The 58509-nt window shown below is 34.2% G+C and overlaps 1 protein-coding gene and 1 pseudogene across 8 annotated transcripts; one reads left to right on the forward strand and one right to left on the reverse strand.

The window, feature by feature from the left end:
* Positions 1-18874: 18874 nt before the first annotated feature.
* Positions 18875-37981, reverse strand: LOC127564500 (centrosomal protein of 290 kDa-like). Of its 8 annotated transcripts, none has more exons than XM_052001074.1 (9): positions 33612-33819; positions 33283-33329; positions 32118-32261; positions 23793-23846; positions 22936-23085; positions 22246-22416; positions 21636-21725; positions 20125-20247; positions 18875-19269 (listed from the first exon to the last, which is right to left on the reverse strand). In XM_052001074.1, the coding sequence occupies exons 1-9, from the start codon at positions 33679-33681 to the stop codon at positions 19135-19137; spliced, it is 984 nt and encodes a 327-aa protein (XP_051857034.1). In that variant the 5' UTR covers positions 33682-33819; the 3' UTR covers positions 18875-19134. The 8 variants fall into 8 exon arrangements, with proteins under 8 accessions (XP_051857034.1, XP_051857029.1, XP_051857031.1 ...); XM_052001069.1 differs by lacking the exon at positions 23793-23846 and adding an exon at positions 30694-30747 and having other exon boundaries at positions 33612-33818; XM_052001071.1 differs by lacking the exons at positions 22936-23085; positions 23793-23846 and adding exons at positions 29837-29986; positions 30694-30747 and having other exon boundaries at positions 33612-33818.
* A 1286-nt stretch (positions 37982-39267) lies between these two features.
* LOC127564502 (ubiquitin-conjugating enzyme E2 D1-like) lies at positions 39268-40468 on the forward strand (annotated as a pseudogene).
* Positions 40469-58509: the final 18041 nt, after the last annotated feature.

Below are 58509 nucleotides of genomic sequence, written 5' to 3' on the forward strand. Positions count from 1 at the left end.
AGTAAACATAATACATTATTTTATTCAAAAAATAACTCACTTTTGTTTTGGAACTTGGCTATTACTATTCTATTCCTTTTTAAATCGCTCTCCTTTTCATTTAGTTCCTTTGAAAGATACTCTTTCTATCAATGGGGAAAAATGAACAAAAATATGATTTGTATGTTTTAGACTGAAAATATTTGATATGTCATCTCATCAAGGCTCACCAAGTTAAGCGTTACTTGCCATTAATTGTGGTCCATAAACAAAGATTATTGAAAAATAAATTAATATAAAAATATTCATTTCCCTGTCCTTATCCCCTCTCCTTCTAACTTCCCTCCAAATACTCCCTCCATTCTCCAAGAAGTACAGTGGAGAATGTTTGTACATAGTAGTCCAATCAATTTCTCTTTTCAATTGTCAGATTTGAATATTACCGCCTTTTCCTGGCTGCTGTGTCTCTGAAGTCCTAATTCTACATCTTTGATTTGTGCTTCCTTAATCAACAAATCCTGGGACATAACTCATTTGATGAACAGATAAGGCACCGAGTTATACTGACTTTATGTTGCATTTCTGAAATACACATTACGAAGGAACTTGGTTAAATCTGAGGGTGAAAAAAACTAAACTATTCCTTGGAGCATTTGGTAGACGGAAACTCACCTGAGACCTAAAAAATACAAGTTCTTTCTACAACTATTCTATGAGGTTTTCAACAGGATCTAGGTAAGATAATTTTTCTGGAGCTATATATACTATGCCAAGACTCTGTAGTATGAAGACTACTTTCTTTTATTTTTGTATTAAAGCATTTTATTTACAAAACATATGCATGGGGACTTCCGGTTAAGATGGCGGAGAGGTGGCTCACAGTTGCATAAGCTCCGCGCTTTCTCTCACTATCCACTTCATTACAAGCCTCTGAATCAATGCTTGACTGAAAAAAACCCACAAAGAGTTACCAAGAGAAGCCATCCTTGAGATCCGCCAAGAAAGGTCTGTCTTTACTGGAGGGCTGGGGCGGTTTTAGATCGGGCGCAGGCTGAGGGCAGCGGCAGTGAGAGCACAGGAGCAGACTGGAGAGGGGGTGGGGAGTGATCGCAGCTGTCTCTGCGGGGAGAGCTTCGCTACAGGTTTGGAACCTGCAGCAAGTCAACAGCCCAGCAGAGAAGCTAAAAACACCGGGGCTGAAGAACACAACCGCAAACAGCTGGAGTCTCTCAGGACCTGGCCGCCCCCCCCTTCCCCCCCCTCAGTGACTCAGCACGCTTTGGGATCTCAGAGCGCAGGCGCAGCACAGTCCTGCTAGTGCCTCACTGCTGCCACCTGCAGTCTGTAGAGGAAGCTCGATAACACACCCAGCCCCCCCCCAAAGAAAGACTCCAGTTTTTTCTGTTTTTCTTTAGTAGTTTGTCTCTGATTAATAGACAGAATGAGCAAGAAGCTGAAGAGGACTTTAACCCTAGACAGCTTCTACACAGATAGAGAGCAGACTCTAAATCCTGAGGAGACTAAAAACAGGCAGTCCCCAGGTGATTCCCCAAAGGAGGAGATCGTCTGTTCCTCAGCACAGATGAACCTCATAGAAGTGATTAAAAAGGCTCTCACAAGGGAGCTAGAAGAAAAATGGGGAAAGCAGAGTGAGGCTTGGCAAAAGGAGAAGGAAGCTTGGGAAAAGGAGAGGGAGGCTTGGCAAAAGAGCCTGGAGAAGTCAGTTAAAGAGAGAGTGGATAAAGAAGTAAAATCCTTGAAAAATAGGATTAGTGAACTGGAAAACAAAATTGGCGAAATGGAAAAAAATTCCACAGAACAAAAGAACTCAATTGGACAATTAGAGAAAGATTTTAAAAAAGTGAGTGAAGAGAATACTTCACTGAAAATCAGAATTGAACAAGTGGAATTGAATGACTCGAGGAGACAAGAAGAATCAGTCAAGCAAATCCAAAAAAATCAAACAATGGAGAAAAATGTGAAATACCTTCTGGGAAAGACAACAGACCTGGAAAACAGATCCAGGAGAGACAATCTGAGAATCATTGGACTCCCAGAAAAACATGATGAAAAAAAGAGCCTGGACACTGTCTTCCAGGAAATTATCAAAGAGAACTGCCCAGAAGTCATAGGAACAGAGGAAAAAATAAACATTGAAAGGATTCATCGATCACCCACTGAAAGGGATCCTAAAATCAAAACACCAAGGAATATAGTGGCCAAATGCCAGAACCCTCAGATGAAAGAAAAAATATTGCAAGCGGCTAGAAAAACCCAATTCAAATATCAAGGAGCCACAATAAGGATCACCCAGGATCTGGCAGCATCCACATTAAAAGATCGAAGGGCCTGGAATATGATATTCCGAAAGGCTAAGGAACTTGGTATGCAACCAAAAATAACTTACCCAGCGAGAATGAGCATCTTTTTCCAGGGAAGAAGATGGACATTCAACGAAGTAAGCGAATTTCATCTATTTCTGATGAAAAAACCAGAACTTAACAAAAAGTTTGATCTACAAATATAGAACTCAAGAGAAATCTAAAAAGGTAAAGATTAATCTTGGGAACTATATTTTGACTATATAGATGCATAAAGAATACATGTATACCTTGTTCTAGAAATTGATGTGGAAAGGACATTGTACCAGAAAAAGGGTAAAGTGGGGGTAGTACATCTCATGAAGAGGCATAGGAAACCTATTATATCTGAGAGAAAGAATGGAGGGGGATGAATATAGTGGGTATCTTACTGCCTTCAGAATTGGCTTTAAGTGAAAAATCTTAAGACATATTCAATCTATGGTGAAACTTCTCCCATCTCATTGAAAAGTGAGAAGGGAAAAGTGGAAAGGGAAGGAATAAGCTAAGCGGAAGGGAATACGGGAACTGGGAGGGAAAGGGGTAAGATAGGGGGAGGAACCCTAAGGCGGGGGAGGGACACTAAAAAGGGAGGGCTGTGAGAAACAAGGGGTGCTCACAAGCTTAATACTTGGAAGGGGGGGAAAGGGGAAAGAAGGGAGGAAAGCATAAACCGGGGTTAACAAGATGGCAAGTAATACAGAATTGGTCATTCTAACCATAAATGTGAACGGGGTAAACTCCCCCATAAAGAGGAAGCGGTTAGCAGAATGGATTAAAAGCCAGAATCCTACAATATGTTGTTTACAGGAAACACACCTGAAGCGGGGAGATACATGCAGGTTAAAGGTAAAAGGTTGGAGCAAAATCTACTATGCTTCAGGTGAAGTCAAAAAAGCAGGGGTAGCCATCCTGATCCCAGATCAAGCTAAAGCAAAAATTGACCTAATTAAAAGAGATAAGGAAGGACACTATATCTTGCTAAAGGGTAGCATGGATAATGAAGCACTATCTATATTAAACATATATGCACCAAGTGGGGTAGCATCTAAATTCTTAAAAGAGAAACTAAGAGAGCTGCAAGAAGAAATAGACAGTAAAACTATAATAGTGGGAGATCTTAACCTTGCACTCTCAGAATCAGATAAATCAAACCAGAAAATAAATAAGAAAGAAGTCAAAGAGGTAAACAGAATACTAGAAAAGCTAGATATGATAGATCTCTGGAGAAAATGTAATGGAGACAGAAAGGAATACACTTTCTTTTCAGCAGTTCATGGAACCTATACAAAAATTGACCATATATTAGGACATAAAAACCTCAAACTCAAATGTAGTAAGGCAGAAATAGTAAATGCATCCTTTTCAGACCACGATGCAATGAAAATTACATTCAACAAAAAAGCAGGGGGAAGTAGACCAAAAAATAATTGGAAACTAAATAATCTCATACTAAAGAATGATTGGGTAAAACAGCAAATCATAGACATAATTAATAACTTCACCCAAGAAAACGATAATAATGAGACATCATACCAAAATGTATGGGATGCAGCCAAAGCGGTAATAAGGGGAAATTTCATATCTCTAGAGGCCTATTTGTATAAAATAGAGAAAGAGAAGGTCAATGAATTGGGTTTGCAATTAAAAATGCTAGAAAAGGAACAAATTAAAAACCCCCAGTCAAACACTAAACTTGAAATTCTAAAAGTAAAAGGTGAGATCAATAAAATTGAAAGTAAAAAAACTATTGAATTGATTAATAAAACTAAGAGTTGGTTCTATGAAAAAACCAACAAAATAGACAAACCCTTAGTAAATCTGATTAAAAAAAGGAAAGAGGAAAATCAAATTGTTAGTCTTAAAAATGAAAAGGGAGAACTCACCACTAACGAAGAGGAAATTAGAGCAATAATTAGGAGTTACTTTGCCCAACTTTATGCCAATAAATTCGACAACTTAAATGAAATAGAAAAATACCTCCAAAAATACAGCTTGCCCAAACTAACAGAGGAAGAAGTAAATATCCTAAACAGTCCCATCTCAGAAAAAGAAATAGAACAAACTATCAATCAACTCCCTAAGAAAAAATCCCCAGGACCAGATGGATTTACATGTGAATTCTACCAAACATTTAAAGAACAATTAACTCCAATGTTATATAAACTATTTGAAAAAATAGGGATTGAAGGAGTCCTACCAAACTCCTTTTATGACACAGATATGGTACTGATACCTAAACCAGGTAGGCTGAAAACAGAGAAAGAAAATTATAGACCAATCTCCCTAATGAATATTGATGCTAAAATCTTAAATAAAATATTAGCAAAAAGATTACAGAAAATTGTCACCAGGATAATACACTATGACCAAGTAGGATTTATACCAGGAATGCAGGGCTGGTTCAATATTAGGAAAACTATTAGCATAATTGACTATATCAATAACCAAACAAACAAAAACCACATGATCATCTCAATAGATGCAGAAAAAGCATTTGATAAAATCCAACATCCATTCCTAATAAAAACACTTGAGAGCATAGGAATAAATGGACTTTTCCTTAAAATAGTCAGGAGCATATATTTAAAACCATCAGTAAGCATCATATGCAATAGGGAAAAACTGGAACCTTTCCCAGTAAGATCTGGAGTGAAGCAAGGTTGCCCACTATCACCATTATTATTTAATATCGTATTAGAAACACTAGCCTCGGCAATAAGAGTCGAGAAAGATATAAAAGGAATTAGAGTAGGCAATGAGGAAACCAAACTATCACTCTTTGCAGATGATATGATGGTATACCTAGAGAACCCCAGAGATTCTACCAAAAAGCTATTGAAATAATTCATAATTTTAGCAAAGTAGCTGGCTACAAAATAAATCCCCATAAATCCTCAGCATTTTTATACATCACCAACAAAACCCAACAGCAAGAGATACAAAGAGAAATTCCATTCAGAATAACTGTTGATACCATAAAATATTTGGGAATCTATCTACCAAAGGAAAGTCAGGAATTATATGAGCAAAATTATAAAAAAGTCTCCACACAAATAAAGTCAGACTTAAATAATTGGAAAAATATTAAGTGCTCTTGGATTGGCCGAGCGAACATAATAAAGATGACAATACTCCCTAAACTAATCTATTTATTTAGTGCTATACCAATCAGACTTCCAAGAAAATATTTTATTGATCTAGAAAAAATAACAACAAAATTCATATGGAACAATAAAAAGTCGAGAATCTCAAGGGAACTAATGAAAAAAAAATCAAATGAAGGTGGCCTAGCTGTACCTGATCTAAAATTATATTATAAAGCAGCAGTCACCAAAACCATTTGGTATTGGCTAAGAAATAGATTAGTGGATCAGTGGAAAAGGCTAGGCTCACAAGACAGAATAGTCAATTATAGCAATCTAGTGTTTGACAAACCCAAAGCCCCTAACTTCTGGGAAAAGAATTCATTATTTGATAAAAACTGCTGGGATAATTGGAAATTAGTATGGCAGAAATTAGGCATGGACCCACACTTAACACCATATACCAAGATAAGATCAAAATGGGTCTATGACCTAGGCATAAAGAACGAGACTATAAATAAATTAGAGGAACATAGAATAGTTTATCTCTCAGACTTGTGGAGGAGAAAGAAATTTGTGACCAAAGATGAACTAGAGACCATTACTGATCACAGAATAGAAAATTTCGATTACATCAAATTAAAAAGCCTTTGTACAAATAAAACTAATGCAAACAAGATTAGAAGGGAAGCAACAAACTGGGAAAACATTTTCACAGTTAAAGGTTCTGATAAAGGCCTCATTTCCAAAATATATAGAGAACTGACTCAAATTTATAAGAAATCAAGCCATTCTCCAATTGATAAATGGTCAAAGGATATGAACAGACAATTTTCAGAGGATGAGATTGAAACTATTACCACTCATATGAAAGAGTGTTCCAAATCATTATTGATCAGAGAAATGCAAATTAAGACAACTCTGAGATACCACTACACACCTGTCAGATTGGCTAAGATGACAGGAAAAAATAATGATGAATGTTGGAGGGGATGCGGGAAAACTGGGACACTAATGCATTGTTGGTGGAGTTGTGAACGAATCCAACCATTCTGGAGAGCAATCTGGAATTATGCCCAAAAAATTATCAAAATGTGCATATCCTTTGATCCAGCAGTGTTTCTATTGGGCTTATATCCCAAAGAAATACTAAAGAAGGGAAAGGGACCTGTATGCGCCAAAATGTTTGTAGCAGCCCTGTTTGTAGTGGCTAGAAACTGGAAAATGAATGGATGCCCATCAATTGGAGAATGGCTGGGTAAATTGTGGTATATGAATGTTATGGAATATTATTGTTCTGTAAGAAATGACCAGCAGGATGAATACAGAGAGGCTTGGAGAGACCTTCATGAACTGATGCTAAGTGAAAGGAGCAGAACCAGGAGATCATTATACACTTCGACAACGATATTGTATGAGGACATATTTTGATGGAAGTGGATTTCTTTGACAAAGAGACCTGAGTTTCAATTGATAAATGACGGACAAAAGCAGCTACACCCAAAGAAAGAACACTGGGAAACGAATGTGAACTATCTGCATTTTTGTTTTTCTTCCCGGATTATTTATACCTTCTGAATCCAATTCTCCCTACGCAACAAGAGAACTGTTCGGTTCTGCAAACATATATTGTATCTAGGATATACTGCAACATATCCAACATATAAAGGACTGCTTGCCATCTAGGGGAGGGGGTGGAGGGAGGGAGGGGAAAAAAATCGGAACAGAAATGAGTGTCAATATAATGTAATTATTAAATAAAAAATTAAAAAAAAAAAAAACATATGCATGGATATTTTTCAACATTAACCCTTGCATAACCTTTTGTTCTAAGTTTTCCCCTCCTTCTTCCACCCCCTTCCTAGTGGGCAGATAGTCCAATACATGTTAAATATGTTAAAATATATGTTAAATCCAATATACACATATTTATACAGTTATCTTGTTGTACAAGAAAAATCAGATTAAGAAGGAAGAAAAAAAACTGAGAAAGAAAACAAAATGCAAACAAACAACAGAGACAGTGCGAATGCTATGTTGTAGTCCATACTCAGTTCCCATGGTCTTTTTTCTGGGTGTAGATGGTTCTCTTCATCACTGAACAAGTGGCACTGGTTTGAATCATTTCATTATTAAAGAGAGCCATTTCCATCAGAATTGATCATTGTATAGTCTTCTTGTTACCGTGTATAATTCTGCTTATTTCACCTAGCATCAGTTCATGTAAGTCTCTCCAGGCCTCTCTGAAATCATTCCTCTGGTCATTCCTTACAGAACAATAATATTCTATAACATTCATATACCATAATTTATTCAGCCATTGTCCAATTAATGGTCATCCACTCAGCTTCCAGTTTCTTGCCACTACAAAAAGAGCTGCTACAAACATTTTTACATCTCCTTCAAGATGTCTTTGGGATATATGCCCAGTAGAAACACTGCTGGATCAAAGGATATGCACAGTTTAATAACTTTTTGAACATAATTCCAAATTGCTCTCCAGAATGGTTAGATCCATTCACAATTCCACCAACAATGTATCAGTGTCCCAGTTTTCCCGCATCCCCTCCAACATTCATCATTATCTTTCCTGTATTCTTAGCTAATCTGACAGTTGTGTAGTGGTATCTCAGAATTGTCTTAATTTGCGTTTCTCTGATCAATAGTGATTTGGAGCACTTTTTCATATGACTAGAAATAGTTTCAATTTCTTCAACTGAAAATTGTCTATTTGTTTCCTTTGACCATTTATCAATTGGAGAATGGCTTGAACTATTATAAATTTGAGTTAATTCTCTATTTTAGAAATGAGTCCTTTATCAGAACCTTTGAATGTAAAAATGTTTTCCCAATTTATTGCTTCCCTTCTAATCTTCTCTGCATTAGTTTTGTTTGTACAAAAACTCTTTAACTTAATATAATCAAAACTATCTATTTTGTGATAAATAATGATCTCTAGTTCTTCTTGGGTCACAAATTCCTTTCTCCTCCACAGATCTGAGAGGTAAACTATCCTATGTTCTTCTAATTTGTTTATAATATCATTCTTTATGTCTAGATAATGAATCTATTTCGACCTTATCTTTATATATAGTGTTAGGTGTGGGTCAATGCCTAGTTTCTGCCATACTAGTTTCCAATTTTCCCAGCAGTTTTTGTGAAATAGTGAATTTTTATCCCAAAAGCTGGGGTCTTTGGGTTTGTCAAATACTAGATTGCTATAGTCATTGACTTTTTTGTTCTGTGAACCTAATTTATTCCACTGATCAACTGCACTATTTCTTAGCCAGTACCAAATGGTTTTGATGACTGCTGTTTTATAATATAGTTTTAGATCTGGTACAGTTAGGCCACCTTCTTACTTTTTCTTTTCACTAATTCTCTTGAAATTCTTGACCTTTTGTTCTTCCAGATGAATTTTGTTATTTTTTTCTAGGACAGTAAAATAGTTTCTTGGGAGTTTTATTGGTATAGCACTAAATAAATAGATTAGTTTAGGTAGTATTGTCATCTTTATTATATTTGCTTGACCTATCCAAGAGCACATGATATTTTTCCAATTGCTTAGATCTGACTTTATTTGTGTGAAAAGTGTTTTGTAGTTTTGCTCATATAGTTCTTGACCCTCCCTTGGCAGATATATTACCAAATACTTTATCCTATTGACAGTTATTTTAAATGGAATTTCTCTTTGTATCTTTTGTTGTTGGATTTTGTTAGTGATGTATACAAATGTTGATGATTTATGAGGATTTGTTTTGTATCCTGCAAACTTTGCTGAAGTTGTGAATTATTCTTATAGTTTTTTAATTGATTCTCTATGGTTCTCTAAGTATAGCATCATATTATTTGCAAAGAGTGATCATTTGGTTTCCTCATTACCTACTCTAATTCCTTTAATCTCTTTTTCTTATTGCCAAAGCTAGCATTTCTAATACAATATTCAATTGTAATGGTGAGAGTGGGCATTGGGAATGGTTTCAGTTTATCCCCATTGCACATGATGCTTGCTGATGGTTTTAAATAGATGCTACTGACTGTTTTAAGGAAAAGTCCATTTATTCCTATACTTTCTAGTTTTTTTTTTTTTAACTAGGAATGGGTGTTGGATTTTATCAAATGCTTTTTATGCATCTATTGAGATAATCATATGGTTTTTGTTAATTTAGTTACTGACATAGTAAATTATGCTAATAGTTTTCCTAATATTGAACCAGCTCTGCATTCCTGGTATAAATCTTACTTGGGCATGGTGTATTATATTGGGGATGACTTTTTTGTGATCTCTTTGCTAATATTTTATTTAAATTTTTGCATCAATATTCATTAGGGAGATTGGTCTATAATTTTCTTTCTCTGTCTTGGTCCTACCTGGTTTACATATTAGTAACATGACTGTGTTATAAAAGGAATTTGGTAGGAGTTCCTCATTCCCTATTTTTTCAAATAGTTTATATAGTATTGGAGTTAATTGTTCTTTAAATGTTTGGCAGAATTCACATGTAAATCTATCTGGTCCTGGTGATTTTTTTTTCTTAGGGAACTGATTAATAGCTTTTTCTATTTCTTTTTCTAAAATGGGATTATTTAAGTAATTTATTTGCTCTTCTGTTAATCTGGGCAATCTATATTTTTGTAGATATTCATCCATTTCACTTAACTTGTCAAATTTATTGGCATAAAGTTGGGCAAAGTAACTCCCAATTATTGCTCTAATTTCCTCTTCATTGGTGGAAAGTTCTCCCTTTTCATTTTTGAGACTAACAATTTGATTTTCCTCTTTCCTTTTTCTAATCAAATTAACAAATGGTTTATCTATTTGTTGTTTTTTTTTTTTTCATAAAACCAACTCTTAGTTTTATTTGTTAATTCAATAGTCTTTTTTAGTTTCAATTTGATCGATCTCTCTTTTTAGAATGTCAACTTTGGTATTTGATTGGGGATTTTAAATTCTTTTTCTAGCTTTTTTAGTTACAAGCCCAATTCATTAATCTTTTTTTTTTCTTTATTTTATGCAAGTAAGCAATCTAGAAAGTTTCCCCTCATTACCACTTTGGCTGCATCCCACAAATTTTGGTCTATTGTCTCATTATTGTCATTCTCTTGTATGAAACTATTGTGTGTATGATTTGCTGTTTCACCCATTCATTCTTTAGAATGAGATTATTTAGTTTCCAATGACTTTTTGGACTATTTTCCCCAGCTTTTTATTGAATTTAATTTTTTTTGTAGTGTGATCTGAAAAAAATTGCATTTACTATTTCTGCCTTTTTGCTTTTGATTTTGAGGTCTTTATGTCCTAATATTTGGTCAATTTTTGTATAGATTCCATGAACTGCCAAGAAGAAAGTGTTCTCCTTTTTGTCTCCATCCAATTTTTGCCAAAGATCTATCATACCTAAATTTTCTAGTATGCTATTTACCTATCTAACTTTTTTCTTATTTATTTTGTGGTTTGATTTATCTAGTTCTGAGAGTGCAAGATTGGGATCTCCCACTTATAGTTTTTTCTGTCTTTTTCTTCTTGCAACTCTCTTAACTTCTCCTTTAGGAATTTGGATGCGACACCACTTGGTGCATATATGTTTAGTATATTGATAGTGCTTCATTATCTATGATATCCTTTAGCAAGATATACTTTCCTTCCTTATCTCTTTTAATTAGATCTATTTTTGCTTTTTGCTTGATTTGAGATCAGAATGGCTCTCCTTGTTTTTTTTTTTTTTTTACTTCACCTGAAGCATAATAGATTCTGCTCCAGCCTTTTACCTTTATTCTGTATGTATTGCTCTTCTTTAAATGTGTTTCTTGTAAATAACATATTGTAGGATTCTGTTTGTTAATCCAGTCTGCTATCTGCTTCTGCTTTATGGGAGAGTTCACTCCATTCATATTTACTGTTTAAACTACTAATTTTATATTTCCTGCCATCTCATTATCCCTTGATTGTACTATTCTCTTTCCTTTTCCCTTTCCCTCATCTCCAATATTTAATTTATGAGCACAACTTACCTCAAGCAGCCCTCCCCTTTTAGAGTCCTTCCTCCTTTCTTATATTTTCCCCCTACTATTCCTGTTTTCCCTTCTATTTAGCCTACCTCTTCCCTTTTTACCTTTCCCCTCCCACTTTTCAATAAGATGAGAGAAGTTTCTCTATAAACCAAATATGTCTAATATTTTCTCTTTGAGCCAAATCTGATGAGAGTAAGATTCACACAATGTTCATCTGCCTCACTTGTTTCCCTCAAATATAATAGGTTTCCTTTACCTCTTCATGAAATGTAATTTCTCTCATTTTACCTCCACTTTTCCCTTTTTCTGGTACAATCCCCTTTCTACCTCTAGTTCCTTTTTTATAACAGTAAAATCAAATTATACAAGCACTCTCTATGTACACCCATAACAGAAATACAGTTCTCAAGACTTCTTTTTACCTTTTTATGCTTCTCTTGAATATTATATTTTGAGGTCAAATTTTTTGTTTAGCTCTGCTCTTTTCATCAAAAATTAATGGAATTCAACTGTTTCATTGAATGTCCATCTTCTTCCCTGGAAGAAAATGCTTAGTTTAGTGGGGTAGTTTATTCTTGGCTGCATTCTAAATTCCTCTGCCTTTCAGAATATCAGATTCCAGGCTCTTTGATCCTTTAGGGCAGAAACTGCCAGATCTTGGGTGATCCTTATCGTAGCTCCTCAGTATTTGAATTGTTTCTTTCTGGTTGCTTGTAATATTTTTTCCTTGGTGATAGTTCTGAAATTTAGCCACGATATTCCTTGATGTTTCAATTTTAGGGTCTCTTTCAAGAGTTGTCTGGTGAATCCTTTCAATGGCTATTTTATCTTCTGATTCTATGACATCAAGGCAGTTCTGTTTGATGATTTTCTGAAAAATAGTGCTTCAGGATTCACTATTTACCTTTTGTATTTGTGTGGGATGTTTTATCACTTCTCTGCTTCTCTACAATGCAATTGGAATGGTCCACAAAAGTGGAATGTGCTACAGTTGTCTCTGAGCAAAGACTGGATGGTCATTTGTCCAGGATGTATGACTAAAATTAGCATTTACAATTATCTACTGGCTTGCAACCAAGGCAGAATAACCAACACTGTGGTAGAGTCCTCCCCATAGATTCTCCACTACATGAGGTCTGCACCACCCAGTGTAGACCACGCCCCACTCCAGGTCTGCACAGCATGTACTGGTTTCCTGCACCTGGCCACCTCCCTCTGTGCCCAACCGAAACAGACCTTTTCTGGTGAGCTTCTAAATTATCTTCTGCTGCTAATTTGCTGCACTCCCAATATTCTATACATGCAGGGGTTTTTCAATTACATTAAGCAATTATGATAAAAGGAATGATATAAGAAAAAAAACACAAGAGAGATATAAAAAGCAAAAGAGAAAGAGATTTTTCTAATTATGGGACTCAAAGAAAGAGGGTACTTGAGTCAAGTCAAGACATTTATGGCATAATCAGGTAGATTCAGAGCTCTTTAAATAGGCAAACCCAAATAATATTTAGTTAGTGAACTATTGCAGGGATTTGTCTTTAGCTTGCATCTTTTCAACAACCTTATCAATGACTTGAATGAAGATTGAAATGATATACTTGTGAAATCTGCAAATTACAGAAAGCTGATAGGGACTGCTAACACAATACCAAAAGACATTTTAAAAGATGTCAACTAATTCTTAATAGATTATGTGGAATAGGACTAAATATAAAGTCTTACACTTGTATCCTGAAAATGAACTGTATAAATATGGGATGGAGAGGGGACATCGTTAGACATTCCATATTTTTAAAATAAAAGTTTTAGTACCTCAAAAACTTAACATAGATTTTAAAAGAATGTAAACTTAGGAGGTTTTAACAGAAGCAAAATATCCAGATCAAAGTTGGTGATAGTAATTCTACTGTATTCTATCCAGGCTGAACCATTTCTTGATTACTTTGTTCAGACCCAGTCACATTTAAGAAGCTGACAAAGCTGCACTGTCACTATACAGAAAGGTCACTAGAATGTCCAGGATGATCAAAACCAATCAGTTCAATAAACATTTATTAGTCACTTTTAAGGACTGATTTAAAAAGTTGAAGATGCTAGCAAGAAGAAAATAATTCAGGGATTTTAGTACATTATAACCATTTTCATGTGTTTATTTAAAGAGATATTATAAGATTAGATTGTTTTGAGGTCTTAGAAGATAGAACTAAAAATATTGGGCATAATTTGCAAAGATACAGATTTTTAGAGATAAACAATCTTAGCAATTGGAATGATTCACAAAAGTGGAATGTGCTACAGTTGTCTCTGAGCAGAGACTAGATGGTCATTTGTCCAGGATGTATGATTAAAATTAGCATTTACAATAGTGTTTTAAGGTTTACAAAGTACTTTGTTTTCACATTTTGTCCTTATAACAACTCTTAAAGAAAGGGACTATCATTATTATCCCCATTTTACAGAAGAAAAAACTCAGGCTTAAGTGACTTGTCCAGTTAGTAAGTATCTAAGGTAAGATCTGAACTAAGTTCTTCCTCACATCAAATCCAATAAACTTTGTACTGTGCCATCAAGTTGACATACATACTAGAAGTCTCCAATTCAGAGAGGGGTTATGTAAGATTAACTATTATATAAGATTATATAACATAATATATAAGATTATCTCCTAAAGAACTTTTACAATGCTGTATTTTCTTCCTAAATCACTACAAAAGTATTTAAATATAATACCTAATTCCTCTTTGATGCCAGATAAAGATGATAAAATCGTATCATTTATTTAAGACCACATAAATAAAAAATTGCATTGCTTGTAATGAAACAAATATGTAAATATAATAGTTCTTTGAAAAAGCTTTAAAGAAAATTTGCTAATGTCATAAATTTGTGTTAGTAAATAGCATTTTGCCAATCAATTTAACCATGGAGAGGTGTAAACACTGTCATCAAAGATTTAGTCTTAGTTGGAAGTATGATATTATGTTGGAAGCATGCTATATGAGTGGTATTAGTTATACTCCATCTTATGACTTCTGTGGATTTCTTATTTTATTAGAATGTAAGTTCCTTGAGGGCAGTAAATGATTTTGTCTATTTGTATCCTTAACATATGACACATTTGTTGTTGAGATGTTTCAGTTGTATCCAATTCTTTGTGACTTAATTTCACAATTTTCTTGACAAAGATACTGGAGTAGTTTGCCATTTCCTTCTCCAGCTCATTTTGCAGATGAGAAACTGAAGCAAACAAGGTTGAGTGACTTGCCCAAGGTCTCCCACCTAGTAAATCTTTGTCACCAGATTTGAACACATGAAGAGGAATTTTTGTGATTCCACCCAATTGTGCTATAAAGTGCTCCACTTCATTGCTCCTCACTGATATATGGTAAATACTTAATAATGCTTGTTGAGAGGGGATGGAGCTATGATGGTGGAGAAGACACACGCTTCATTCTGAGCTCCCTTCTATGCTCACTTACTGATGACTAAATTCAGCCTCTGAAATAGGGCTTGATTGGTAGTATACACGAATATTGGGAGTATAATAAATTACCAGCTGAAGATAATCTGGAAGATCACCAGAAAAGGTCTGTCTTGATCAGGCTGGCAAAGGCTAGTGCAGGCAGAGAGATAGACCACAGAGGCTAGCACATGCTAAGTGGACAAGGGATGGGGTACAGTCTCTGAGGGTAGAGAATTTGCAGGGAGGACTCTACCAGAGGCTGGCTGCTCTTCTTTGGTTGCAAAGCAGTAGATCAGCAGAGAAGTTATACAAATGCCAAAGGTAGAGTGTACCCCAAAACACCAGAGTTTATCAGGACATGACCACACCCACCCATCACCAGATGTGTCTCAGCATGACCATAGCATAGTTGCATAGCCACATTCCACAGAGCGGGGCTCTGCCCAGGGCAGTGACACTTGTGCTGCTCAGCCACTCTTCCCAGGGCAGCCGATAAACTGAAAGTTAAAAAAAAAAAAAAAAAAAAAACTATTGAATTAATAAACTAAGAGTTGGTTTTATAAAAAAATAAAAAACCCCAACTAAATTTGGTAAATTTGATTAGAAAAGGGAAAAAGGAAAATCAAATGGTTAGTCCTAAAAATGAAAAGGGAGAACTTTATACCAATGAAGAGGAAATTAGAGCAATAATTAGGAGTTACTTTGCCCAACTTTATGCCAATAAATTTGATAACTTAAATGAAATGGATGACTTCCTTCAAAAATATAGGCTGCCCAGATTAACAGAGGAAGAAGTAAATTGCTTAAATAGTCTCATTTTAGAAAATGAAATAAAAAAAGCTATTGATCAATTTCCTAAGAAAAAATCCCCAGGACCACATGGATTTACATGTGAATTCTACCAAACATTTAAAAAACAATTAACTCCAATGTTAACTATTTGAAAAAAATAGGGAATGAAGGACTCCTACCAAATTCCTTTTATGACAGACATGGTACTGATACCTAAAACAGGTAGGCTGAAAACAGAGAAAGAAAATTATAGACCAATCTCCCTAATGAATATTGATGCAAAAATTTAAATAGAATATTAGCAAAGAGATCACAAAAAAATCATCTCCAGGATAATACATCACGACCAAGTAGGATTTATACCAGGAACGCAGGGTTGGTTCAATATCAGGAAAACTATTAGCATAATTGACTATATCAATAACCAAATTAACAAAAACTATATGATCATATCAATAGATGTAGAAAAAGTATTTGATAAAATCCAATATTCATTCCTATTAAAAACACTTGAGAGTATAGGAATAAATGAACTTTTCCTTAAAATATTGAGTAGCATCTATTTAAAACCATCAGTAAGCATCATATGTATAAGATATGATAAGATAAGATAAGATAAGATCAGGAGTGAAACAAGGTTACCCACTCTCACCATTACTATTCAACATTGTATTAGAAATGCTAGCTTCAGCAATAAGAATTGAGAAAGAGATTAAAGGAATTACAGTAGGTAATGAGGAAACCAAATTATCACTCTTTGCAGATGATATGATGGTATACTTAGAGAACCCCAAAGATTCTACTAAAAAAGCTATTAGAAATAATCTAGAACTTTAGAAAAGTTGTTGGATACAAAATAAATGCACATAAATCATCAGAATTCTTATATATCACTAACAAAATCCAACAGTTACAGATACAAAAAGAAATTCCATTTAAAGTAACTGTTGATAGTATAAAATATTTAGGAATCTATCTGCCAAGGGAAAGTCAGGAACTATATGAACAAAACTTCAAAACACTTTCCCCACAAATAAAGTCAGATCTAACCAACTGGAAAAATATCAAGTGCTCTTGGATAGGTCAAGCGAATATAATAAAGATGACAATACTACCTAAACTAATCTGTTTATTTAGTGCTATACCAATCAGACTCCCAAAAAACTATTTATGACCTAGAAAAAATAACAACAAAATTCATCTGGAAGAACAAAAGGTCAAGAATTTCAAGAGAACTAATGGGAAAAAAAATCAAATGAAGGTGGCCTATCTCTGCCAGATCTAAAACTATATTATAAAGCAGCAGTCACCAAAATCATTTGGTATTGGCTAAGAAATAGACTAGTTGATCAATGGAATAGGTTAGGCTCATAGGACTATGAAAGTTATTACTTTAATAATCTAGTTTTTGATAAACCCAAAGACCCCAGCTTTGGGTTTAAGAATTCACTGTTTGAGAAAAACTGCTTGGAAAATTGGAAATTAGAATGGCAGAAACTAGGCATTGACCCACACTTAATACCGTACACCAAGATAAGGTCAAAATGGGTTCATGATCTAGGCATAAAGAATAAGATTATAAATAAATTAGAAGAACATAGGATAACTTACCTCTCAGATCTGTGGAGGAGGAAGGAATTTGTGACCAAAGTAGAACTAGAGATCTTTATTGATCACAAAATAGAAAATTTTGATTATATCAAATTAAAAAGCTTTTGTACAAACAAAATTAATGTAGACAAGATTAGGAGGAAAGCAATAAATTGAGAAAACATTTTTACAATCAAGGGTTCTGATAAAGACCTCATTTCCAAAATATATAGAGAACTGACCCAAATGTTTAATAGTTCAAGCCATTCTCCAATTGATAAATGGTCAAAGGATATGAACAGCCAATTTTCAGATGAAGAAATAGAAACTATTTCTAACCATATGAAAAGATGTTCGAAATCATTATTAATCAGAGAAATGCAAATTAAGACAACTCTGAGATACCACTACACACCTCTCAGATTGGCTAAAATGACAGGAAAAGGTAATGCTGAATGTTGGAGGGGGTGGGAAAACTGGGACACTGATACATTGTTGGTGGAATTATGAATGCATCCAATCATTCTGGAGAGCAATTAGGAACTATGCTCAAAAAGTTATCAAAAAGTTATCAAACTGTACATACTCTTTGATCCAACAGTATTACTGCTGGGCCTATATTTCAAAGAGATCTTAAAGAAGGGAAAGGGACCTGTATGTGCAAAAATGTTTGTGGCAGCCCTTTTTGTAGTGGCTCAAAACTTGAAATTGAATGGATTCCCATCAATTGGAGAATGGTTGAACAAGTTGTGGTATATGAATGTTATGGAATATTATTGTACTGTAAGAAATGACCAGCAAGATGATTTCAGAAAGGCCTGGAGAGACTTACATGAACTGATACTGAGTGAAATGAGCAGGACCAGGAGATCATTATATACTTCAACAACAATACTATGTAATGATCAATTCTGATGGAAGTGTCTGTCTTCAACAATGAAATGAACCAAATCAGTTCCATTTGTTCAATAATGAAGTGAACTCGCTACACCCAGCTAAAGAACTCTGGGAAATGAGTGTGAACCACAACATAGCATTTCCATTCCTTCTGTTTTTGTCTGCTTGCATTTTTGATTTTCTTCTCAGGTTATTTTTACCTTATTTCTAAGTCTGATTTTTCTTGTGCAGCAAAATAACTATATATATATATATATATATATATATACATATATATATATATATATATATATATATATACATATATATATATATATATACATATATTGTATTTAACATATACTTTAAAATATTTAACATGTCATTGGTCTACCTGCCATCTAGGGAAGGAGGTGGGGGGAAAGAGGGGAAAAGTTGGAACAGAAGGTTTTGCAAGGATCAATGCTGAAAAATTAGCCATGCATATATCTTGTAAATAAAAAGCTATAATTAAGAAAGAAAGAAAAACAAAATTAGAAAAAAAAAAACAATGCTTGTTGACTAAATGAGAAGTTCTAAGGACCTACATATGCATAGAGCAGTAAAGGCTTATTCAAAAAGACAAATCAAATTACCCTTTAAAACAAGGATGCTCTCCAAAATTAAGATTTTTTTCTATTCAACAGTAATAAAATTCTTAAAATTCAAAGAAGGGGTTATGTCAACAATTTTGTTTATTGCTGTTGATCTGGTCCAAAGGATAATAGCCAACATCCAAAAGAGAAGGTTTAGATTTGACAAAACAATATTTTAAAATTTTAATTATATATTTGTTTAACTAATGACATTTATGCAATAAGTTATTTGTGAGAAGAAGAGAGAATTCAAATGTTTTTCAAATAGAGAAGGTCCAAATCTTAAATTTGTTAAGGTTTGATATGTACTCCCACATGAATATAACACAGTCCAACAAGAATTACAGTGATGATTGACTAGTTCCTTTGTGCTTTCTCAGTTCTTCAATAATCAGTGTATTTATTTCCATTTCTTTTGTGTACTGTTCAACTTGTTCAATAAGCATCTTAATTTGACCATCTCTTTCTTGTATGCCCTGAAAGAAATATTTTAAAATCAATAATTCTGTAATATCTTTATATGGCTTTACTCTCTCGTTATTAAACATGAATAAATAAGCTCCCTGCATAAATTACAAGCTCCTTGGGAGTCAGCAATGAAGTCTTATTTTGCTTTGTATACCCAACATTGGTTGGAACAAACAATGTAAGAGATGTTAAGTTATTAATGAGCTAATTGATTGAAAATACTTTGAATATATCAACTTTTTGTGGCTTCTTTTAATTTCAACTTTTTTCCTATACTTAAAATAAAATCAAAGTTATCTCTTTCTCACTGATACTTAATTTGTTTTATGTCAATAAAAAATAAAGTTAATTTGTCACTCTGTGAGGTCTAATTTGATAATAAAATACGTCTTTAACTTTCTGTAATTCTTTGTTATGCTTTCCTGAAGAATTCATTTTTCCCTATTTTACTCCTCTTCTTAAAAGGGAGTATCTCTTTCAAGTATTTATTATCCTTTTATATCCTCACAGTCTTTTGCATTTATTTATAGAATATCTAGATGATAGAAATGATGGAAATTTAACTAACAACTAAATTCTATTTGGAAATTGTTTTTGTCAATAATTGGTTAGAGTGCAAACTGTTAATTCTCTCATGAAAAGGCATGCTCAGACACAGTTAAAATGTTAACAACATAATGCCATGGTTCACATGAGATTAAAATATCTTATAACATATAATTTGAAAGTTGGCAATTTCATTAGACTACCTATAAATATATCCTTTTATTATAGTTAAAGAAAAGCCATTAAAATAAACCAAAACATGGCAAAACCATCAAATTTCTGAAAATCTCAGAGAGAAATGGAACTTTGGAGATTACCTCTTGTAGAGTAATAACATTATTTTTGTCAGCATCAAGTTGGGCATTCCTAATTTTCTCTCTCAAATTACACAGTATTTGTTGATATTTGATTATTTCATCATCTTTAGAAGCAAAAATTCTCTGCAAAAAGAATGTAGAATTTGTTCAAGTCTGGAATAACATAACCTTGCTTATTTTATGCTCTATCATGCCACAATTTTACATCTCTAAGACAAAATTATTGCCAATCACATTTTAAAAATCTAATTTCCACTGGCTTGTAGTTCGATTAATTTGTTGTTGTTGTTCATTTATTTAAGTGGTGTCCAAATCTTCATCATCCTATTTAGAGTTTTTGGGCCAAGATACTGGAAGGGTTTGCCATTTCATTTTCCAGATCATTTTAAGGATGAGGAACCAAAGCAAATGGGGCTAAGTGACTTTTTAGATAGCTAGTAATCATCTGAAGACAGAGTTGAACTCAGGCCCAGGGCTCCATCCACTGTGCCACCTAGCTGCCCCTAAACATATTTCCATATTTGTTCTTCGGTTGTTTTTGATGTATTTGGCTCTTTGTGATTCCATCTGGAGTATTCTTGGAAAAAAATGTTTTTTTCTCATTTTACAGACAAGGAAACTGAGGTAAACAAGGTTAAGTAATTTGCCCAAAACGTCTGGGGTTAGATTTGAACTGAGGAAGATGGGACATTGTGAACCTAGGCTTAGCACTCTATTCATTGCTCTACCTACATGCCTCTCAAACCACTCATAATTACCCACAATAGCCTCTCCAATTTATTCTTTCTTATATCCTACTATTCATTTTAACTTCTGGTTTAAACAGTCAATAATAAACTGCACATGGATACCTGATTTTGAACTGACAGATATTTGTGTTCAGTTGTTTTCTATCTGTTAAGATACAGTTAATTTCAGGATTTTTGTTGCTGTTTTTGTAATGTTTAGAATCAATCATCTTCCATCTCTTCTCAAAGAAAAAATTCCTCATGAATCCTACCCATTCTAAATAGTGAAAAGAGCCCTAGCTCTGAGCTAGAAGTATTTGCTTGCATCTCAATTTTGCCACTTAACATTACTTGTATAACTTAATACTCAGTTTGTTTATCTGTAAAATGAGGGTGAGATGACCTGGGAGGTCTGCCCCAATGCTCAAATGAAGATACTACTTTCTATGATTCTTGAATCTCCAACAGAAGATAGTGTATTAAACCTGAAGGCATTCTAGGGCATCAGAACCTACCAGAAATTCACTGCAGTGGAAGTGCCAGAATCAAGATCATGCCTTTAGGAGGCATTAGCAAAGAACTTCCATGAAAAATAAAACACACACACACACATATACATACATACACACACCAGGACATACATGCACAAATATATGTAGATATACTCACTTATTTTATTCAATTAAGTAAATGGTATAAGAATTTTTATAAAAATTGGAAAATTTGAGAAACACTGCCTAAACTTAAACATAAGGAAACTGCACAACTCTTTTGAAGAATTACCTTCCATTCTTCAACCTTTGCATTAACACCAGCCATAATGGGATCGTCTTCTTCATCTTTTGCTTTTAGAAGTTCTGTAAGTTCCTGTACCTGAAAATTACCAATTTTATAAATTTTGAAATGATATTTTATTCCAAATGTACAAATAAATTAGATATAGTAGATTTAGATGTACTATTTCCTTATATTAGCACAGACCAGCTGAGTGAATCATAATGTGCCAATCTGCATTTGTGAGAGAGAATTCTTATCTGGGACTTTCCTATAGCAAAAAAATAAAAATAAAATCAAGGATATGAACCCCAGCCCTGTTCATAATACTAAAAACAACTACATATTCATAATACTCATCACTGATATATATATATATATATGTGCAATCTATTTATTTTTAAAATCAATTCAATTTACTCTAAATAGTTTGACCAAAGATTATTTTCTGATGGTGCTCTAGTGATCCATTTGTTTCTGTCCATAACTAAGGGAAATTAATAAAATTTTGGCTACATGTAACAAGCTTCAAAAATCAATTATTATTGTGTCAAAATTACACACAGTTTCCTCCATTCCATTATGTAAAAAGACAACCTCAGTTAAGCATAATTCTTACCTGAAGCCTTTCTTTTTTTAACTGATCTATTAGAACATCATTCTGTTGAACAATAATTTTCATCTTATTGTATTTATTAGTCATCTTCTCCATTTCCTGCACTGATTCTTCCAAGTTCTTTTTCATTTCTTGATTTTGAATTTCAATTTTCTCATTTGCTTCTGTTAAATTCTTTTAAAGATAAAAACCACAGAAAGAACAGAATGGATATTTGTGAACACAGTTAAGTAATTTTAAATATTATAATAAACTTTGGACCTTCTGAATAACCACTAAAGAAAAAACAATTCTATATAGGTGTATATTTAAATGCAGATGGACATTAAATGAAAGAAAAAATTTAAAATTAAGTAGGAAGGCCCTACTAAATGCTTCCCAATACAAGTATTAAAGTAAACCTAAACAAAATAGGCAAAGAGGGTAAAAGAAATACAGCATTTATGGACTGACTTATTTCCTGTTTTTAAAGTGAGCATTTAAAAAATATTAATTCATGTAGTAATGCTAATCTGACAGGTTCCTCCATACCACCATGTGTGAGAAAAAATAAATTATAAACGATTCTTACCTGAAGATCTCAAATCACTAAAAGCTCAAGAATATAAAGTCCAAATCAAATTCATTTTAAAAAAATCAGGAATATACCTTGAAATTTACTCTTAAAAAAATCCAAAGAACATTTTTTTTTACCTGAATTATATCCAGAAACTGCTCAAGTTCTGAATTTTTTTTAAACAATTGTAATTGATCATCACTATCTTCTCTTCTGGACATAAGTGTTTCCTTTTGTGAATCTATTTGTTTCTGATAGTCAATGATGTTTTGACAAAGTTGTTCATTCTGTATAAAAACCAAAGCCCCCCCCAAACACTTATTAAAATTACTTGTTATAAAAATTATTATCTAAATAATGGCCCCAATGCTTTTCTTTAAATGCTCAGATTTTCTAAATCCTTAAATCCTCATCTTTTTTTTTTTTTAGATGTTTGTTTTCCAAAGAAGGATAGCAAAACAATTAATGGAAATAAAGAGATCAATATTTAAGGAGAAAGAAAAAAAATAAAACATTAATTGTACTACTCTAGATAATCAAAGAATGCAATTTTATTATTTATTAAAGAAACCAAGTAAAAGGTGACTATCTACCTTAAAGACAGATTAAAGAAATAATAAAAATAACAATTAAAATATTTTCAAAATTTGGGAGTTTTTAAGCAATTGTAACTTTTAACTGAGTGAATAAAATGAGCTAATAACAAGTTTGGTGATATGTTTTAGCCTGTCATCATAGAAATTACCACATAATAATCAATCCATAAGCAAAACTTATCCATTTATTACTGAGAGTTAAGAATTGCTTAATGTCTCCATTTCTCATCTTATTTCTAAATCTTTGAGAAAATTTCAAATAAAAAAATATTAACTTTGAAAAGAACAGGTGCTTAGAATACATGTTTTGAAAACAATATGAATTCACTGAGGTACTACTAACTATTAGCTTTGCAGGATGACGACCTACATATATAATGATATCACATTTTACCAACCTCTCTTCTTAATTTCCTGTTTTCATTTTCTGCCTCTTCATTAAGAAGAGCCAACTGGAACGATAAAAAGAAAGGTATTTATAAAACAAACAAAATTAAAAAGCACTTTCATTATGAAAATTATAATAGCAACCTTATGAAACTGAAATAAAATCCTTTAAAAAAGTAGTTTTTACATGATGATTTCAATTTTATTTGAAATATGAATTTTAAACTGAACCTTTTGGAAACCACTTAGGAATTAGATGAAGTAAACAAACACAAGAACTACAGAGATAGGGGGAAATATATATACATACAAATATTGCTAGGGAAAAATGAATAACTGAAATGATTAGTTATTAGTTTAAGAACTACTGTTATCTGCTGAACCCCAAACACGTTTTACTCTGAACAAGTATTAACTAAGGAAATAGCATTACGTTAAAAGATTTTTTTCAGTGACATGGCTTCATTTGCAGTATTTATACCATATCAACTAAATGAGCAAATTGTTATGATTATAATAGTGAATCTTATTTTCTCGTTCACTAAAAATCTCCATTATAGGCTCTAGAGAATAGGAAAATATTCCTACTCAACAATTCTTTTTTTCCTTCTCTGACCAGAGACAAGATCCCAAGCACTCATGCCAATGTATTGCTAGCCCAACTGGAATCCATGGACTACTTATTAAAAGTGGAAACCTTTGAAAAGGATTAAAGTCATGAGTCACTCTGTTTAATGGTATATATGTCAAGGATGCTCCCTTCACATTATCACCCACTCTGTTTTCTTTAGGCAATATATCAGGGTTTATAGGAGAAGGTACATTTGTGGTGCCTACCAGACATAGTCAGAGTTTGACAATACCTAAAACAATTATAATACTATGAGTGAGCCTTTCTTCACCATAAATAATTAATTGGATCCCTAATGATAAAACTACATACTCTTTAGTTGCTTACATGTTAAGAGAAGTGCTTTACAAATATTGTCTCATTGTAAAAATCCTGGAGGATATGAAGCTCCCCATCTTACCAATGAAGTAACTGAGTCAATGAGCTAAAAGTCTTGCTTAAGAGTGTGTCTAGTAAGGGTCTGAAGCAGAATCTGAACTCATATCTTCCAACTCCAATTCCACCCACTGTCCTTCACACATTTTTATATAATTCCCAACATACTTATTTTTAAAACAATAACTTGGTACATTTATTACCTCCATTTTAACAAATAAAGAAACCAAGTTTCAGAAATATTAAGTTATAGCCAAGGGTTATAGAGATACTGCTAATGGTAGGATTCAATCTTGTGACTCCAAGATCAGTCTTTTCTGCACATGTTGCTGTTTTTCAAAGGAAATGCCATCAAAACATCCTACTTAAAGGCCAAGGAAAGACAAACTTCAGAGAAATATAAAGAGTGTGAACCACAACATAGCATTTCCATTCCTTCTGTTTTTGTCTGCTTGCATTTTTGATTTTCTTCTCAGGTTATTTTTACCTTATTTCTAAGTCTGATTTTTCTTGTGCAGCAAAATAACTATATATATATATATATATATATATATATATATATATATATATATATATATATATATATATATATATATATATATATATATACATATATTGTATTTAACATATACTTTAAAATATTTAACATGTCATTGGTCTACCTGCCATCTAGGGAAGGAGGTGGGGGGAAAGAGGGGAAAAGTTGGAACAGAAGGTTTTGCAAGGATCAATGCTGAAAAATTAGCCATGCATATATCTTGTAAATAAAAAGCTATAATTAAGAAAGAAAGAAAAACAAAATTAGAAAAAAAAAAAAACAATGCTTGTTGACTAAATGAGAAGTTCTAAGGACCTACATATGCATAGAGCAGTAAAGGCTTATTCAAAAAGACAAATCAAATTACCCTTTAAAACAAGGATGCTCTCCAAAATTAAGATTTTTTTCTATTCAACAGTAATAAAATTCTTAAAATTCAAAGAAGGGGTTATGTCAACAATTTTGTTTATTGCTGTTGATCTGGTCCAAAGGATAATAGCCAACATCCAAAAGAGAAGGTTTAGATTTGACAAAACAATATTTTAAAATTTTAATTATATATTTGTTTAACTAATGACATTTATGCAATAAGTTATTTGTGAGAAGAAGAGAGAATTCAAATGTTTTTCAAATAGAGAAGGTCCAAATCTTAAATTTGTTAAGGTTTGATATGTACTCCCACATGAATATAACACAGTCCAACAAGAATTACAGTGATGATTGACTAGTTCCTTTGTGCTTTCTCAGTTCTTCAATAATCAGTGTATTTGTTTCCATTTCTTTTGTGTACTGTTCAACTTGTTCAATAAGCATCTTAATTTGACCATCTCTTTCTTGTATGCCCTGAAAGAAATATTTTAAAATCAATAATTCTGTAATATCTTTATATGGCTTTACTCTCTCGTTATTAAACATGAATAAATAAGCTCCCTGCATAAATTACAAGCTCCTTGGGAGTCAGCAATGAAGTCTTATTTTGCTTTGTATACCCAACATTGGTTGGAACAAACAATGTAAGAGATGTTAAGTTATTAATGAGCTAATTGATTGAAAATACTTTGAATATATCAACTTTTTGTGGCTTCTTTTAATTTCAACTTTTTTCCTGTACTTAAAATAAAATCAAAGTTATCTCTTTCTCACTGATACTTAATTTGTTTTATGTCAATAAAAAATAAAGTTAATTTGTCACTCTGTGAGGTCTAATTTGATAATAAAATACGTCTTTAACTTTCTGTAATTCTTTGTTATGCTTTCCTGAAGAATTCATTTTTCCCTATTTTACTCCTCTTCTTAAAAGGGAGTATCTCTTTCAAGTATTTATTATCCTTTTATATCCTCACAGTCTTTTGCATTTATTTATAGAATATCTAGATGATAGAAATGATGGAAATTTAACTAACAACTAAATTCTATTTGGAAATTGTTTTTGTCAATAATTGGTTAGAGTGCAAACTGTTAATTCTCTCATGAAAAGGCATGCTCAGACACAGTTAAAATGTTAACAACATAATGCCATGGTTCACATGAGATTAAAATATCTTATAACATATAATTTGAAAGTTGGCAATTTCATTAGACTACCTATAAATATATCCTTTTATTATAGTTAAAGAAAAGCCATTAAAATAAACCAAAACATGGCAAAACCATCAAATTTCTGAAAATCTCAGAGAGAAATGGAACTTTGGAGATTACCTCTTGTAGAGTAATAACATTATTTTTGTCAGCATCAAGTTGGGCATTCCTAATTTTCTCTCTCAAATTACACAGTATTTGTTGATATTTGATTATTTCATCATCTTTAGAAGCAAAAATTCTCTGCAAAAAGAATGTAGAATTTGTTCAAGTCTGGAATAACATAACCTTGCTTATTTTATGCTCTATCATGCCACAATTTTACATCTCTAAGACAAAATTATTGCCAATCACATTTTAAAAATCTAATTTCCACTGGCTTGTAGTTCGATTAATTTGTTGTTGTTGTTCATTTATTTAAGTGGTGTCCAAATCTTCATCATCCTATTTAGAGTTTTTGGGCCAAGATACTGGAAGGGTTTGCCATTTCATTTTCCAGATCATTTTAAGGATGAGGAACCAAAGCAAATGGGGCTAAGTGACTTTTTAGATAGCTAGTAATCATCTGAAGACAGAGTTGAACTCAGGCCCAGGGCTCTATCCACTGTGCCACCTAGCTGCCCCTAAACATATTTCCATATTTGTTCTTCGGTTGTTTTTGATGTATTTGGCTCTTTGTGATTCCATCTGGAGTATTTGGAAAAAAATTTTTTTTTCTCATTTTACAGACAAGGAAACTGAGGTAAACAAGGTTAAGTAATTTGCCCAAAACGTCTGGGGTTAGATTTGAACTGAGGAAGATGGGACATTGTGAACCTAGGCTTAGCACTCTATTCATTGCTCTACCTACATGCCTCTCAAACCACTCATAATTACCCACAATAGCCTCTCCAATTTATTCTTTCTTATATCCTACTATTCATTTTAACTTCTGGTTTAAACAGTCAATAATAAACTGCACATGGATACCTGATTTTGAACTGACAGATATTTGTGTTCAGTTGTTTTCTATCTGTTAAGATACAGTTAATTTCAGGATTTTTGTTGCTGTTTTTGTAATGTTTAGAATCAATCATCTTCCATCTCTTCTCAAAGAAAAAATTCCTCATGAATCCTACCCATTCTAAATAGTGAAAAGAGCCCTAGCTCTGAGCTAGAAGTATTTGCTTGCATCTCAATTTTGCCACTTAACATTACTTGTATAACTTAATACTCAGTTTGTTTATCTGTAAAATGAGGGTGAGATGACCTGGGAGGTCTGCCCCAATGCTCAAATGAAGATACTACTTTCTATGATTCTTGAATCTCCAACAGAAGATAGTGTATTAAACCTGAAGGCATTCTAGGGCATCAGAACCTACCAGAAATTCACTGCAGTGGAAGTGCCAGAATCAAGATCATGCCTTTAAGAGGCATTAGCAAAGAACTTCCATGAAAAATAAAACACACACACACACATATACATACATACACACACCAGTACATACATGCACAAATATATGTAGATATACTCACTTATTTTATTCAATTAAGTAGATGGTATAAGAATTTTTATAAAAATTGGAAAATTTGAGAAACACTGCCTAAACTTAAACATAAGGAAACTGCACAACTCTTTTGAAGAATTACCTTCCATTCTTCAACCTTTGCATTAACACCAGCCATAATGGGATCGTCTTCTTCATCTTTTGCTTTTAGAAGTTCTGTAAGTTCCTGTACCTGAAAATTACCAATTTTATAAATTTTGAAATGATATTTTATTCCAAATGTACAAATAAATTAGATATAGTAGATTTAGATGTACTATTTCCTTATATTAGCACAGACCAGCTGAGTGAATCATAATGTGCCAATCTGCATTTGTGAGAGAGAATTCTTATCTGGGACTTTCCTATAGCAAAAAAATAAAAATAAAATCAAGGATATGAACCCCAGCCCTGTTCATAATACTAAAAACAACTACATATTCATAATACTCATCACTGATATATATATATATATATATATGTGCAATATATTTATTTTTAAAATCAATTCAATTTACTCTAAATAGTTTGACCAAAGATTATTTTCTGATGGTGCTCTAGTGATCCATTTGTTTCTGTCCATAACTAAGGGAAATTAATAAAATTTTGGCTACATGTAACAAGCTTCAAAAATCAATTATTATTGTGTCAAAATTACACACAGTTTCCTCCATTCCATTATGTAAAAAGACAACCTCAGTTAAGCATAATTCTTACCTGAAGCCTTTCTTTTTTTAACTGATCTATTAGAACATCATTCTGTTGAACAATAATTTTCATCTTATTGTATTTATTAGTCATCTTCTCCATTTCCTGCACTGATTCTTCCAAGTTCTTTTTCATTTCTTGATTTTGAATTTCAATTTTCTCATTTGCTTCTGTTAAATTCTTTTAAAGATAAAAACCACAGAAAGAACAGAATGGATATTTGTGAACACAGTTAAGTAATTTTAAATATTATAATAAACTTTGGACCTTCTGAATAACCACTAAAGAAAAAACAATTCTATATAGGTGTATATTTAAATGCAGATGGACATTAAATGAAAGAAAAAATTTAAAATTAAGTAGGAAGGCCCTACTAAATGCTTCCCAATACAAGTATTAAAGTAAACCTAAACAAAATAGGCAAAGAGGGTAAAAGAAATACAGCATTTATGGACTGACTTATTTCCTGTTTTTAAAGTGAGCATTTAAAAAATATTAATTCATGTAGTAATGCTAATCTGACAGGTTCCTCCATACCACCATGTGTGAGAAAAAATAAATTATAAACGATTCTTACCTGAAGGTCTCAAATCACTAAAAGCTCAAGAATATAAAGTCCAAATCAAATTCATTTTAAAAAAATCAGGAATATACCTTGAAATTTACTCTTAAAAAAATCCAAAGAACATTTTTTTTTACCTGAATTATATCCAGAAACTGCTCAAGTTCTGAATTTTTTTTAAACAATTGTAATTGATCATCACTATCTTCTCTTCTGGACATAAGTGTTTCCTTTTGTGAATCTATTTGTTTCTGATAGTCAATGATGTTTTGACAAAGTTGTTCATTCTGTATAAAAACCAAAGCCCCCCCCCAAACACTTATTAAAATTACTTGTTATAAAAATTATTATCTAAATAATGGCCCCAATGCTTTTCTTTAAATGCTCAGATTTTCTAAATCCTTAAATCCTCATCTTTTTTTTTTTTAGATGTTTGTTTTCCAAAGAAGGATAGCAAAACAATTAATGGAAATAAAGAGATCAATATTTAAGGAGAAAGAAAAAAAATAAAACATTAATTGTACTACTCTAGATAATCAAAGAATGCAATTTTATTATTTATTAAAGAAACCAAGTAAAAGGTGACTATCTACCTTAAAGACAGATTAAAGAAATAATAAAAATAACAATTAAAATATTTTCAAAATTTGGGAGTTTTTAAGCAATTGTAACTTTTAACTGAGTGAATAAAATGAGCTAATAACAAGTTTGGTGATATGTTTTAGCCTGTCATCATAGAAATTACCACATAATAATCAATCCATAAGCAAAACTTATCCATTTATTACTGAGAGTTAAGAATTGCTTAATGTCTCCATTTCTCATCTTATTTCTAAATCTTTGAGAAAATTTCAAATAAAAAAATATTAACTTTGAAAAGAACAGGTGCTTAGAATACATGTTTTGAAAACAATATGAATTCACTGAGGTACTACTAACTATTAGCTTTGCAGGATGACGACCTACATATATAATGATATCACATTTTACCAACCTCTCTTCTTAATTTCCTGTTTTCATTTTCTGCCTCTTCATTAAGAAGAGCCAACTGGAACGATAAAAAGAAAGGTATTTATAAAACAAACAAAAATTAAAAAGCACTTTCATTATGAAAATTATAATAGCAACCTTATGAAACTGAAATAAAATCCTTTAAAAAAGTAGTTTTTACATGATGATTTCAATTTTATTTGAAATATGAATTTTAAACTGAACCTTTTGGAAACCACTTAGGAATTAGATGAAGTAAACAAACACAAGAACTACAGAGATAGGGGGAAATATATATACATACAAATATTGCTAGGGAAAAATGAATAACTGAAATGATTAGTTATTAGTTTAAGAACTACTGTTATCTGCTGAACCCCAAACACGTTTTACTCTGAACAAGTATTAACTAAGGAAATAGCATTACGTTAAAAGATTTTTTTCAGTGACATGGCTTCATTTGCAGTATTTATACCATATCAACTAAATGAGCAAATTGTTATGATTATAATAGTGAATCTTATTTTCTCATTCACTAAAAATCTCCATTATAGGCTCTAGAGAATAGGAAAATATTCCTACTCAACAATTCTTTTTTTCCTTCTCTGACCAGAGACAAGATCCCAAGCACTCATGCCAATGTATTGCTAGCCCAACTGGAATCCATGGACTACTTATTAAAAGTGGAAACCTTTGAAAAGGATTAAAGTCATGAGTCACTCTGTTTAATGGTATATATGTCAAGGATGCTCCCTTCACATTATCACCCACTCTGTTTTCTTTAGGCAATATATCAGGGTTTATAGGAGAAGGTACATTTGTGGTGCCTACCAGACATAGTCAGAGTTTGACAATACCTAAAACAATTATAATACTATGAGTGAGCCTTTCTTCACCATAAATAATTAATTGGATCCCTAATGATAAAACTACATACTCTTTAGTTGCTTACATGTTAAGAGAAGTGCTTTACAAATATTGTCTCATTGTAAAAATCCTGGAGGATATGAAGCTCCCCATCTTACCAATGAAGTAACTGAGTCAATGAGCTAAAAGTCTTGCTTAAGAGTGTGTCTAGTAAGGGTCTGAAGCAGAATCTGAACTCATATCTTCCAACTCCAATTCCACCCACTGTCCTTCACACATTTTTATATAATTCCCAACATACTTATTTTTAAAACAATAACTTGGTACATTTATTACCTCCATTTTAACAAATAAAGAAACCAAGTTTCAGAAATATTAAGTTATAGCCAAGGGTTATAGAGATACTGCTAATGGTAGGATTCAATCTTGTGACTCCAAGATCAGTCTTTTCTGCACATGTTGCTGTTTTTCAAAGGAAATGCCATCAAAACATCCTACTTAAAGGCCAAGGAAAGACAAACTTCAGAGAAATATAAAGAATGTGAATGAAAGGCTCCTTACTTGTTCATTGACTTTTTTCTCTTTTTCCATCTCTTTTTCCATATCCTCTAATTCTCTGTGCTTCTGCTCCAGTTGTATTTCTAGTTGATTAATTTTATCTCTCAAAAAACATGTATCCCGATCACCTGCAAACTGCTGTGCCATCTTAAAACAAAACAAAAATGTATTTATCTGAATACAATTTCTGAGATGAATAACCAAATATAGTGACAAAACAGATTTGATTAATCAAAAGAACTTCAAAATCTGAAATGATAGCAATTAAGAAAAAAAGACTAATTTAAAATTTTAACCTATTTTAGTGATTATAGTTAAACTCATTAACTTAGCAGATTTCTTTTTATAATTTTCTTTTTTAATAGCAATTTATTTTTCCAAATACATGCAAAGATAATTTTCAACATTCACTTTTGCAAAACCTATGTTCCCAAAACTTTTCTCTCTTCTCTCTCTACCTCTTCCACAGGACAGCAAGCACTCCAATACAGATTAAAAATGTGCAATTCTTCTAAACATATTTCTGTATTTGTCATACAGACATGTATGTAGTCTAAGAAAAAATCAGACCAAAAGGGGGAAAAAATACAAGAAAGGGAAAATAAAGCAAGCAAACAAACAACAGTCACAACAACAAAAGGTGAAAAATACTATGCTTTGATTCACATTCAGTCTCCATAGTTCTTCTTATGAATGAGGATGGCATGTTCTATCACAAGACTATTGGAATTAGCAAACTTTTTTAGTGGCTCTCAATAAAATCTTTGCTTAAAAGACCCTATTTTTCAAACTGTTCCAGGAAACAATCCAAATTAGTTTCATGAAGAAAAGAAGTATTAATGGCAAATTTGTATACTTTACAATATGCATCTCTCAGTAAACACCATTGAACAGAAATGAAATATCACCAGATTGGTCAAACCCAATTACAGGATTCATGCAATGATGCTCAGTGATCTAGAATCAATCACTGTAGGTAATATATTTGTGCTCAATCTTACACATATTAGGTGCCAAAACAATTTTTATAAACAATGAAGGTTTCTCTCTCAAAAGAAACTGATTTTGCTAAATATGAACACAATGAGGTTTATGAAATTTCTCAATCAAGAATAACAGATTTCATATTAATGATAAAGATGTGACTAACATTGCATGACAGACATACCTCAAGCTCATTTTCCAGTTTCATAACTTTAGTTTTTAACTGATTTCCTGTTGAAAGAAACCAGAGCAAACATTTAACTTCACTAAATTTACTAAGAAATAAATGTCAAAATCTATTTTTTCTGTCACCAGAAAAATATGAGGTTTTTTTTTTTTTTTCAGTCAGATGAAAACTATCAGAAAAATTGCTGGTATGATAGTAGTCAATCACAATGCTCAAACTTAAATGCACATTTTCTGACCCGAATTAAGCCAATTCTTTGTGGAGTCAAGGAAATTAATTCCTCTCTAATTATTAATTTTAAACTTTTTTTTTTGCCCGGTACTCACCAAATTTGGCCTGTTCTTCTCTAGCTTTTTCTACTTTTTCTGAAGCTAATTCCATTTTGGAGGCTTTCATCTAAACATAATAAAAGGGATGCAACGCGATTTGTTATCCACTTTAGAGGGACTGGTTTGGATTCCCTTTGACATTTTACTCTACCCCCATAAATGATAAGTAACTATCAAGTTGCAGAGATAATTCTTTTATGATATTGCCACTTTTTCTTTTCAAACTGCTACATTTTCTACAACCTCAATGTTTCCAGCCAGGCCATTGCAGGAGCCTCAGCAGAAGATGATCTGTCTCCTATCAGAATCCTCTCAACCTGATCTAGATACAGATACTTGAATATGCTAATATTTCACAGCTATTTTCTGCCTTTCTGATATCTGAAGGACTTACATGACAAAAGAATATGAAGAAAAGGGAAATTTTCTAGGTAGACTGATGAACTTGAGAAGATATCTCTCTGTTCAAGGACCAAACAGGCTTTTCTTACACTTTTACCAGGGGAAAATGTAACTGATGACATTCAGGAAGCAAATTTCCCTTGAAATTTTGCATGCATTTGCCTCCAAATATTCGAGAATGCTAAGAAACAGAGAGAGAAATCCAATCTACTTCAAACCAAATACAAAAGGAGTCAAAATAAAATTAAACCCCCTTTTCCCTGGAAGTGTTCATCACACTAGTTTCTTGTTCTTGTATTACAGCCACCTTACAAATGTCAAATTAATCCTCCTACAACAGAGTTCTGAAAGACAACCTACCATAACCTATTACATGGCAACGACTTCTTTATTAAAGCCATCTTGTAAATTAAAGGAATTATGCCACAATAATAATTGGCATTCACATAACCATTAAAGTATTACAATATGTTTTACAAATATAACTTCATTTGATCCTCTCAACAACCCTGTGGGATGGGCCCTAAATATAAGCTTTGAAATGGAAATTTTCTACATATCCAGAAAACCAGGGAGAGTCAGTGGGGAACAGCACAAAGACTACCAGAGCCAGAAGACCTGGTGCTGCATCTTGGCTCTGAATGACCTTGGATGCTATGGATCTATTTCCCCAACTATAAGATTAATGAAGAGACTGGACTAAATAGTTTCAAAAGGCTAACTCTAACTCTAAATCTAATGATAATATCATTATTTTATTCTCCTATTCAAAAATCTCTACAAAATCTGTCCTACTTATGGACAGAATAATATCTAGAGATTTAAGGTCCCCCACAATCTAGTCTCATCCTATTTATTTTATACAAGTTCAACTAAGCTACATGCTGACAGCAAACACAACAGTTCTGCTTCTAGGATTTGGCACTAAGCACTCCCTCAGTACCATCTCTGTTCCTCCTTCCTTAATTCAGTCTAAACATCAGAAGAAGTAGGGATTATTTTATTTTTTATTTTTATATGCAGTATATAAAATTGCACACTGAGTACCTTGTACCACAATCCAAATCTTTTCAAGAACTCCAGACTTCAGTGACATCTCCCCTCTTGTAGCCTATTGTCAATATGGTGATTGAATTAAATTGATAATATTTGTAAAAAGTACTTAGGAGTGGCTGGAACACAGTAAGTGCTCTATAAATGCTTATTCCCTTCCTTTTTCTTCCCTCTCTTGTTATCATCTGTATAATTCTGGAGGCACTCAGGGAACCTTTAGAATTAATCCTTTTATCTCTTGTTTCTCTCCAGATGGAATATAAATCCCCTACTACCACTTTGTAATCTCAGGGTCTAGCATGGTTGGTGTCTGAAACCAAACAGTAATAAGCAGAATGTGCTTTTCACTCTACAAAGCATTTTTTATACATTATCTCTTTTTGTCTGAAAGTTCCTTCTGACTACTTTGTGGGTTTCTATCTATTCCCTCCCCCTTGAAAACGGGTGTGAATGGAACCAGATAAAGATCTCTCAAAAAGTCTATGAAATGGCTCAATTTGCAGGCTTGTCACATGATTCCCAGGAGTCTGAAAGGAAAGAAAGGTCAGACCCTAGGTCCCAGCTTCTGGAAGTGATATGAAGTGACGTGACACACAGGAAGCAGACAACATTGTTGACTATTGTTCAATAATGGTTACCTCCTTTTTAGTCAGTCCAATGAAAAGATGGGTCTTTTGCTATTTAACCAGATTTACTATTTCTGCCAGGACAGGCACATGCTGGAAAATGGGAGCTGATATTTGCCTAGGTGTGCTTGGGCCTCTACTGGCAAGGACTGAATAAATGCTTTCTCTTTATATCTGAAGATATCTCAGATTACTTAATTTGGGCAGGAGGTCTAGCACATCTCTATCCTGGCCCTGTTCTTCTTTCTCTCTCTCACTTGGAGATACCATTCAATTCTAAAGCTTCAGTGATTACTTCTACAAAGAGCACATGCACATCTTCACCTCTAATTGCAACATCTCTCCACAGCCCTAGTTCCATATTTATCTACTGACTACATTTCTAGATGTTCTAGTAGCACCCAAACTCAACTTCTCTCAAAAAATTTATGCCTATTCCCTACCCTTGTTACTTCTATGAAGAATCCCACCAGACTCCCAGGTATCAAGGCTCAATGTCAATTATCTTTTATTTTCCTTGTCCTTCACCCCCACACCCAGTCAATTGCCAAATCCTGTCAATTCAATATTCCACAATGTTCTGGGTTTCCATTCTCTTTTCCACTACTACTGTTGTTGAAAGATCCTAGTTAAGATCTTCATAATCTCTCCTGGTCCATAGTGCTAGTCTTTTATGAGTGTTATTGCCTTTATTATCTTCCCTCTTTCAGTTACTTAAGTAAGCTTCCTAATATACTTTGTCAATTCTTACTTTAAAAACTTTCAGTGGCTCCTTCTTGTCTCCCATATCAAGCATTCTTGATCCTGCTATTGACCCACCATAATCAAACTTCAACCTAATTGTATGTGTGCTTTTCTTATTTCATTTCCCTAATATTCTCTATGTTCCAGTTAAAAAAGATTATGTACTGCTGTTCCTATCTCACTTTCTCCCATCTCCTGGCCTCTATCATATTGTCCCCTGAACTAGGGGTTCTTAAGCTTTTTTCACTCACAACTCTTTGTCTGAGAAACTTTTATATGACCCAAGTATATAGGTATATAAAATAAGTATATAAAGCAAACATTTACTGATAATAAAAAATAATTTTATGACCCCCACATTCAGTTACACAATCCTATATAAGATCACAATCCATAGTTTAGGAAGCTTTGGCCTAGGCCAAAAAGTGATTCTCTCCAAATCTATTTCTTCAAAGTGAAATATCTTCTGGAAAATCAATTTTATTTTTATTTATTTATTTATTTTTGCTGAGGCAATTTGGGTTAAGTGACTTTCCCAGGGTCATACAATTAGGAAGTGTTAAGTGTCTGAGACTTGAATTTAAGTTCTCCTGAATTCACGATTAGTGCTCTATCCAGTTTCACCTAGCTGCCCCCAAAACTCATTTTTTAATCAATCAAATCGTTAAATCAATAAAAAGTAATAGTAAAAGAATCCCTACTATTCTAACAATTCAGAATATTACTCCTACACAAGGCTTTCTAGAGCCCTCCAACTGTAAGTGCATTCCTCCCACCTCAAATCTTATCACTATCAAATTTTGTTATTCCAGTAATATCTATATATGTGACAGTCCATCTCCCCCTTTTTTATTCCTATTGTCTTGTAAAAATAGAAACCTAATGAATGTTAATGGAGTTGAGTTTTATTAATGTATGTTGATGTGGATTATATGAGGTATAGTTTAAATTTCAGTAAGGATTATTCTGCTTGATACAGACCTTCATTAAAGATTGAATAATCTGGAAAAGATGGACTACATTTTCTTGATTTTCATTTTTTAGGTCTCTTACTTCAACCTATATAAACAAAGTAGCAATCATTATTCATTATTTCTTTTTTTAAAAAAAACGATAATTTTATTTTATCCTCTTCTCACTGAACCTTTTCTTGAGACAAAGAAAACGTAAATAAGCAAAAATATACAATAGAATAATGTTATTTGATTGAGTACATATAGTATTGCGGTTCTAATATTCCCTCAGTTCTTCCCTGATGAAGATATGTTTATTATCAGTTAATGAGGATTATTTTTTGTATAAAACTTAACTCAATCAAAAAATAATAGTAAAAGGATCCCTCCAATTCTAACAATTCAGAAGTCCATGACTTTGTGTATTTTACTTTAACCATGAATATTTTAATATATTTTTAAAAATACCTTAGAGAGAGAAACCAGTAAATCATCTGCTAATTCTTCTTGGAGAGGCAAGTCATCTGGGTTAACGCTCCATAATGTTTTCCAATCCAAAGACATCTTGATTTCTTTCACTGTTGTCTAGGGATCTACAACAATATGTTCATATCCACAATAAACATAACAATGGATATAAAATTTGATTTCTTAACGTTCATCCCTGAAGAGGTGAAGTTCCATGATATGCTGGGAACCTTCACACAAACACACATACACACACCCCAAAACAGCAAAGTGGGTAAAATTTATTAAAACAAAATTAAGAGCTCAGCTAGAATTAGAAGTAATTAGGTACAGTAAAGAAATGCTATATTTCAAATTATAGGACCTGGGTTAAAATCTTGATTTTACCATACATCTGTTTCATCCTGATTGTCATTTAACCTACTTGGGTCTTAATTTCTCAAATGTGAAATGAGGATGTTGTACTAAACGAGAGAGAATTTTTTTTTCTAAATCTAAATTTCTTTCTACTGTAGATCTGAAAATATCACAGTGATTTAAAAAAAGAGAGAGAGAGAGAGATCAATTGGACATTGTCCTGAACTCCAAAAGGAAAAACTATGAGCAATAGAATTGCAAAAAAGCTTAACTTGTTAAGGAAAAATTTCTTAACAATGAGAACTCTAGCAGCAACACTAATTTAGTTTCTTTTTTTTTTTTTTATTTAATGATTACTTTATATTGACAACATTATCCCTTGCACTCGTTTTTTTTCCGATTTTTTTTCCCCTCCCTCCCTCCACCCCCTCCCCTAGATGGCAAGCAGTCCTTTATATGTTGGATATGTTGCAGTATATCCTAGATACAATATATGTTTGCAGAACCGAACAGTTCTCTTGTTGCATAGGGAGAATTGGATTCAGAAGGTGTAAATAACTCAGGAAGAAAAACAAAAATACAGATAGTTCACATTCGTTTCCTAGTGTTCGTTCTTTGGGTGTAACTAATTTAGTTTCGATTTAGTGATCAAGGTAAATTTTGCAAAAAAAATGGGACAAACAGTGAAATACATTATTTGCTGTAAAAATTTAGCACCCACAGAATACCTAACAACACATGACCAGCTAGCTATAATTAGATTAGAAATCCACCATCTTTTATGGATTAACAGACAATAAATATCCATAATATATGGAACTCCAAATGTCCTAGAGAACTCCACCAATATAAACACTGGAACAGGAATCATCACAGACCAAACTTTGCCTACCATGTCCCAAATATTATTCATAAAATATGTTTTTAATAGATACCGCCACCACAAATACTCAAACTCTAAACACATAAAACAAAAAGCTTTTATAACATAGAGACCTGGTTTAATCACAATCAAGTGGAAATGGGGCTAGATATTACCATTTTCTATTGTCCTATCCTCTACTACATTTGTACAGATGAGGAGTTTAGGATGCCAACAATTCAGATGGATAGTGTGTCAAGCCTGGAGTCAGGAAGTTAAAACCTGGCCTGACACCTACTAGCTGTGTAAAGCTGAACAATTCACTTAACCCTGTTTGCCTCAGTTTCTCATCTGTAAAATAAGCTGGAAAAGAAAATGACAAACCACTCTAGTTTCAGGGCCAAGAAAACCCCAAATAAGAAAACACTCTGAATAAACAATAACCCACAAAAAATAGTAACCACAAAATATAAATTCATATGTTTACAACAGCAAGTTATTTTATTTTATTTTGTTCTTCACAATAACCCTATCAGGAACTATTAGTACACCGATTTTACTGATGGAATAACTGAAGCTCAGGGCAACAATTTACAGGATTCTTCTTAACTTCAGCACTTTTTACACTCCCACCTGTTGCCTCTCTCCAAACGTTGTCCCCAGAAGTAGTTACATTTTGAAGTAGGATGATCCCTACTAAGAAAAGACGTTAAGAAGATTCCTTATCAGGAGTCCCGGGGAAGTCCCTGTCTTTCAGGAGGAGAAGGAACCAACTGCGGTTCACCGAGTTGGGGGGAAGCGGTGTGTGCGCGCGCGCTTCTCACACACTCACGCTCGGCGCTTGCACACGGCACGCTGCCCTTGTTCCTCAGCCTGACTGCTGTCTGAGGCAGGAAGAACCGAACCCCTTCCTTCCCCGCCACTCCACCTCCTGACCCATGGCGCTGAAGCGGATCCACAAGGAATTAAGTGATCTGCATCCTGAGTCTCCTGCTCAGTGCTCCGCAGGACTTGTGGGAGATGACTGGTTCCACTGGCAAGCAACTATTATGGGACTTCCTGACAGTGCATATCCTGACAGGATACAATCTATCCTTTTAAGCCACCAAAGATTGCTTTCACAGCAAAAAAAAAAAAAAAAAAAAAAAAAAAAAAAAAAAAAAAAACTACCACCCAAACATGAATAATAATGGAAGTATGTCTTGACACCCTGAGGTCACAGTGGTCACTTGCTCTGACTATATCAAAAGTTTTGGTGTCCAAAGGTTCTCTACTTTGTGATCCAAATCGGATGACCCCTTAGTACCAGATATTGCACAAATACATAAATTACATAACGGAAAATATAACAGACATGCCAGAGAATAGACTCAGAAATATTCAATGTAAATTGAATGCTTTTTTCCCATATCCCACAGTACTGTAAATTCTAGATTTTTTCCAATATTAGAAGAACCAAAGTTCCAGTGTACCCTGAAACTCTTTGATTTTTACCCATTTGAAATGTGTTTCTGGAGCAAGACAAAACAAACTTCCAAAAATAACCTTAAGACTGTGATGAGAGTATTTGTTCTTTTGTATGCTTTGCAAAAGACATTTATTATGGTTTTTATGATACTTGGACATCTGCATCTTCAGTTTACAAAATCCACAGTGCAGATGTAAAGTAATTAAATTAATTTTTGCTGATACTAGATGTTTTTACATGAGATACTGAATGTATTTGTCTAAGATGTCAGTTTTATAAATTTGTATTCAGATTTCCTTTTTTTTTGTTAGCTCAAGATATGATTTGTATATTTTTTTAACAGTATAAACTAAATATATTTTATTTGCCATGTAGACGTTTTCTTCCTGTGCACAGTATTGACAAAGTACAACTGCTAGTAATGAAACGAATGAATACTTTGCCTCCTCTTGCTTAGGATATTCCATAGACTGATTGCAGATTTCAAAAACCTAACAGTGTTTTACACTAATTCGCAGTATGCTTATTATGGAGAAACACTTGTTCTGGTTTTGTTGCATACTGATTTTATTGCAATGTGAACTAATTGCACTGCTAAGTAGGAAGATGTGTAACTTTTATTTGTTGCTATTCACATTTTATTATTATTATTTTTTTTTCATACGTACGGCAATATAATAGTCTCACGGACCTTTTACAGATCTTACTGTAGCTTTTCCCATATAAATAAAATGCTTTTTCTACTTTAAAAAAAAAAAAAGAGAATTCCTTATCGAATCAAATCCTGAAGCATTCAGGTATCTATTACATGCCAAGGGATGGAGCTAAATCTGGTGCAAATAAAGGAAGGCAATTCAATCCACAGCCCCAAGGAGGTCCCAGTCTGAGGAGGGGGGAGGGGCATAAGCAGAAAGCAACAACGCTACACACCAGCTGCAAGACACTTTGTAACTGTTCGGGGAGCTAAGGCATCTCCCCCAAGCCCTAGGGATAAGATTCTGATGGAGACCTTGGAGGAAGCCGTAGGGCAGAGAGGAGGCAGATGAATAGTAGGGTCCTGGGGGAAGGTCAGTAAAACCTCACAGTCCGGCTCTCACCAGCAGTGATTGGAGATGGGGGTGGTGATCACTAAATTAAGGAGCCTCCCACAGCCCAGGCAGTGATGCTTATAAGCGTCACTCTGGTCTTCTCAGAAAGAGATCGCGGATTTAGAGAGCAAGAAATCTTACGAGATGCCACCGTGGTTTTACGGAGAGGGAAGCCGAGGCCCGGAGAGATTCGGGACGCCGCCTCCGCACCTCCCCGCACCTCCCACTCCTCCAGACTGATTCCTAATCCCGGACTGGAGAAGCGGCATCCTCCGGCTGGCTCACGGGCTGCACTAACAGGGCAGGGGCACGTAGCCTCCCTCGGAAGGGAGGGAAAGTCGTGAGAGCTCCCCGACTCACCGCACTGACCAGTGTTTGGAGGTGGCGACGGGAAAGTCTGCAGGGTTCTCGCTCCCCGGGGAGGAGGCTTCTGTCTTTTCTCAACCTGTGCCGCGCCGGTGCTGCGCCTACACAAGAAGGAAAAGGAAATTGGGCATGCTTATCACAGAATTAGGGCTAAAATAAAAGAAAAGCTGCCTTAGTGCTAACAGAACCTAAGGAGGAGAGAAGAGAAGGGCTTTGAAATTAGTGCACAGGGAGTGTGTCTGGGAGATAAACTGGGTTCAAGTTTCCTGTTTGTGACATAATTGATGTAACCCCAAGCAGTCAGCCAATTCTTGAGTATTCCCCAGCAACTTTCTGACACACAACAGTTGCCCATTTTGCATCATTTCCTTTCTGAAAGTTCCCTGCACCTGTCAATCATATTTCATATACCCAACCCTCTTTCAATTCAATTCAACTTGCCCCCTTAATCCCTAGTGAATCGATAAATCTGGAGCTGAAAACCCTAGAAAGCAGATAACCACAGCAATTGTAAAAAATGCTGCTTAAAAAGGTAAATATTAATAAATATTTTAAAAACCTTTTTAGGAGACAAAGATAATCATTTATTATAAATTATAGCAAAGAGATCAATTACTGTTATATTTTGTATCTTATGTGATTGACTAGAAGCATAAAAAACATATGATTGACTAGAAATATGAAAAAGTGTATGATTATTATATAAGTACATATGTTAAATAGAGCCAATGATTACAAATTGTACATGTATTTACTTATTCATATTCACATTAAAAAAATTATTTGCCCTTCAGGCATACAAAGAAAACATTAAATGAAAATAATGAGGTACTGTAAAAAAAAAAAATAAAAAAGGACCTTGGATTTCAACAAAGAATCATCTCTCCAGTGAGACTCGGCATTGTTTTTCAGGCTCAAAGATGGAACTTCAATAAAATAGATGAGTCCATCTGTGAATCAAGAAATCTGACAATCTAGCTAAAATGGTTGAACATTTACAAAAATATTAAGTGACCAAATTTAATAGAATAAATAAAATATTAAATAATTCCATTTTAGAAAAATATATTGATCAAAAAACTTCATGAAGAAAAAAAATCTCTAGGGCCAGATAGATTTACAAATCAATTCTATAAAACATTTATAAAACTATTTCAGTGCTATATAAAGTAGTAGAGAGAGAGAGACAAAGAATCCTGCCAGATTCTTTTTAATAACTCAAATATGGTGCTGACACTTAAACCAGGAGAAGCCAAAACAGAGAAGAAGTATAGACTGATCTATTTTAACTAAAATATTGCCAAAAAAATTTCAACCAATAATCAACACATATGACCAAATGTGAATTATACTGGCTATGCAGGGCTAGTTCAATATAAGAAAATTATTGCCATAATTGACTATATCAATATGATTAATATCATATTGATTAAGAAAGCTAGCAGAAATCATATGATCTTAACAGATACAGAAAAAGCTTTTGACAAAATACACTACTCATTTCTATTAAAAACAGTAGTGAGTATAAATAAATGGACTTTTCCTTAAAATGATAAGCAGCATTTATGTAAAACCAACAGGCATTATTTGTAATAGGGAGAAGCTGTATACATTCTCAATTAGATTAGGAATAAAACAAAAGTGTCATTTATTACAACTATTATTACTCAATATTGTATTAGAAATGTTAGCTCTAGCAATAAGAAAAGAAATAGAAATAAAAGGAATTCTTTCTTCTTTCCCCCTTTCCTTCCTCATCGGTGTTTTGTTTCTGACCACCACTTCCTTCAATCTGGCCTCCCTGAAAAATAACTTATTTAAAAGTTAAACTATTGATATCTATACAAGGGGAAATAATACTTGTAGCTCTTGAGAACTGATCTTTTATTGGGGCAGTTAGAATATAAATTGACTCTAATGTGGTGATGTTAAAAAAAAAAAAAGACATTGAAAAGGAGTGTACTTGGAAGAGAAAATGGGAAGGTAAAATGGAGTAAATCATATCACAGAAAAGAAGCACAAAAAATCCATTACAATAGAAGAAAAGAGAAGGATGACCAGCGTATGAAGCTTAATCCCATCAGTTTTGGCTCAAAGAGGGAATAATGTACACACTCAATTAGGTATATAAATGTAACATAACTTATAAAGAAGTAAGAGGATAAAAGGGGAAGAAAAGGGAGAGGCTGGATAGGAGAGTCAGAAACATTAGCAGAAATGAGAAAGAGAAGAGAAGAAGAATGATAGAAAAGAGAACAGGTTGAAGGAGGAGTTGGTCAGAGACAAAATACAACTAAGGATGGATAAGATGGAAAGAGAAAACTTGTATATACATGGGAGAACCTAGGATGGAAAGAAATACACAGCTGGAATAATAGTTGAGAACATAGTTAGTATGAACTATAATAAAATGTAAAAGGATAGCATAGTAGATTAAAAACCATATGTTGTCTACAAAAAATACATTTGAAAGTAAAAGATACATATAGAGTAAGGGTAAAAAGCTGGAACAAAATATATTATGCTTCAGCAGAAGCAAATGACAACAACAACAACAAAAAAGCAGGAGTAGCAATGACAACAAAAAAATAGCAGGAGTAGCAATTAAGATCTCAAACAAAGGAAAAAGTTTAAAAGACCTAATTAAAAGAAATAAAAGGGAAGCCACTTCTTGTTAAAATGTTCTGGGGCATAAAAATTTCACAATCAAATGAAGAAAGGCAGAAATAGTAAATGCATCCTTTTCATATCAAATGCAATAAAAATTACATTAAAAAAAGCCAGAGAAAGATACACTAAAAATAATTACAAATTAAATAATATAATCCTAAAGAATAATCCTAATTTGTTGTTCAAACAACAAATCATAGAAACAACAATTTCATCCAAAAGGATGACATTAATAATATATCAAAACATATGGGTTGTAGCTGAAGCGATTCCTAGGGGACAATTTATATCTCTAAATGCTCACATTGATGGGGGTGAACATTGAAACTGTCCCCTTTAATCTGTAAAAGAAGGGAGACTCGGGGGCTCAGGCTCTTTCCTGGGAGGCCTCATTTCTAAATTATAGCTTATCATATTTTCCCAGACAAGCCCTTTCCAAGTTAAGTGGCTTCATTCAATTGGAGATCTTGGTTAAAACACACTACATTGAAACTGAGATCTTTTGGGGGTGGTCCAGATCCCCTTCAGGGAATTCCCAGACTCTGGAAAAAGCCTTCAAAATGATTTTATTCAATTGGAGATCTTTGTCTGATGGTTCTTTATTGATTAGCCCAAACAGCTTCTAGCTCCAGGCCAACATTTTACCCATAAAACTGGGGTCTGTTAATACACCTTTGCCAAATTCCTTATTAGGAATTTTGCCCCCTTCTTAGTGGGCCTCCTTCTTAATGAACAATAAAAATCCTTTTTTTTTTGCCACAGATTTCAGGTTTGTGAATTCTTTTGCAATGGATCTGCATCTCCAAGCAGAGGAGATCTCTCCCCCATTCCCACACCTCAACAACATGAATAAAATAAAGAGAAGCATTCTGAAAATCAAAGGAAAGATGAATAAAATTGAACTGAAGAAAACTATTGAACTAATTAATAAAACTAAGGATTGGTTTATGAAAAAATGCAGCAAAATTGATAAACTTTGGTTTATTCAATTAGTAAAAGAAAAGAAGACAATTTACTATCATAAAAAAGAAAAGGGTGAACTTACCATTAATGAAGAGGAAATTAAAGCAATAATTAGGATCTATTGTGTCCATCTGTAAATAAAGAATTCTGAAAATCTGTTTGATGTTTGAATATTCACAAAAATATTAAGTACTCAGATTAACAGAAGAAATAAAATATTAAATAATTCTATTTTAGATAAATATACTGAAAATTCAATCAGAAAACCGTGTAAGGGAAAAAAAAAAATCTCTAGGGCCATATGGATTTACAAATCAATTCTACTAAACAGTTACAAAACTATTTCAGTGCTGTATAAATTAGTGGAAAGATAGACAAAGAAAGAGTCCTGCCACCTTCCTTTTATGACACAAATATGATACTGATACATAAAACAGAAGCCGCCAAAACAGAGAAAGAAAGAAAAAGTATAGACTGAACTCTCTAATGAGCATTGATGTAAAAATTTTAATTAAAATATTACCAAAAAGACTACAACCATTAATCAACAAGACAATACACTGGCGATGTAGGGCTGGTTGAATATAAAGAAAATTATTGCCATAATTGATTATATCAATAAGAAAGCTAACAGAAATCATATGATAATCTCAATAGATATTGAAAAGTCTTTTGATGAAATACAGCACTCTTTCTTATTAAAAACACTAGACAACATATGACTAAATGGAATTTTCCTTAAAATGATAAACAGGATCTATTTACAACCATCACCAAGAATTATACATACATAGTGCATAAGCACTATAATCAGTGGTGAAGATATAATTCATCACAATTATTCAGTATGTATTAGAAATACTGGCTCTAGCAATAAGAAAAAAAAACAAAATAGAATGAATTAGAAAAGGCAATAAGGAAAGAAAACTATCACTCTTTACAGATGATATGATAGTATACTTAGAGAATCACCCAAAAAACTATTTGAAACAATTATCAACTTTGGCAAAGTTGAAGGATATAAAATAAACCCCCAATAAAATAGCAACATTTCTGATGTTGCAAAAAAAAAAAAAAAGTAGCAAAAGATAGAAAGAGAAATTCCACTTAAAATAATTTTAGACAAAATAAAAATTCTTGGGTTTCTACCTGCCCAAACAAACCCAGAAACAATATGAACACAATACCAAACTCTTCTCACACAAATAAAGTCAGGTCTAAACCATTGGAAAAAATATCAGTACTTTCTAGGTAGGCCAAGTAAATATAATAAAAATGACAATTCTACCCAAATTAATCTACTTATTCACGACCATATAAATCAAATTACCCAAAAAGGACTATAAAAAATAAAAACAAAATTGATCAAGAAGAGAAAATTCAAGAATATCAAGGGAATTAATGGAAAAAAATGCAAAGGGTGGTCTACTAGTAGCAGATCAAAAATCTTCTTATAAACTGGTAGTCATAAAAACCATTCAGTACTGGCTAAGAAAAACAGTGACAGAATAATAGAATAGATTAGGTACACAAAGACACAGTAAATGACTATAGTAATCCACTATTTGATAAAACCCAGAGTCTAGCTTCTGGGATAAGAACTTTGTCAAAAAATTGCTGAGAACATTGGATAAGAATATGTCAAAAAACTCAGCATAGATCTCACATCCTATACCAAAATTGTATACACATCAAAATGGGTTGATAGTGATAATATAAGCAAATCAGGAGAGCAAGGGATAATTTACTGATCATATGTTTGGAGGAGGGAAAATTTATGACTAAACAAAACAAAGAACATTATAAAATGCAAAATGGATAATTTTGATTTCATTAAATTAAAAGGTATTTATGCAACCAGAACTAATGCAGCCAAGATTAGAAAGGAAGCAGAAATCTGGGAAACAATTTTTACATCCAGTGTTTTTAATAAAGGCCTCAATTCTAAAAATATAGAGAATTGACTCAAATAATAAGAATTCAAGCCATTCCCCTATTGATCAGTGGTCAAAGGATATGAATAGCCAATTGGCAGATGAAGAAATTAAAACCAAATATAGATTTACAGGAAAATTTTCTAAAATATTGAATGGAGAAATGCAAATTAAAACAACCCTGAGGGACTTTTTCATTCTTATCTGATTGGCTAAAATTACAGGAAAATATAATGATAAATATTGGAGAGGATGTGAGAAAATAAGTACAATAATGCACTGATGGAATGTGATCTGATCCCACCATTCTAAAGAATAATTTGGAACTATGTCCAAAAGAGTATCAAGTTGTGTGTTCCTTTTGATCTAGCAATAGCACTACTTAGTTTGTATCCCAAAGAAATCATAAAAGAATGAGAAATACCAAGATTTTAAAAAATATGTATATTTGTAGTAGCTCTTTCTGTGGTGATAAAGAATTGGAAAAATAAGTAGATGTATATTAATTGGGGAATGACTGAATATGGTATATGAAAATGATGATATATTAGTCTATAAAAAGTGCTGAATAGCCTGATTTTTTTTTTAAGTCTGGAAATATTTACATGAATTGATGCTGAGTGAAACAATGAAAACCAGAAAATCAATGTACACAGCAAAAAAGGATTAGGTGATGATCAACTATGATAGACTTGGTTCTTTTCTCAATAATTCAGGAATCCAAGGTAATCTCAATAAATTTGGGATGGAAAATTTCATTCGCATCTAGAAAGAGAATTATAAAGTTTAAATGCATATTGTTTTCACCTTTTTTTTCTATCTTCTGTTTGTTTTTATCTTATAGTTTTTCCCCTTTATCCTAATTTTTCTCTTCCAACATGATGCAGATAGAAATTTCTTTAAAATGAATGTATACAAAAGGTGCTCACATGTGCAAAAATATTCATGGCAACCCTTTTTGTAATGGCTAGAAACTGGAAATTGAATGGATGCTCATCAATTGGAAAATGGCTGAATAAGTTGTGGTATAGGAATATTTTGGAATATTATTGTTCTGTAAAAAATGACCAGCAGAATGATTTCAGAGAGGCATGGAAAGACTTACATGCAATGATGCTAAGTGAAATGAGCAGAAACAGGAGATCATTATACATGGCAACAACAAGAGTCTATGATGATCAACTCTGATGGATGTGGCTCTCTTCAACAATGAGATGATTCAAACCAGTTCCAATTGTTCAATAATGAAGAGAATCAGCTACATCCAGAGAAAAAACTATGGGAAATGAGCACAACATAGCATTTCCACTCTTTCTGTAATTGTTTGCTTGCATTTTTGTTTTCCTTCTTAGGTTTTTTCCTTTCTTTCTAGATCCAATTTTTCTTGTGCAGCAAGATAACTATATAAATATGTATACATATATTGGATTTAACATATACTTTAACATATTTAATATGTATTGGACATATTTAACATATATTGCCATCTAGGAGAGGAGATGGGGGAAAAAGGGGAAAAGCTGGAACACAAGATTTTGCAAGGGTCAGTATTGAAAAATTACCCATGCATATGTTTTGTAAATAAAAAGCTTTAATGAAGAAAGAAAAATAAATAAAATTAATGTATATGAGGGAGAATTCTGGGAAGATGTTGGAGTAGTTAGATAATTTTCAAGCTCTCCTGATTTCCCCCACAAATAGAACAAATTTGTTCCTCTAGGCAAACAAATAATTGTGAAAAATCAAAAAGAATTTAGGACAGAACTGGGGTCTTCCTGATACAACCTGAGAAGATCTGAAAAAAGGCCCTAGGCTGGGGATTAACCTCTCTGAAATGCAAACAACTCTAGGCTAGCTTTCCAGAAACATCCAACCAGGATCCCTTAGGCTACATGGACTAAAGGCCCAGCTATATTACTGGACATGGCTCTGTGTGAAAAGGAAGCAACACTAAGAGAGTGCAGAAGCAGCTGGGCAGAGGCACTGTGGTCTGTGGGTATTTGAAGGAAGATAGAGTTCTTGATTAGGGGGTTCCTGGTCAGAGTGGAGAGCTGAAAGGAAGCTTGAGGTACCATTCCCCCAATTTATGATTAAAGATGCTTACAGTAATCTCTCTTATTTGGAAAAAAATGGATAGAGATGAAAGAACCCTACTAATGAAACATATGGAGACAAGGAAGACTGGAATTCATCTTCAGAGGAGGACATTTTAATAAAAAGCTTCTATCCCAAAGAGTAATATGAAATGACTCCCTGCGCAAAGAGAATTTATAGAAGAACTCAAAAGAGAATTCAAAAATAAAATGAGACATATTGAGAAAAAACTAAAGAAAAAATATTAAAACTATCCAAAAAAACCAAGAAACTTATATAAAAAAAGTTAGGCAAGGGGAAGCCAGAGAAGCTATGAGAGACCAAGAAAAAACAAAACAGATTATAAAGAATGAGAAAATAGAACACAGTGTAATATATCTTATAAGAAAATTGATAGATCTTGAGAACAGATGAAGAGAAAATATAAGAATAATTGAACTCGATCAAACTGTGCATACCCTTTGATCCAGCAGTGTTACTACTGGGCTTATATCCCAAAGAGATCTTAAAGAAGGGAAAGGGACCTGTTTGTGCAAGAATGTTTGTGGCAGCCCTCTTTGTAGTGGCCAGAAATTGGAAACTGAGTAGATGCCCATCAGTTGGAGAATGGCTGAATAAATTGAGGTATATGAATATTATGGAATATTATTGTTCAGTAAGAAATGACCAATAGGATGGTTTCAGAAAGTCCTGGAGAGACTTACACGAACTGATGCTGAGTGAAATGAGCAGGACCAGAAGATCATTATATACTTCAACAACAATACTATATGACGATCAATTCTGATGGACCTGACCATCTTCAGCAATGAGATGAATCAAATCAGTTCCAATGGAGCAGTAATGAACTTGTTTGGGGCAATTGCACCTACCCAAACTGACTACTCAGGAGTCACTCCAAATGATATACAGAAAGAATTTATTAGAATCTCGAGAAACGGACCGTCCTGGCCTGTGGGCCCAAAAGGACAGCAAAGATACCCACAGGAGGAGAGTCATTCACTTGAAGATGCTTACAACTTTTATACATTTCAAACAAAGAACCCCCAAAGTCCCACCCTCTATAGGTTGTGATTGGTTACATAAACCTTTATCTCCCTATTTGGTCAGTGAAATGCAGTGAAGAGGTGATAGACAGCTTTGGCCACTCAATTCCTTCTTTGGACAATGGAATGCAGTCCAGGTCTCATCTAAAATCACATGACTGGGGCTTAGGCCTGATCTACTTTAATTAACAGTCTCTGATCAACATGTGCTTCATCTGTAAGTTCTTCACCTTTCCACACAATCCCCCCTGTTATTCATAAATATATATGTATATATATTTCCTCATGAAGAACTAACATTGTGGTCAAATTCGATTAACATTTCTACACATTGCTTGTTAATCGCTTCATCAGGATCATCCCCTGCTACCACCTCCCATCCCTCCTTTTGTAAAATCATCATTTTAATGGCATCCTCTGTAAGATTCTTGACAGTGACCTCCAAACTATTTTTGTTACCAATGTAATCATACAGGGTAAACATAATGGCAACAGGATGATTCTACTTATACCTATTAACCCATAACCCAACAGTTGTTTCCATCAGCTTCCACCGAGCCATGACCACCAGCCAGTACCAAAGGGAGATTTCCAAACCTTCATGGGTACATGTGCAATCTTACGGATGTTCTTCGTGATTTCCTTAACAATTTGTCCATTATCATCAATCTGCATACAGCAGGTAGACAAATTCAGTTTCCCACAGACCCCTCCTTCCTCTGCTAGCAAATAGTCTAGGACTAGCCGATGTTGTAACACTGCTTCCCTTGGCTGAGTTGCCTGATCAGCCAGTAAGTCTAAAGCTTGAGCGGTTTGGTTGGTTATTACCTCTAGGACTGCCTGTAGCCTAATCAACCGATTTAACACATATATCGGTGTTCAGTGCCCCCAGCTACCATCCTGGGCCCATGTTGCTGGTCTGTACTCTTTCATAATTCTCCCCAGGCATCTCCCCACCCATTGGCATCATTTGTCTGGGTCAAAGATGTATCAGTAAGGGTTAGGGAGAGATCTGCACTTCATGTTTCCCTTTCCAAATCTTCGTATAACCATATCCCCAATAGCCTGTCAACAGTTGATGGGAGAAAGAAAAATTTAGGTCTAATTATATCTATATAACAAACCCCGGACCAGTTTTTGGGTAAATGGGTATAAGTCTTTTCACCACAGATCCAATAATGCCCCTGCAGGGCAGGATAATCTTCATACCAAAATATAACAGGTTCACTTGAAGATGGAAAATACCTGACATCCCAGGGACTGTCATCTCCAAAGATGACTTTCAACTACCCATTGGCAGGTACGACCATTTTCCCCAGTTAGATCCTGACGACTCCAGAAATTATTAAACATTTTCCTAACAGTGCCTTCTCTATTCTCCCACTTCCATTCCATCGAAGTGTAAGTTGAAGCCGCTGCTATGCTATTCAAGGTTATACATGTCCATATTTGGGGTCCCTCCAGGTCAGGGATTAAACAGGCAGGTGGCATTTTCCTCGCACACCCCTCACTACTATTAGAACGTTGGATACAGAGAACCACTGATCCGTCATAACAAGTTATACTGGTTTGGTTCCATCTATTCACATACCTACTGCTCTCTTCTCTGGCCTGCGAGTAAATGTCCATATACATTCACTTTCTCCCATCCATGGCCCTGTACCAGACTGATTCAGGCAATATCTCCCTAAAACCATACTGGTCAGAGTCCAGTGATGCTTTTCTTCTGCTGACCAGAAACCTGTTCCATTGTGTATTACTAACCTGTTGCTCAAGATTCAGGCCAGGGACGGGGGAACAGGAACCCAGGGCCACTGTGTAAGTTGATCAGGTCCCCCACATATCCAACAGTCAGTTAATCTAAAGCTAGTGGCTATTGTTTGGATCAGGGTTTGAAAGGTATTTTCATATCCCACTGCTCTTGAGGTACCAGTACAAAAGATGTACCCACATAAAATTACACATGCATATACAAGCCACAGTCTCCAACCCTTTGGGTTTGGTTCACACCCCATTCTTCCTAATAGTATCTAATATCCCTAATTCCTAACAATACAGTTCAACAAAATGTAATATCTAGTACCAACAAGAAAAGTCCCAAGAGAGTTTCCCAAATGAGACAAGTCAAAAAGATTTTACATGCACAATTCATCAGTCTTTGCTAGGTTTCCTATAATTTCAGTCGCACTTTCAATGTTCCTAGATCAGTCTCTACTGCCCACTTCTTTGGCGCATCCACAGGACCTTTGACTCAAGTGTGATGTGTCCAACCTTTTTGTTTGGTGCATATTGCTGTATCTGAAGTCAACAGGATCTGGAACAGTCCTTCTCAGCTCAGGGTCAGCTTGTCTTCCTTCCACGTCCAAACCAGGACCTAGTCTCCAAACTAGAACTTATGCACTGTGTATCCCAAGGGAGGAGTCTGAGCAATAAACCCTTTTAGTTGTGAAGTTTTCAGATGTTACAATAAAGACAGAACATATTTCTTTAAAAACAAATCCTTGGTCTCAAATATTGGATCCAAGGAAGAATTTTGAATCCCTTTTGGATAAGGTGACCATACAATAATTCATAAGGTGATAATCCCACATCCCTTTGGGATTTTGTTCTATTCTTAATAAGGCAAGGGGAAGGCACTTGGTCCAGAGCAATTGTGTCTCTAATGCCAATTTAGTCAGTTGTTGTTTAATTTCCTTATCCATCCTTTCCACTTTACCTGATGAGAGCAGAGGTCATGGGATATGTAAGTACTATGATATTTCTAGAGCTTGGGCCACAGATAAGAGGATCTTAGCTGTGAAACAGGTGCCTTGGTCTGAATCTACCTGCTCCACCAACCCATACCTCGGAATGATATCTGTTCAAGGAGTACTTTTATGACTGCTGAGGCAGTTGCCTAGGCAAGGAGGAAGGCCTCCTCCCATGAGATCAGATGGTCCACTACGACCAACAGGTATTTGAGACGCCCCACTGATGGCAGCTCGGTAAAGTCCACCTGAATGCTTTGGAAAGGCCTGATACCAGGGGGCCTTCCTCCTTTTTGGGCTTCTCATTGGGCCACCCTATTCATCCTTTGACAAACAGAATACCCGCTGGCCAATTGCCTGCTATTGTGTACAAACCGGTGCCACAAACTTAGTGCCTCACACAGGCTTCGGACACCCCAATGACTGCCCTGATGTAAATATTGAAGTACATGTTTCATACCTGCTGTGGTCAGTACCTCTCTGCCATCAGGGAGGAGCCAGTGCCCCTCTTTATCCTCCTGAGAGCCAAGGCTTTGGATTTCCTGCTTCTCTTCTGGGGTAAGGGAAGGTGGAGGTATTGGAGGCAGAAATGCCAGAATTAGTACCATCATTTCCTCCTTCTTACAGATTCCTCTCTTCCAGACCATTTCGCCTCCTCATTTGCAAAGCAGTTGCCTCTTGTCTGAAATGAATCTCCTCTTTGGTGCCCCTGCACATGAATCACTGCAATGTTCTTAGGTGACATAAGATTAGTCAAAATTTCAGTGACCAATGCCCTGTGTGTCAATCCCTTACCTTTACTGTTTCCATTCTTTCCCCCAAGTAATTTACAAGATCTAATTTCTTTTTTCCTTCACTTATACAATGACCTAAATGTTTTACCTCACATTTCACAAATTGCAATTGGCCTTAAGAAATTCTCAGTCCCTGTGGTCCTAAATAATTTAACAAATTGATAGTGATTTGGACAAGGTCACTCTTTTTCCTTCTTGCCACAAGAGAATTATTTTACATACTGTAAGACTTTTAACAGTAAGAAATTTATCCCAGAATGTTCACACTTCTTACATACCCAAGTAGATGTTTCATAAATTGAATATTATACCAATCATTTTGCTTTTAAAATACCCAATACACAGAAAAATCCCAAACTACATATTGCCCATAACAAAAAACTTTTTTCAAAAGGACAAAGGCAAAAAACTATTATCCTTGGAGTCCCTTTAAATAATTGGCATCAATACAGTTAATTAAAACTTCCTATTTTCACATAAAAGAATCTGAAAAGTTCTTAAAAACATCAATTAAACTTTTTGAAATAACCCTTTCAAACTATAGATTGCATTTATAATCATATTTCTTAAATAAGAAAACCATTATGTTTCAAAGAAACAAATATTCAATCAATTAACCAAGCCATTACAGAAAGTGCCTGGACCACCTTTGGTCCATGGGGAAGAGAGGAGGGAATTCCATGTGGCCACCCTTCCTCCACTCCTGCACTCCTGGACAAAGGATTCCCTCCTGTTTCTCTACTTAATTTCCTACTTGGGAATCCTTCTCAAGATTTAGGCAATCAGTTTATTTCCTTTCATTTTCCAACTGATTCCTTCTTGATATCATTCAGGCTCTCAATTTGCTCCTACAAATCAATCCTTCATGAATCTCCTGCATTCTTCTTTCCAGTTCCCTTCAGAACTTTTAAGATTCACAATATAGTGAATAGCTAGAAAAACTCCATAAAGCATAACTTACAATGTTAATAAATTACCCAATATGTTTTCTTGTTTTCCATGTCCAACATTCTAAATTTGGATTCCTCAATGCACCCTTTCCTTTATTGTTTCTTTCAGACTCCCAGCCCCTCCTGAGTCCCTTATATTCCTTTTTAGCAGCATCTGAGTTATGGATCTGCTGAATCATGAACTCATTTCTCTCTCTTTCTCTCTTATTCCTGTACTTTTCCCATTCCCTTCTCTGCCTCTTTTTCCTTAGCCCGGTCCTCATCTCTCCTTACATAAACCTTAGTAGCTTTGAATGAGATAAGGTAAGATCTTTCAAGACAGTTGTGAAAATCGAGTAAGGCTTCATCTATTTCAAAGTTTGAGTAGGCCTGAAGGACTTTAAGCATTAAGTAAGGGCATACTTAAAATGTCTCCTCCCTGTTACTCTCCTAAGGACAGACTTAAAGTCTCCTCCCTGTTATCCCCCTAAGGGCATACTTAAATCCCCTTCTTATTATCCTCCCTATTTCAACCAAATATGGGCGACTATGTATTATTGGTCAAGTTCAATTTCTTGGGTAGTTCCCGCATTTAGAATGTAAGATCCTCAGCCAATAAGGATGAGGGTCAGTGGTAGGAGGGGAATTTGCATCAGGGATTAAAAGCATTGACGTGCTTCCTCCCTTCAATTGTCTGCTTGATGGGTGGGAAGCCTGATTCTCTCGAGAACGTATAATAAACTTTGCTTTGCTTCTAGAGATCTCTCCAGTCTTTTTTTATTAAATGGTTTCTGACCCACACAGTTTTGGGGGCTCATCCGGGATTACATTATTTGTGGTAAGTAGGTGAACCCTTGGGGTGCTAGCAGGGTGGCGCCCTGCCATGATTTAGGCAGCCTGCCAGTGTCCAGGGCTTCTCCTTACTCCCCAAGGTAAAGTGGGTCCAAACTGGAGAAACTCAGAACAAAGCAAAATGAGAGAAACTCTGTGGTAAAAGGTAAAAATCCCGACTGGTCGGTGGAGGACAGATCAGTCAAGCAATTTGTTGTGCAACAACCCAGAGGTAAGCCCCCTGTGAGACCCTTGAGTCTTAAACTTTGGAGGGGTCTCTGGACAGGACCCTGTGAGGCCTGGAGTCTTAAACTCTGGGTCTCTGGACAGGACAGGCTTGGCTAGGCCTTCTAGGGTTTCTGGAGTCAATTGGCAACAATTGGCGTGTTTGGGTGTTTAGGAATTTAGATTCCACCCAAATTCAATGGGTGTGGTCCAATCCCAGGCAGCCCCTCGTGGAGAGAAATGAGAAAAATGATCAAAAAATACCGGTAGATAGTCCCTTGGAAGATAAATTAAGTAATTGGAATGAACTGCCAAAATATATAAGGAAAAAGAAAAAGATGATTAGGTATTGTTGTTTTGTCTGGGGTGACAAAGATAATGGTGAAGGCACTATTGAAGACTGGGGTGCCAAAGACTGAATTTGTACCTGAAAGAGAAGGAAAGGATTTAATTCCATCAGCCCCTCCAAGGGCCCTTGGGGCCAGGAGGAGAACTTAGGTCTATTTTGGAGAGGGGACTAATTAGAGGTGCAGCTATGAAGGAGTGGGACAGGAGAAACCCTCCAGCTGCAGGAATAGTTTCAGCTAACCAGAAATACCGTTAGTAGACCCCAGTTGGAAGCACAATCATCCTATACATCGGGGAAGTATGTGGGATCGAGAGAGTGAAGACAGTGGCTTCTTTCCTTTCCCTCCCACGTGTCCTGACCACAGTAGGGCCACGTGGGACCAAGGGAAAGAAACTGCTATTTGGTGAAATTTCATTATTTTAAATATGATGGCGAAAGTGGTTTTATATTATTGGGAATTTAAAGCCGTGTTTGGGATTTTAAGTTAAAATATAGGTTATTAAAACAAAATGCTGGTAGTTTACCTTAGGGAAGGTTGGGGTTGTATCTCCCTACTTTGTGGTGTGTTTTCTAGAGGTATTGGGCAATTTGTAACTGAGTTATGCCTTAAAATTTGTCATCTCTGTTGGGCAATTATAAGTTTTATGAAATTTGGTTCAGTTATTTGCGAACCTTGAAGTTTAAAGTTTTAAAAAAAATTTTTTTTTCTTTGACTTAAAGATGAAGGACAAGAAAGATTGATTTGCAAAAGCAATTAATAGTTTAAATGGAGCCTCTAGTATTAGTTTGGGAGTGTTTAACATATGTCAGAGAAAGTTTAAGCAAATAAGCTTTGGAAGAAGAGAGATGGGACAGGAAGAGATGGTGTGAGAGAAAAAGAGAGGAAAATGGCTCTCCAGAAATGGTGAAGAAAAAGGCACAATTACCTAATGAATCTGCCATTTGCCATGGGAAAAGGAGATATATCCCATGAGGTTGGGGCTTGTTTTGAGCTGGCAGATTGGATCCTGGGGAAATGGCGCCCTAAAAAAGTTAACTGTAGTTTGGGTTGGGAAGCGTGGTGGAGTGAGGGAAGGGTGGCCACATGGAAAGGGACCTTGTCAGGTGATCTAATCCCTCTTCCCCATTAAGTATGGTGGCTGCAACACCTTGCTGGTTTGGATATCAATTGCTTCTACTATTTAAAGGAACAGCCTACATTTATATGGTGTTAATAACTGAATTTTTTATTTTTATTTTTCAAGTCTATAGCTGCTCTAAGAAGTTTGTTGGAACTGTAAGTTATCTGAAAGTGATTTATTTCTACTAAGATCCCATCTATCTAAAGCAAATTATTTAATGCTTATTTACATGCATGATAGTCTCCTTGTTTAAGGAAGATGATAAAAAAATTTAGAGCAGAATTTTAATCTGATCTGATAATTTGATAGAGTTATTTCCAAAAATTCTTTTTTTAGAATAAAGAGAGTATTAATGTTAAATCTGAAAGATTTAAAAGTTTTTTTTTATGTGGAAACGGGATGCACAACATGCAATTTAGAATTGTTTTGTATTTGAGTATTTTAAAGGCAAATGATCTGTGAACTATCTACTTAGATAAGAAAGATAGCTGTATAAGCTACATAGCTTATATTTGCTACATAGGTCATAAAGTGGAATGGTTAAAACTTAAGGACAATTACCTGAAGTAAAACTGCCTTAAATAGATATTTTAATTTGTGGCCAGACTTTGTTGCTGCTATTAATCTTTTAACCTTTTTACTTTCTGGGGCTAGAGTTTCTTTATCTAAAGGTTTACTTCGCCCAAGTACTTGGGGCCACTCCCACCTTGCCTTTTGAGAAAGCTGGGAATCTCATGCCCTGATTAGGCTAAGGTTTAGGCCTAGAGCCTTTTACACTGTGTGTTGATGGAAGGCAGGGCTATCT

The sequence above is a fragment of the Antechinus flavipes genome, chromosome 5, assembly GCF_016432865.1.
Source record: "Antechinus flavipes isolate AdamAnt ecotype Samford, QLD, Australia chromosome 5, AdamAnt_v2, whole genome shotgun sequence".
Classification (NCBI taxonomy): Eukaryota; Metazoa; Chordata; class Mammalia; order Dasyuromorphia; family Dasyuridae; genus Antechinus; species Antechinus flavipes.

Bases quoted from the DNA above. Each gene is read 5' to 3' on its own strand.
- LOC127564500 (XM_052001074.1), bottom strand. From the start codon at position 33,681: ATGAAAGCCTCCAAAATGGAATTAGCTTCAGAAAAAGTAGAAAAAGCT. The intron at 33,330-33,611 runs GTGAGTACCGGG...TTCTTTCAACAG, and splicing joins AGAAGAACAGGCCAAATTTG to GAAATCAGTTAAAAACTAAA. The intron at 32,262-33,282 runs GTATGTCTGTCA...TTTTGTTTTAAG, and splicing joins AACTGGAAAATGAGCTTGAG to ATGGCACAGCAGTTTGCAGG.